The sequence below is a fragment of the Chrysemys picta genome, chromosome 2 (assembly GCF_011386835.1).
Source record: "Chrysemys picta bellii isolate R12L10 chromosome 2, ASM1138683v2, whole genome shotgun sequence".
Classification (NCBI taxonomy): Eukaryota; Metazoa; Chordata; order Testudines; family Emydidae; genus Chrysemys; species Chrysemys picta.
Window position 1 is genome coordinate 42,045,585 of NC_088792.1, and position 72,089 is coordinate 42,117,673.

General features: G+C 43.9%; 1 protein-coding gene across 1 annotated transcript; it reads left to right on the top strand.

Annotated features, from left to right (window-relative positions):
- The first annotated feature begins 8,280 nt into the window (after positions 1-8,280).
- On the top strand, positions 8,281-59,200 carry ST8SIA6 (ST8 alpha-N-acetyl-neuraminide alpha-2,8-sialyltransferase 6). Its single transcript, XM_065583010.1, has 9 exons — positions 8,281-8,599; positions 9,002-9,109; positions 23,671-23,766; positions 31,258-31,344; positions 41,247-41,391; positions 46,780-46,892; positions 49,071-49,163; positions 51,809-52,281; positions 56,705-59,200. The coding sequence occupies exons 1-8, from the start codon at positions 8,505-8,507 to the stop codon at positions 52,275-52,277; spliced, it is 1,206 nt and encodes a 401-aa protein (XP_065439082.1). The 5' UTR covers positions 8,281-8,504; the 3' UTR covers positions 52,278-52,281; positions 56,705-59,200.
- Positions 59,201-72,089: the final 12,889 nt, after the last annotated feature.

Genomic DNA, 72,089 nt, shown 5'->3' on the forward strand with positions numbered 1-72,089 from the left:
AGTGCTTGTGTTGCCAGCAGCCAGCTGGAGAGGGTTTGCCCTAATGGACACAGTCAAAGCTCTCTCACGCTGTAAGCAGGTGCTAGTGATTCGCCCTGGACACCTCGAGTAAGCCTGAAAAGTGCCACACCTTCCTTTTAGCTGTATAGTATACGAAAGTGGATCTATTTCAAACTCCCAACAAAAATGTCTCAAAATTCCAGCTGTTCCACATTACTGTGACTATTTCATGCCCAGCTACTCTACTATATACCAGTATTTATCATGAAGTCATGGTAGTTTCTCCACAGTTACAGTTGAATTTAAGCCTGCTTTGGACCCTCTCTCTCAAATCTATAAAGAAGAAAAGTCATCCTCACAAGTGGCAGGAGAGGTCTGGGTCTGATGTGGACATTTTCTGGACATTTGAAATGATTTAGACGAGAGGTTCTTGGTTTGCAACTGCCTACAAATAAGAGTTCATCAGAGCTCCACAAGTCTAACACTTTATGCCATGTTGTAACAAAACACTTGAAGGCCAGAAAGAAAGAGAACTAAGTCCATTGGACTGTGCATGCTGAAACCTAGTGCCTGATGCCAACCAGGCACTGCAGAACCAGGTGAGATATCACGAGAAAACCCCCCTGCTTTCTATGTCCCACACCAATGCTCCTGGCTTCAAGGACATGGTTCTGCTCCTTGTGGTCTTGACAAATGTTCTGTGGTTCATCAGAGCAGGACTCTGTGCCAGGGAACTATAGGGGATTCACTGAATGGAGAAGCTGCCAGGAGCACAGCTGGTGTCACCACACCTGAGATATCTTTAGATACCAGTCTTCCCTCACCCTGCACCCTCTGTGCCCCTCCCATCATAACAAGGGGGCAGGGAGTGAGGGAGACATGTACCTAGAAATCTCTAAGGAGTAGTCTACCTCCAACCATAGCCCCTCTCTAATCCCAATTTCATCCTCTGAGCCCCCCACATGCGTCACTCTCCATCTTCCAAAACACTCCCAGCTCGCTGAAGGGAGGTGCAATTTGAAGAGTGGGGAAGTCATTCTGAGCAGGAATGGAGGAGTGATGGCTAAGGGGGGAGGGTGGAATTGGGGTCAGCAACTATGTGGGAGGGGAGCGTGTGAGGATGATCACAGATGTGGGGAAGAGCAAGGGAAGAGGGAGGATGAGGGACCATCTCTGCATCCCATCCCATAAGAAGATACCAGAAATGGAACTGGTGGTGTATCTGCCCCAGAGATATTTTCTTCAGCAACCTGCATGGAACTTGAAAGGAGGAGCACAGGTTGCAGAAGGGAAAAGTTTAGAGGAGCAACAAGAAGTCACTCTATTTGCACATGGCTTGAATGCCAGCTGCAGTTGCAGCACCTCTGTAAATAGTTCTCTTAATAGAGAGGCAATTTAGTATTACAAGCATGGAGTCTTCATGGTATTACCCAGTATGTGGTACACAGAACATTGTGGCAGTGGTCAGAGACCCACAGCAAGGTAGAGAGCATGATTAACAGGCAAACAAACAGCACCTGCAAGCAGAGCAAATAGGCAATAGGGAGGGACTCAGACCACCAGGAATCATATGCTAGATTGCCAGACAAAGAACCTTGCACAAGCACAGAAGTAAGAATTGAGTCTGTATACAGAGCTGAGTATAGGAGATAAAGATGAAAAAAGGAAGGTAAAGCTTTTTCACTATCTCATGAGGAAAAAGGACGAGAAGATAGTGAGACACTGTTGCCAGGAATAATTACCTGAAACACTGAACAGCTGATAAGTCTTTGAGTACTGTGCCAGGCATTAGAGGGACTTCAGGCATCAAGATTGTAGCTGTTGACAATTGTAGGAGGAGATTGTAGGCCGGGTGGCCTATTTCACTAGTCCTTACATAAGAAGGACTAAAACCACGCCAAAGTCTGTTCAGGCCCTTCCTTCGGGACACAGTTTATTCTTCAAACATAATAAAGTCATTCAGCATAAGCTTCACATATAAACCCAGTGTTTATGTGACCCCCCCAGGGTCTTCTGCAGGGTTCCCAAGGCCTTTTTTCCTCACATTATCCCCCAGCCTGCCACAGGAATGAACCTGCCTCCTGTAGCTTTCCTCCTAATTGAACTCTCTGACCCCTTCCCAGCTGGATCTGATAATCAAACAGGGCTGGATGGCCTCAGGGCTGCTGGCTTTTACGGGGAAGACCACCTTGTTACAATGATGGCAAAGAAGAGACCATCCAGGACCATGATATCAAGTTGTTATAACTGCTAACCAGGTGTTGGGAGCAGAATATTAGGCTGAATGCAGGCAAGTGGAAGCTGACGAGACCTAAGGTTCCATATGTTGAACATCTGTTGACTTTTGAGGGATTCTGGCAGAATCTTGATAAACCGAGAGATATTAAGGAAATGCCCAGACCAAAGAATGTGAAGGGAGTCCAGGGATGGGTAACTATCTTTCCAGATTCTGCACACCCCTATTAGCAGCCTGTGAACTTCTGAGACAGTTAACATCCCATGAAGCAGCAGAGACCTAAGAATAGGCATTTGAAAGTAGTAAAAAAAAAAAAAAAAAAAATCATAAGCAAGGCACCGGTCCTAAATACTACAACCCTATGGAGCAGCTAGAGCTACAGTGTGATGCTCAGAAGGAAGCTTAGGAGCAGCACTGATGTGTTGCCTGCAGCTCATAGCATTTGCCAGTAAAGCCTTGACAGGCACAGAAAGGGGAAACACTTAGCTAGAAAAGGAGCTACCGACTGTGCTCTTTGGAATGGAACGATGGGCACAGGTGGATGTGCAGTCTGATCACAAGCCATTAGAAAGCATCATGAACAAGCCACTGCTGTGTGCACCCAATACACTGTCACACGTGCTACTGAGACTGCAGCACTATGATGTGGGCATAAGATACTGCCCGGACAGTCTTTCTCTACTGGTGGCAGATACGCTGAGCAGGGCATACCTTCCCAAGTACAACACAGATGGGTTTGTGGAACAGGATAGAGTGTCTATCAACATGTGACAATGGCTTGGCATCTCTGATGGAGGTGCCACGCAATCCAACAAAGCACTGATCAAGACAGGACACAACAGGCAGTAAAACGATTCATACTCCAGAGTTGACCAGACTGCTAGGAGCAAGTGTCACAGGAAGATACCCCCTACCACCACATGAGGGATGAGCTCTGTGTGCAAGATGGGATTTTGTTTAAAGTGAACTGAGCAGTAATCCACCAGATTTAAGAGCTGACATCATGAGACAGATCTATGCTTCACACCTAGATATAGAGGCAATCCTGAGAGGAGCCAAGGAGTGTACCTACTGGCCAAGCAAGAATGCCCAACTGAGAGTATACATGAAAAAGTGTGAGGTATGCAGAGACTATAGTGATCAACAACAGAAGATTTAGGAGACTCTAGAGCCCCATGAAATCCCAGCCCAACCTTGGAAAAAGGTCAGAACAAACCTTTTCACTGTTCATGACAGGAATTACATAGGCTCAGTAGACTAAAGATCTAAAAAACATGACCTATGAGGGAAGATTGAAAAAATTGGGTTTGTTTAGTCTACTGAGGAGAAGACTGAGAGGACACATAACAGTTTTCAAGGACATAAAAGGTTGTTACGTGGAAAAGGGAGAAAAATTGTTCTTCTTACCCTCTGAGGATAGCACAAAAAGCAATGGGCTTAAATTGCAGCAAGGGAGGTTTAGGTTGGACATTAGGAAAAACTTCCTAACTGTCAGAGTGGTTAAGCACAGGAATAAATTGCCTAGGGAGGCTGTGGAATCTCCATCATTGGAGATTTTTAAGAGCAGGTTAGACAAACACCTGTAGGAATGGTCTAGATAATTAGTCCTGCCATGAGTGCAGGGGACTGGACTAGATGACGTCTCGAGGTTCCTTCCAGTCCTATGATTACTACTCCAATTTCTGGGAGGTGGACTATCTGGAAGACACTTAGGCAAGAACTGTGATGGGGAAACTGAAGGCTTCTTTTTGCAAGGTCTAGCATACCTGACAAACTATGCTCAGACAATGGTCCACAGTATACTGCAGCAAAATTCAAATGATCCAGCACCAGATGGGAAATAGAATACAAGACTTCTTCCCCTGGGTACCCCCAAAGTGATGGGAAGACAGAGACAGCAGTAAAGACAGATAAGAGACTGATGGCAAAGGAAAAACAGACAGGAAGAGGTCCCTACCAGCCTCTCAGAGACTAGGTAGTAGCCCAGCATAAGGACTGATGGGCTGGAGAACCCAATAGAGGAATGGTTGACGATACGCAGAAGCAGCTAAGAGAATGCGAAGCTAAGCAGGAAGCCCACTACAACAAAGGATCTGAGGCTACTATGCACAGGTGACCAGGTCTGGATCCAACCATCAAATAGCCACACAAGGCAATGGCAAAAGGCAACAATTCAAGCTGCTGTTGGACACAGATCGTAGGAGGTAGCTACAGACTCAGGACAGCAGTAGAGACAAAACCTAAGCCAACTACTGATTAGGGGCAGACAGATGGCACACCCAGGCAGACAGGGCCATGGCCAGGCCAGACAGCCACAGCCGTCAGCAGGCATGACACAGGAGAGTCAGAAGAAACAAGGTATATGAGCAACACAGGATGCCACCCAACACAGTGAATGCAGAACAGGGTTGTAGCCAATGATTTGAGTTTATTGATAATTTATTGTGTGATGTTATGATTAACTAACATGTTATGTCATATATAATCATATACCCATGGTGGTATAATACCACATTACAAAATTCCCTTTAAATAAAATAAAAGGCTACAGGGTGGAAGCAAATCCCCTACCAAGAGCAGTAACACAAACAAGAAATGGGAGACTGGTTGGGAGACCTGCACACTTGAAGAACTATGAGGCCTAATAGGCCACAATGGATTGGCAGTAAAGGACATGTCACTACGATGGGTAGGGTTGCCAACTTGGTAATATTTAAAAACCAGACACTCCAGCAGGTCTGTAGGACCCTCCCCTGCCCTGCCTCTTCCCCCCCACCCCTGGAGGCCCTACGCCCCCTCTTCCTCCCAAGGCTCCACCCCCATCTACTCCTCTTTCCCCCTCCCCCATCGCTCACTGCTTTGCCCGTCCTATCCTCCAGCCTGGGTCAGGAGGAACTTGCCTGTGAAGCTGGGGCTGGAAGCTGCAGCTGCCCGACACAGGTAGGAGGCTGCAGTGGGGGCTGGCATGGGTGATGACCTGGCACCCCCCTGCCTCCCCTACCCACAATAACTAGACTTTGAGTGTCTGATCTGTAGATCTGACCAGACACTGTCAGGTCCCCTTTTTGACCAGACTTTCCAGTCCAAAACTGCGCACCTGGCCACCCTAATGGTGGACTACATACTAGTAACTTCTGGACTCCACAAGTCAGCAAATGCCTGCACAAAGTACACAACAACAACAGTTAAAATGAAAAAGATAACAATTAGGGCTGTCAATTAATCACAGATAACTCACATGATTAACTCAAAAAATTAATCGCGATTAACAAAATTAATAGTGATTAATTGCACTTTTAATCGCACTGTTAAACAATAGAATACCAATTGAAATTCATTAAATATTTTCTGATGTTTTTCTACATTTTCAAATATATTGATTTCAATTACAACACAGAATACAAAGTGTACAGTGTTCACTTTATATTATTATTTTTATTACAAATATTTGCACTGTAAAAATGATAAAAGAAATAGTATTTTTCAATTCATTCATACAAGCATTGTTAGTGCAATCTCATTATCGTGAGAGTGCAACTTACAAACATAGAATTTTGGGGGGGTTACATAACTGCACTCAAAAAACCAAAAACAATGTAAAACTTTAGTGTCTACAAGTCCACTCAGTCCTACTTGTTCAGTCAATCACTAAGACAAACAAGTTTGTTTACATAATGCTGCCCGCTTCTTGTTTACAATGTCACCTGAAAGGCACTGTTGTACCTGGGGTAGCAAGGTATTTACGTGCCAGATATGCTAAACATTCATATGCCTCTTCCTGCTTTGGCCACCATTCCAGAGGACATGCTTCCATGCTGATGATGCTCATTAAAACAAAAAAAAATGCGTTAATTAAATTTGTGACTGACCTTTGGGGGAGAATAGTATGTCTCCTTCTCTGTTTTACTTGCATTCTGCCATACATTTCATGTTATAGCAATCTCAGATGATGACCCAGCACAAGTTGTTTGTTTTAAGAACATTTTCACTTCAGATTTGACAAAAGGCAAAGAAGGTACCAATGTGAGATTTTTAAAGATAGCTACAGCATTCGACCCAAGGTTTAAGAATCTGAAGTGCCTTCCAAAATCTGAAAGGGATGGGGTGTGGAGCATGCTTTCAGAAGTCTTAAAAGAGCAACACTCCAATGCAGAAACTACAGAACTGAACCACCAAAAAAGAAAATCAACCTTCTGCTGGTGGCATCTGACTCAGATGATGAAAATGAACATGTGTTGATCCGCACTGTTTTAGATCGTTATCAAGCAGAACCTGTCATCGGCATGGACATGTCCTTTGGAAGGGTGGTTGAAGCATGAAGGGGCATATGAATCTTTAGCTACAACAGTATGAACACCTGTTGCAAATGTAAACAAACTTGTTTGTCTGAGTGACTGGCTGAACATGAAGTACGACTGAGTGGACTTGTAGGCTCTAAAGTTTTACATTGTTTTGGTTTTTGAGTGCAGTTATTTTTTGTATATAATTCTACATTTGTAAATTCATTTTTCATGATAAAGAGATTGAAAATATTTGTAATAAAAATATAAGCGAGTGCCGTACACTTTGTACTCTGTGTGGTAACTGAAATCAATATATTTGAAAATGTAGAAAACATCCAAGAATATTTAAATAAATGGTAATCTATTATTCTTTAACAGTGCGATTAATCACACGATTAATCATGATTACTTTTTTTAATCACGTGATTCATCGCAATTAATTTTTTTAATCGCTTGACAGCCCTAATAACAATCTGCATGGAACTTGGGTAGAAGAACACAGGTTGCAGGAGGGTACCAGGAAATAAGTCTGCATGTCAATAGCTTAAGTGCTAGTAGTAGTTAAAGCACTTCTGTAAAGAGTTATTTTAATGAAGAACCACTTTAATTTTAGACACATGGAATCTGTAATTGAGTAGCTGGCCCAGTACATGAAATTGGGCTCAGTTCTCCTTTTCCACTCCAGGAGCGCCCTTGTTTGGTGCAATTAGGAGGGTGGGGCTGACTCTGGGGATTACAAATGAGAGTAAAGATAGCTGAGATGAAGAGCTACAGGGAAGGGATGCCCCTGAAGGAGGGAGGGGTGAGAATTCCCTGGTTGGGCAGTGGAGCCAGTTCAGACTGGTGAAAGTGGAAGGCAGTTGGGGGTCACCTACAACCTTTGGCAGGCCAGAGAGGGCTGAGATCAGTGGAGGAAGAAAAATGGAGGGGTGAGCTGGCTGTTGTCTTCAGGCAAGAGCTGGAATCCTACCCCAGAAGGAAGCAGGGCAGAGAAATACCCCAGCTAGGGGATCTAGGGAGAGGCGTGGTGAGAGATGCTAGCGTTGTGCTTGGTGTTGGACTGGTGGGATGAATATACCATTTGAAGTGTGCTGGGGGATTCTGGTCTATGGTAGTGAGCATTTTGGTAATAAATTAACCCTGCAGAAAGGGCTGTTTATATACTCTGAAGGTAGGGTGACCAAACAGCAAGTGTAAATAATCAAGACAGGGGGTGTGGGGGGGGGTAATAGAATCCCCCAAAATCGGGACTGTCCCTGTAAAATCGGGACATCTGGTCACCCTATCTGAAGGCAGCACTGAATTTGTTTAAAGAATGAAGAGAGAAACTGCGGGGAGGGGCCACTTGCAGAGGGGCACCTGCGAGGAGGCCAGGCATTTAGAGTCCTTTCATGTTGTTACCCAGCACCTGACATGAAACACCTTTAGGTGCAAGTTTCCGTTCTCCTTGCCCCCCTCGCAATGCTGGAAGAGGGCAGGGAGACATGCAAGCCCACACTCGGGTTGCCAGGGGCAGCTCTCCTACCCTGCCAATGCCCTGTGGGAAGGCGCCCTGACATCCCAGATGCCTGGCATTTTGCTGTGGCTATCTGGCACCCCCCGACCACAGCGCCCCATGCTGGCAGGTGCCTGGGAGATACAGCCCCTCCCGAGGGGGGCTGATGCTTGCCCAGGGGAGTTGAAGCAGAGCAGGGACAGGATGCAATCACTCGCTGTGACACCCAGCTCTTCTGCTGTGCAGCCCCTGGTGACTTCGGGAGAGAAAGGAGGATGCTTCAGGCTGGTGGGCTGATGTCAGTGGCTGGGGGAAGGTGGCAGCACTGGGCCCCACACGCCGGAACTGGGTGGGGCGGAGCAGAGAGACCCTGTGGTTGCTATCACCGCCTCCCTCTTCTGCCTCCCTTAAATACTATGGGGTCGGCTTAACTGCAGCGGGCGCTGCTCCCGCTCAGACTGGCCGTGCAGCTGCTCCGAGCAGTCACAAGATGCGGGCAGTCATTGCCTTAATCGCTATGCTCAGCAGCCTGCTTCTCTTCGTGTGCCTCCTTTGGCTCACAGCAGACGGGTCCCTCAGCACCAGGTAGAGAGACTTGCAGCGGGGTGAATCCAAAAGAATCCGGGCGTTCAAAGCCAGCTCCGAAGTGTAGGTGGGGCAGAGTTTTGGTTTGGCTGGAAGCAGGCAGCAGCTTGGCTGATATTGATACCTGGCTGGAAGGTGGGCTCCATGCCTGGAGGAGGTGGGATTCCAGAGATCAGATACTCTAGCCTCTGAAATGCAGCTGGAAAATAAGGAGTGTGACTTTATAATCCCCTTTATGCACTAGACACAACAACAGCAGAACAGCGTTCGCTCGGCTTTTCCTGATCTATTTTGGCTCTCAGGCTTTGCAGTGTATTAATGATTCATGGAGAGGGAACGGTTCACGCATGGTAACGTTTCATTACAGTGTTTGACAACTTTATTTTCCTTCTTGCTTACTAGGAGCTGGGAGAAGGGGACCAAATCAGCTACTGATGTCACACCTAAAGGGCTGAGAAAACTCAGGTCCCCTTTAACATCTGTCCAGCTTGCTACTCAAACCGAGAACAGGTACAGGCTATTTATTTCTTATTTAGTATTCATATTATTTATGATTGTGGTATTAATGCTCTATACAGCAAGAATTCACTATAGTTACCATTTGCTTTTATAAAGCCTTGATCAAAAGAGATGTTTAAAGCAGATTAGAACAAGAAAATTGGCTTGCAGTGTAATAAAAGGACTACTCCATACTGGGTATCATCAAATGTCAATCTGTGGCTGGTTTTGTGTAGCAAAGCAAAGAGTGCTTTATAATTTGCTCTGAGCATTTTTTTTCCTTTTCTTCAAAAATGTGGGTGTGTCTGTCATTTAATTTTTTTTTAAATTCATCTTCACACACTTTGTTCATAATGTGGATTTCTCCTTTAAAATACATGAGCTTAGAGCCAGATTCTGAAATCCCTTACTCACACTGAGTAGCATCTTCTTCCATCCGTAGTCTCATGGTTTAGTCCCAAGTGCCATGCTCTTTCTGAATCATTTTCTGGATCCTTGTTATCATGCCCATTAATTTATATCACAATGTTTAATAAGGGTATAGTCAATAAAATAAGCTGTGGGGAAAAAAGTCTTTTTATAAGTGCAGGGCTTGAATGTTTATAACCAAGAACCATATTTTGCCACTCGATGTTATTCCAGATTGCTCACAGCATAAGGTACTACTCACCATGGGTAAGAGTAGAAGACTTGATATATTATTAGTCCTTCAAAAGCTGCTGCTATCTGGAATTTTTTCCCCACTATTTATTTTACTTAAGTTAGCCATATTAACATTACAGCTGTTCTAATTAGCATATATATATATCAACAGGTACAGTGACCAAAGAGCCACACAATGATTTAGAGAGAGTTTAGCAATTGGTTTTTAAGCTTGAAGTGTGAAATTTTGGCCCCATTCAAGTTAGTGGCAAAATTCCCATTGACTTCAGTAGGGCCAGGATTTCACCCAAAGAGTCTAACTGAAATTTTTGGTTCAAACTACAAATGCTTTCCCTCCAGTCAATACAAATGGAGATAGTCCTACTATTCATTCTGTGTAAATGTGGACAATTCAATATTTCTTACTGTTACGCTCTGTACCTCAGGGGAACACCCTACACCCCCATGTTCATCTTTATAAAATAATTGTGAGGTATCCAATGCAAAGTTTGTCATGTTGGGTGTCTTTGGAAGGCTCATAATGCACTGAGCATGGTTGTTATAGTGATGTTATAGTAATTGTTACAGCAATGTTATAGGTTATAATTTCATGTATATAGTTATGAGGCTGAAAATGTGTCTTCATGGCTTAAAGCAAGCCCATGCAAAAACTCTCCAAGAACAGAGAGGCAGTTCACACTTCATCAGGGCATGGATGGGACAAACCCAGCCCAGCCTCACAGGAACAATGGACACTGGCTTAGGCAGCAACAAAAGAATCCCTTAGACCCTTGAGGGAGTCACCCCCTTCCTTTGGGCAGTTTGGGACTGCGATGAGGTATTACTCACCCTACTGTGAAGGGGAGAGGGGGCAAAGCCATGAGGGAAGAAAGGACATGATAAAAGGGAGAGACATTTTGCCATGCTCTCTCTCGCTTCCACCTACATCTACAGACACCACGACCACCAAGCAACTGAAACGCCATTCAAAAGGGAGAGCCCAGAGGTGAAAGTAAGCCGGTCCGGTACAGCGTACCGGCAAGAGCCGGTACACCGCGGCAGGGATGCGGCGCAGAGCCCAGAGCCCTTTAAATCCCACCCGCAGCTCTGGCGGCTGGGCTGGGGTCAGGATTTAAAGGGCTCGGGGCTCCCCGCAGTGGCGGGAGCTCCGGGCCCTTTAAATCCACACCCAAGCCCAGCTGCCGGGCTGGGGCCGGGATTTAAAGGGCCCGGAGCTCCCGCCGCTGTGGGGAGCCTCGAGCCCTTTAAATCCTCCCTGCAGCTCTGGCAGCTGGAGCTGTGGGGGGGATTTAAAGGGCCCAGAGCTCCGCGACGGCTGGAGCCCCGGGGGCTCTCAACCATCTCTGCAGCTGGGAGCCCCGGGTTGATTTAAAGGCCCTGGGGCTCCCAGCCACAGCTGGTGCCCCAGGGCCTCTAAATCTTGAGAGGCCCTGCCTCTTCCGGTTGAGGCCATGCCTCTTCCAGATGAGGCCACGCCCGCTCAGGACTCCGGCAGTACCGGTAAGTCCTGTAAGTTACTTTCACCCCTGGGAGAGCCTGACTGAAAAGCCAGCCTGTAGTGAGAAGCATCTAAGTTTTAAGGACATTGCAAGTGTTAAGATCAGCTTAGAATGCATTTTGCTTTTATTTCATTTGACCAAACCTGATTTGTTATGCTTTGACTTATAATCACTTAAATCTACCTTTATAGTTAATAAATCTGTTTGTTTACTCTACCTGAAGCAGTGTGTTTGGTTTGTATTGAGAGAACAAGCCTGGTACATATACATTTCTTTGTTAAATTGACTAACTTTTATATAAGCTTGCAGTGTACAGCGGGCATACTGGACACTGCAAGACCGAGGTTCCCAGGGTTGTGTCTGGGACCGGAGATATTGGCTAGTGTCATTAGCTTGCAAGTAGCTGGGAGCAGCTAACATACCAGAGGCTGTGGGAGTTCTCACAGCAGAGCAGAGTAAGGCTGGCTCCCAGAGTCAAGGATTGGAGAGGCCTAGATAACACGAGAGGGGAACGTCACAGTGGTGCAGCGATCTTTTGTTGCTGTACGGCTTGTTACTACAAGTGAAGATCACACTTTAAGCACTGATATTTGTGATTTTAAGCAAGTCAGAAGTGCAGTGGCTAAGAACAGTCAGGAGGAGGTCATAGTTTTGTTATTTCCTGTTTGCTTATTTCGGGAAAGGGAAGTAAAAACAGGAAAGCAGGAAAATGAGTGAAAGCAGTGAAGCAATTGCAAAGTTGGAGCTTTTTAGGTTTCAGTCTGCAGAAAAGGCGAGGGAGCACCAGAGATTACTACAACTGAAAGAACTGGAGATAAAAGAAAAAGAGGCAGCCAGGGAGAAAGGAATGGGGGTGTAATGCCTGCCAAGGAGAGAATTGTCTAGGTTGTTAGCTGCCAACAGGTCGCAGCTGAACGAGAAGGAAAACAGGCTCTAGCGAGCATAGAGCAATGTGTCCCAGAGGAGAGCCAAGAGAAGGGGCAGGGGATCTCAGAAACCACTGAGGTGGATGAGGTTTCCTATGACACTGTAACACAGGGAAGCAGTGTGCTTCCAAGTATGGGAGGGGCTGAGACTAGCTCCTTCCCAGCAGAAGGCAACATGCGCTCAGGCGCAGGGACAGGAGAGGTGTTGTCTGAAATTAAGGAAACTGTCCCAGTTGTTAGCTGGCAGAGTTTTGCAGCTGAACAAAAGACAGAACCCTTCCTAGAGAACACAGAGAAATGTGTCTTGGGGGGGGGGTGGAGGAGGAAACTGGGGAAGGAATAGTGGGGGTACAGGAATGTCTCCTCACTAGTCACTTAGGGCAGGATGCCCAGGACACTAGGAGGATGGCTGGATCAGCATCTGTGCACCCTGGCACTCTGCCTCTGACCCAGGTTTTGAGAAGGAACTGTGTAACTGAGCTCCCAGAGGGGAGCAGTCACACAGCTGACTTCTTGGGGACAGAGAAAGGGGTGATGGAGGGTACTCCAATCCAGGTCCCAATTTTTCAGGCTGCTATTCCTGATAAGTTTTTGGAAAGTAACAGTGTCTCTTTACATCAATATGCAGCTCCAGCGCCTTTAACAGCAGAGGAGTTGAGATCAGGAAATTGCCAGGCAGTAGTCTGCCAGAATACAGACGACCCAACTCATGGGGGGCGGGGGGAGGTGTGCTTTCCCCCAGGCTGGTGAGATACAGAGAGCAGTTATGGGAAAGCTGCTGGGAAAGGGTGAATCTGATCAAAGGGTAAACACACCCAGCCCAGAGAGCACAGATCACCACCCTCTAGAGGGCAGTGAAAGGGGAACACACAGGGTAACCCCAAAAGGGAAGCTGGATTTTCTACATACGTACAGTTCTGGGGTTGGGAGACCGTTCCCCAAAGGGCCAGCCAGTGTGCAGGATCCCCCTGAACACCTATCTTGCCAGACCCTGAGGCACCAAAATTCCAGAAACATGATTAAATTAAGAGCCCACACAGAGGCAACACTGGAGGGAAAGAAAAGCCAGTGACTGATTACATGGGAGAGAGAGAGTCAAAGGACACCATGGGTAATGAACAAACTAATCTCAAACTACACTATCTGAACAGAGGGTGTGGTCAGGGCCGGTGCAACCACTAGGTGAACTAGGCGGCCACCTAGGGCGCCTGAAAGCCCGCTCAGGCGAGGAGGTGGAGTGGAGGTGAGCTGGGGTGGGGGGGCGCTGGGAGGGCCGCCCGCAGTAACGGGGGTGGGGGGCGCACAGGGGAACCGCTCCCCACCCCAGATCACCTCCACTCTGCCTCCTCCACTGAGCATGCAGCCCCTGCTCTAATTCTCCTCCAATCTGCGCCGCAAGCCTGGGAGGGAAGGAGAATTAGAGCGGCACCAGCATGCTCAGCGGAGGAGGCGGAGCGAAGGTGAGCTGGGGCGGGCTCCCTGGGCGGGGTTAGCTTCTGTGGGGGGGGGCTCCCTGGGTGGGAGGGGTGGCAGGCGGGGTTAGCTGCTCTGGAGGGGGGCTCCCCGGGCAGGGTTAGCTGTGGGGGGGTACTCCCCAGGCGGAGAGGGTGGGGGGCGGGGTTATCTGCTGTGGGGGGGCTCCTCTGGTGGGGGGGTGGGCGTGGTTAGCTGCCACGGGGGGGTAGGGGGCGGGGTTAGCTGGGTGGGGGGGTGGCACACCAGCCCTGGGTGTGGTATCCTAAAGATACTTGTAAACGCACATCTATGATAAAAATTTTGGTACTAATATTAAGTTTTGGGGATAAGAATTTTGACATGGATGTTAAACCTTATGATAATGCTATTTTTCAATTAAATACCTGTAAATAGGTTTAAAGCTTATCACAGCAGAGAAACCATAAAAAAAACAAAACCTGCTTTGCTGTGTGTGAATGAGGAAACTGAGGCACGCTGCCTCATGACCTTAATGGCTGGATGCCAAGAGAACTATAACAACAAATGACACGCTCCCTCCCCTCCCGCCCCCCGAATTTAGGTGTTCCAAATGTCTTAGGTTTTTTAAAGTTTAGAAGCAACAAAACATGTAACGTTAACATGTGGAGCATTTGGTCAGTCTGTGTGAACTCCTTTTGTGTTCTTGTTATCTGTTTCCATTTTCTGTGTTCTTTCCCTCTCTGTCTGCTTTCTCATTCCTTCCTGCTCTCAATTACTAGTAAGTGGTTTCTCAGCATGTACTCTGTTCTGTTGAGGTTTATGTATTTGTTGCTTCTATCTCTTCTCCACTTTATGTGTTTTGTTTTTTCTTTTTCTTTTCTCCCCCCCCTTAACTCCTTATGTTGCTTTCTTCCTCCTTCCCACTAGTTTCTGTGTTGTGCTTTCCTGCCACTCAGCTCTGTGTGCTAAACAATGGAGTCACATTGAATTGGAAGTGCTGGCAGACTCAGAGTGCTTCAGCGAATGGGAGTCTAGTCAATTTTAACCTGCTATTAGCACAGTCACAACCAGAGCAAAGAAATAGAGGGGACAGGAGGCATGTGGGAAGACCAGTGACAGGCTTTTAATCTCAGTTGTAAGGCAAGTGTTGATGGGGTGTTGCTGGCTATCCTAAAGGGCCATGATGATGGAGTTCTTCTAAAAACAAATATTATGGCCTCTACCCCAAGTGGCATGTGTCTCTTTCCTAGGCATACCTCTGGAGAACTCCTCCCCAGAAGTCTGTCAGCAAGGTCCAAAAGGCAACCAAAGTAAAGTATTCAATCAAACCCCAAAAACAGAACATGACCTCTCCCTGAGGTTTGTTCCTTGCCCATATTCCTGCTGGGAATCCAGACTCTTCGCAGAAATGCAGCAGGCACAGCCCAAAGCAGCCATGTGGATTCTCACTGTCTCGGGGGAAATTCACAACAACCCTCTTTGCAGTACAGTCCCTGGAGACTCCCCTTCCACCCAGGGCCGGCTCTAGGATTTTTGCCGCCCAAAGCAAAAACAATTTTGACCGCCCCCCCCCCCCCCCGTTTAAGCCTGGGACGGAGGGGGAGCAGCGGCGCACGAAATGGCCGCTCAGGATCTCCCCCTCCCTCCCAGGTTTGAGAGCCTGGGAGGGAGGGGGAGACTCCGAGTGGCTGCGGCGCGGGGCGCCGCTTCTCCCCCTCCCTCCCAGGCTCTCAAGTCTGGGAGGGACGGGGAGCAGCGGCACGCGAAACGGCCGCTCGGGATCTCCCCCCCCCCCCCCTCCCAGGTTTGAGAGCCTGGGAGGGAGGGGGAGACCCCGAGCTGCCGCGGCGCGTGAAACAGCTGATTCGCGTGCCGCTGCTCCCCCTCCCTCCCAGGTTTGAGAGCCTGGGAGGGAGGGCGAGTAGCGGCGCGCGAATCAGCTGTTTTGCGCGCCGTGGCAGCAGAGGAGGTGAGCTAGGGCGGCCAGGGCACATTTTTAGGGGCAGCATTCTGGCGCCGGCCATGCCGCCCCTAAAAATGTGCCGCCCCAAGCACCAGCTTGTTTTGCTGGTGCCTAGAGCCGGCCCTGCCTCCACCCCACCCCACCCCCGTTCTCCACCTACCGGGGGAGTGGGGGACCTCGTGCAGCAGGGTGGTGGGGTAGGGGCTTCTGTCCAGCAGGGATGGGGGGTCTCAGGGCTTCTGCCCATTGGGGCCCACCTGCTGGGGCTTCAGCAGGAGCAGGGCTGAAGCCCTGAGTCCTGGCAGGTACCTCCCACGGGGCTGAAGCTCCAATCCCCAGCCGGCACGCCCCGGCTCTCAAACATCTGAAGATTGTCATATGCGGCTCAGAGGGTCAGTAAGTTTTGGCCACCCCTGGTATAGAAGGTAGATATGGAAAAGACCTATTAGATCACTTAGTCAATTTCCCTAAAAAATGCAGAATTATTCCCTACAGGACATTTTCTAGTGCTTTGCCTGGTCTAGTTTTTCCAGTCTCAAGCAATGGGGATTCTGCCACTTCTCTTGAGAGATTATTTCAGAGCCTAATACATCTCACTGTTAGCAGAACATCCGGGAAAGCTTCCCTACGATTCTCCATTATTAAAGTCATCATTCCATTGCTATTAGTCAGACATCTCTTTCCCATGCCCACTGACTCACACCAAACTCTTTTTCCTTCTTGATAGCAGGAACCTTGCTTTAAAGACCAACTAGAATAAGAAGCAGATAAATAAGATCAGCCCATGCCGGTGGAGGGGAAGACAGCTTTCTCAAAACTCAACTAATGCAGAGATTTAGGTTAATAGAAATGATGACGGGGCAGCAAAGAGCTGGCCAGCCACCACTCGCTACGTGGCACCAATTTTAAAGCACCTCTTAATATTTTCTTTGTCTTGAGCATCATTATCTTTTCAACAGAAAAGTCTATTTTGTAACAAACATGACCTGCGTTGTTGGGTTGGTCGGATAATTGGCGAAGGTGTTAGAAGAGCTGTGAGTAAGCAGGGAGAAAGGAGATGTTTGCAGCGAGGATAAGTTAGAATTAATTAAATTGTATCACAGCCTTTTTTCCTCCATTTTTTTTCTTCTACAATAGCAGATCGTTTTGCAGGGCTAGGGAATAAATAACTATATCGTGATAATAATGAACTATGCTATAGAGTCCAATACATTCTTTCTTCTGTTAAAATATTGTATCAGTGGGGTGGAGGGTGAGAGAGGCTGATTACCAAGGTTATGAATCGTAACCTAGTAATACAAATAATAAACTGCAGTTTAGATTAGCAGAGCTGCCACCTTTGCTGACTAATTTTGCTGCTGTCTTAATGTTTTGTAACTTCCCTCCTCAATGATATGTGCAGACACACTTGAGAAGTGTATTTCCAGGACATACCTAGTGTATCTGCTATGTCTAAACGAATAGAAGTTCTATTGTAAGCTACTGTCAGGACACATTTATGTTCTGACACCAACAAGGGGTTTCTCAGCCTCTTCCAGTCCACTTAGCCAAAGTGAAATTGTTGTTGTCTGTCATTCTGTCGAGTGTGTATTGTTCTAATACCATTTCAGTATTATCACCTTATTATATTCTCTTCACTAGTCTAGTAGACTGTGAATATTGTTTGCCATGTTCTCTGACTAGTTTATGGATTTTATAAAGAAAAAATATTGATACTAAATATGACACTGGTTCAATGCAACAGAAGGACTACCAAATAATTTCAAAGTGCCAGTGAGTTAAAGGATATTTAGGACCTGCTGTAACATTACTTATTCAAGCTAAACTTTCTTGGGAATTTTGCCTGAGTAAGGAGTGAAAGATCAGCCTTTTACACAGTTACCATTATTAATATTACAAGGCAAATGGTTGCTCCTGTGGTTTGATAAAGTAGTTTTTACAGTCCATTTCACAAAGCATTTAGATTGTGTATTGCCTTATTAATCAAAGTGTCATGAACCTTAAAAACATCAATGTATTCTCATTATCTAATTCACTTAAATTGGTGGCAGAGTTAACAATTTAATAACACCCTTACTATGGAAGAGTGGATTATTGGTTTCTAATAACCCAACTAACACACCGTGAAAGATTCAAAATTAAATGTGTCTACTAGGGAGAAGATAAGACACAAGAATATTCACAAACAGGCTGCCAGTTTTCAGTAGCCAAATCTGGTAGAAAGAGGTTACATATACAATAGTATGAAGACAAAGGCACCTGAGAGACTAAGGGAGTTAGTCAGCTGGTGAGTATCTCAGGGGTACTTCTGTCTTATTGCTATTGATTTAATTTAGGGGAATAAATAACTATATAGTTAATAATTGTCTATGCTATACAGACCTGGGCAGGGGAGAGACTGGGAACATGCCATTGAGTTTGGTAGGACACTGGGCTGGTTTTCTGTGTTTGGTGTATGTGAAATCTAGGCTTGGTTGCTGGCTGACTGACTGAGCTAGGTTGCCCTGCAGTTAGGTGGGTGAGCATCTGATTTCAAGTAGGACTGTTTGAAGTGAGAGTAGTGGAGTTTTTTCGATAGGCCACTGATCAGCCTTGGCTGAGTGAGAAGGGGTGAGTGACCCATTCCAGCTGTGTGTAGGGCCCAGGCCTTAAAAAGCACAGATGTTGCCAGTCACTGATAAGATGAAGGCAGATGGGAGACTAAAGGAGTTAGCCAGCTGAGCTCACCAGCAGATGGAGAGAGTGTGGGTAGGTGGGTTTGTTTTCTCCCCCTTAACTTGCTGGTACTCTACAAGGGAGAACCCACAATGGGAGAAAATTGCACATTGCTAATGCCACTGCTAGCTAGCTATTCCTCTGCCTGCACCTGTGGGGGATCTGGTCAGATAGGTGTTATGACTCTGGTAACTTGCTGGGAATGTGGCCTGTATGTACCTGTCAAAGAAAGTCAGACAGGAGGAACCAGGTGGTGTGAGTGGTGTCTGTTTATTCCCCATACTCCTTGCATTTTGGGGAAGAAATGTGAAGGAGTGGAAGTATTAGTACATAAGATACATTATGACTTAAATGGCATCACAGAGACTTGGTGGGAGAAATCTCATGACTGGAATATTGGTATGGAGGAGTACAGCTTGTTCAAGGAGGACAGAAAGGGGAAAAAGGGAGGAGATATTGTGTGTGCATCAAGCATATATATGCTCATTCTAAGGTTCAGAAGGAGGTAAGAGGCAGGCCAGTGGAAAGTCTCTGAGTGAAGAAAAAAGTGGAGGAAAAACAAAGGTCTACTACAGACCACCAAACCAAGAGGAAGAGGTGGATGAAGCATTTCTAGATAACAGAAATCCAAAACTCATGACCTGTAGTAATGAGGGACTTTAACTACCCAGATATCTGTTGGCAAAGTAATATGGCAAAACACAAAATGTCCAGTAAGTTCTTGGAATGCACTGGGGACAACTTCTTGTTTCAGAAGGTAGAGGAAGTAACCAGGAAGGCAGCCATTTTAGGCTTGGTTTTTGTCCAACAGGGAGGAATAGTTTGTGAATCTGAAGGTGGAAGGCAACTTGCTTGAAACTGATCATGCTTAAGTGGGACCAAATAGGGCCAAGGCCCTCGTGCTGGCTCTCTGTATAGAGCTGAAGTTCACTCCTTGAAAGAACACCAGTTCTTGCATAGTGATGTGTTAATGTTATGATGGGATGTGCCTCAGATGGTCAGTCTACCTGAAATAATGCCATGTCCGATCAGCTTTCTGACTGGCTCTTCCTGGCAGGGGGTGACTTCTTCTGGCCAGGAAACCTAGTGCCAGCTTTCAGAACTTGTTTGAACAGGCTTCAAACAAGCATTTGAGTACTAGCTACAAGCCAATGGCAGTGTATCAACTTTGACTTTGAACCAGCCTTACTTTATGTGGAAACCAACTAATGCAAAGTATGACCAATTATTACCACTGGCTTTTGTGTATCTCTGAAAAACCACTGTCGGCAGGTAACGAGGAGGGTCTCATGTATAAGATCAGCAGTAAAAAGGAACAGATGCTGTTGGATCCTCTGTGGCTGTGTGTATTTTTCTGTATTTGGAGATCACTTTTGTCTTGTTTTGAACTCCGAGGCTGCTGTGGATAACGCTTTGTGTGCCGGTGGATACAAACAGTCGGTGTATATAATGGAAAAGGTTCTGATTTACACCAGCTTAACTGAAATGACAAGTGGCACTTACGTCTTCAGTTCTCCTTGGCTGACCTGTGAGGATGTCTGACTAAAAAGTGCTCCCTTACAGAGGTAGAGTAACCACTCAGGGCAAGTCTACGCTGCAGCCAGGAGTATAATTTCCAGCTCAGGTAGATATGCCTGCACTAGCTTTGATCAAGCTAGTGTGCTAAAAAGAGCAGTGTGGCCATGGCTACATAGGTGGTGGCATTAGCTAGCCTGCCTGAGTACAACCCTGCCTGACCCCCTAGCTACCTACGTGAGTAGCTAGCCCAAGCTGCCGCCTGTGCTGACATAGCCACACTGCTAATTTTAGTGCACTAGCTTGTGCAGAGCTAGCTCATGTATGTCTACTCAAGCTGGGGACTACATTTCAACTGGGAGATGATGTTCCCTTTCATTCTTTCTGGAGAAGCAGCTTTTTCCTCCTCGTATGCTGTACGTGTCCTAACACGTGTGACTGTGTTCTTTCATGTTGATAGCATCCACACAAGTAGCTGAATCACAAGGTTTTATTGAATATTCCAAGATCTGTCCTTAGCACAGTTCCTTTTCACTCTTTCATCCAGTCCCATATCTCTGGTTATAAGCAATGACAGTTTGCACCAGTAGCATGCATTTGGCTGATAATATTTCTCTTTTTAAGATGGTTTTTATATAATTAATCGTAGACTGTGTTCCCATTTGTATTTTGAACTGCTGCAGTATAATAATAATTTTTAGCAACCACCGCAGTAACAGGAACAACAGAAACAAAAGAGAGGAAGAGTGCATCAGTATATTTCACTTATTTTTTCCGCGGTGTCATTCCTGTTGTGTTTTGAAAGAAATATCTACATCTATAAATCTGGGCTAACTAAAAGCTGCTTAAGCACATGTGTGCAGAGCTCTTATGAGAGCCAGGACAAAGGGACCTCGTTTAGTAAACCTCGTAAACGTGTGTGTGAACTGTATTGACAGAACGTTTATTATCAATTATATACATGCTGTACTGAGTTTGGTGCCCTGAAAAGCTGCTGCCCTTATATTTGTATGCCACTCTTCCAAAAGAAGTATTAACATAAGAAACCATATCCAAAATCAGCCACTGAGATGATAACAAGTAATACCGGCTGTTATTGTCTGTCTCTTGGATGTCCTGTATAGCTGAAAAAACAAAGAGCTAGATTGTGGCATTTTGCCACAATAATGTGTGTGCAGAGCTGCAGCTCCCTAAGGAGAACCCTAGATGCACTCCTGGGGGAACCCCCTCTCAGGGCCAGTGCTACCATTAAGGCGAACTAGGCGGTTGCCTAGGGTGCCAAGATTTGGGATCGCCAAAAAGCGGTGCCCCCAATTATTTATTTATTTATTTATTTATTTATTTAGCAGCGTTCCTCCCCGAGCGCACAGTTGCCGCTCCACTTCTCCCGCCTCCCAGGCTTGCAGCGCCAATCAGCTGTTTGGCGCCGCAAGCCTGGGAGGAGAATTAAGAGCGGGGGCGGCGTGCTCGGTGAGGAGGCGGAGCAGAGGTGAGCTGGGGTGGGGAGGTGCTGCACAGCTCCCCGGGGGGGGGAGCTGCCGCAGGGGGGGGTGCCTCAGGGTGGAGTGGGGGTGGGGAGGTGCCGCAGGGCTTGGCGGGGTGGGGCGCAAGGTGGAAGTTTTGCCTAGGGTGCGAAACTTCCCTGCACCGGCCCTGCCCCCCTCTGTCCAGGGGGAAGTGCAGTCTGTGACTTCCCTCTTAGGGATGCAGTATGTTCCTTCTCCCCATCACAGCCAGCCAACTCTTGGTGAGTTGTTCCTGTGGTCTCCAGGCAAATGGTTGCAATTCTGCCCAGCCCTTTTGTGCCCTGTCCTGGGGGAGGAAAGGCTCCTTACTCCCTCTCTGTCCTACTGCCTGGCCATGTAAGTGCTTGTCATAGCCTAGTACCAAAATGTTGTTACCGCTAACTTTAGTCTGTTTATTCCTGCTTAGTCAAGCAAGGGCTGGTCTGCGATTCTTACCTGAGTAAGACTTCCACTGACTCTTAAGGGAGTTCTGCCCGAATAAGAACTGCACGATCGGCCTCCGCTTCAGTATTTGTGCGCACAGAGTGGGCCAAATTCTACTTTGACATGTGGTGCAGGCTTCTCAGGGACTTCATTGTGAGCCTGGTGTGCACCCAAGGACAGGATTGGGCCCTGCACATCCCAGTGATGGTGACACAGGTGCAGGAACAACATCAGCACTCCTGGCTCATCAGCCTTGAGGCAGAAATGTACAAAGCCCTTGGCATCCTAATCGCTAGAATATGAGTATGTATGCACTGCAGTGTTCATATAATTAATTCATACTATATCAATAAGAACAGAGGATACTTTCTCCGTCCAGTTGCCTATTGAGACAGGGTCTTGGCCTTTCCTGTGACAGAAGGGAACTCTTTAAGAAGTTATTGTTTAGGCTGGTTTTCTATGTTGGAATAGGAATATCTTCACCTAGGTCTAGCAAACATGTTTAGGATCATTAAAGGGGATAATTTAGGGTCCAGCATGCCAGAAGGTGAATTTAGAGAGTCAGATGGTTTTGAAGTGTTTGGATAAAAAAGCCTGTTAACTTAATGTTGGTCAGTTGAGTGTATGAAGATGTTGGTGGGCTCCTACTGAATCAGTGAAGTGGAAGAGTGGGTGCAGAGAATGAGAAATTATGGTCAGTGAAGCAAAAAACCTCATGTCAGAGGGAAGAAAACTGTTGCAAGAGATGATAAAAAGAGGATATTGTCTGATATAAAACATGGATACCAGAGAGAATTTAAGAGAGAGATAGAAGATATTGTTCTCAATCTAAGAGTATGTCTATACTGCGTTTGAAAACCCATGACAGTGAGTCTCAGAGCCCGGGTCTACAGCTATGGTATTAAAAACAGCTTGTGTAGACATTTGGGAATGGGCCGGAACTTGGGCTCTGAAGTCAGGGGTGATTTTTAGTCTGTGCAGCTGTTTTTAGTGCCATAGTGTGAGTCCGAGTCTTAAGGCCCAGGCTCTGAGATCATAAGTGCTGGAACAATTTTTATAGTGGGGGTGCTGAAAGTCATTGAATAAAACTGTAAACCATGTATATGATGGAAACCACTTCAAGCCAGGGATGGGGTGCTGGGGATTCAGCACCTAGTTCCAGCATCTATGTCTGAGACTCACTTCATGGGTGTTAAAACGCAGTGTAGCCGTACCCAAAGAGGTTTAGTAACCAAAAGGTCTGTCTTCTATCAGGAACATGGGAGCAAGAGGCTTACTTAGAAGTTCGGGGCGGGGGGAGAGGAGATAAGTTATTTAAGGTGACTAAAAGTTGTTCATGTGACTACATTTTCTTTATGCATCATCTTATCCTATAAAACAAAGAGGAAAACAAGGGGCAAATACTAATCTTGGGTCACTAGATTAAAAACTAGTGACCTACAGGTGAAAGTTTCTACATCCAGTTACGTTCTACATCCAGCCTTCCCAAGTTACCCAGTTTTCTTTGAATTGTAGGCTGTTCCTGAATATTGCATTTTAGCAACAGCTTTGGAAAACCACCCTCTGTTAAATATTTATTGTAAAAATATTTTAATCTTCAAAATGTAATGTTCAAGCTGCTTCTGAGTCCCATTTATTTTTTTAATTACATTTCTGATTTACATTGGAATTGGCACAAGTTAATTGATGGTATGAACTGAGATTATGTTAAAGCAAATTTGTTGCTGGTGAGAACAACAACCTCCCCTTCTGCAGAGAAACCTCACAATAGAAGTGATTCAGACTTCATGGGTAATATTTTTCCAGAATCTGTGGCAGTTATTAATCTCATTGTCACATCAAATTAACTGTGGGGATGCTAAGAGTGGTTTCTATCTTTTGAAGCTTTTCACTTTAATTTTTTTAACAGAACAATTCTCAAAAATGCAATTTACCAACTTCAACAGGCTTCAAAATGTAAGGAGATGCAGGACAACATTTGGTCTTCATCTATCAAGAAGAAAAGGTAGGTGTTTGGTTTGCTTTCTGCTATGTTTGGTTTAAAAAGAAGTCTAAGTGTCTGCTTGTCTTTTGCACATAATTCTCATTGACATTAATGCAAAACCATAAAACAGCAAACTGAAAATGTGCAACTAGTGTTTGGCTGATTTTTTTTTTTTCTTTAGCATCCACTGGATTTATTTTTGGTCTAAATTAAAGAAAACAAAAATTAGTATGTCAAGAAGATTTCTCATTCACAGTTACAAATGAGAGGGAGACTTCTATTTCTTCTTCAATCTAGGGTCTTTAAAAAAAACAAAAAAACCCACCACCCTGACAGAATTTGAGAAGCACATTTTTCCTTTAGGGTTTCCTTTCCTGATTAGTTCACATTCTTACAAACCAATACACAATCACAATAAGTGGATTCTCTTCAGAAAAGGCCTGTAAATGAGCTAGTATAAAAACTGAATTACCTATAGTGACAGTAATATTGCCCCCAGGAGATTAGTTGTTCCATTGTATAGACAGACACCAGCATCTCCTCTACTTTACAGTTTTCATCATTGACTACCACTGGTGAAACTGCACCAGTGCAGAAAAAAAATTATATATATTTTCCTAGTGTAGACACTATGACATCAACCTGGCTCAGGTTCCTGGCCCCTCTGCCCCTCTCTGTGCAGGAAATAGAGAAGTTGCCCATTTATTTTGCCCTCTCTCCATCCCTCTCCCACTCCCCATGCTATTACATACTATGAAAGCATATGCTTAAATATGTGCAAGATCATGGCTGTGGCCTTTTATTTGTACGCAGAGGACAAGTGACATGTAAATGAGACAAAATAATAATAAATTATCAAACTTTGCCCAGTCAAAGCCCAGGAAATGTTTAAACTTTGCTTCACTGGAAACCACCATTATATCCGTTTTTAAAACTTTTTTTTTTTTTTTTTTTTTGCCCCTACTCCATACATTTGTTGTCCAAATTTTGATGCTGCTTTTTCCTGTTTTTATCAGTCTCCATGTTTTCCCTCAGTCAAATTTTAATTCTCTTTAAAATGGTTTGATCTAGGTTTTTTTTAATTCTACCTCTCCCACTAGTCAAGGCCTTTTCCCTTCTTCTGATTGAACCTCTTTTCCCATATCTATCTTAAACGTCAGGGTTTTCTGACTTTTCAGTCTTTCCTCTACCACTTTTTTGGTCACTCTACTCCCCTGCACTTGGTCATCTCTTCCCTCCATTTCACCCGTTCCTATTGCTGCACTGGCTCTTTCTTCTCTTTAGTCACCATAGAATCATAGAACTGGAAGGGACCTGAACTCATCTAGTCCAGTCCCCTGCACTCGTGGCAGGACTAATTACCTAGACCATTCCTGACAGGTGTTTGTCTAACCTGCTCTTAAAAATCTCCAATGATGGAGATTCCAACACCTCCCTAAGCAATTTATTCTAGTGCTTAACCACCCTGACAGTTAGGAAGTTTTTCCTAATGTCCAACCTAAACTTCCCTTGCTGCAATTTAAGCCCATTGCTTCTTGTCCGATCCTCAGAGGATAAGAAGAACAATTTTTCTTCCTCCTCCTTGTATCAACCTTTTACATACTTGAAAACTGCTATCCTGTCCCCTCTGTCTTGTTTTTTCCAGACTAAACAAACCCAATTTTTTTTTTCCAATCTTCCCTCATAGGTCATGTTTTCTAGACTTTTAATCATTTTTGTCACTCTTCTCTGGACTCTCTCCAATTTGTCTACATCCTTCCTGAAATGTGGCACCCAGAACTGGACACAATACTCCAGTTGAGGCCTAATTAGAGCAGAAGAATTACTTCTCGTGTGTTGCTTACAACACTCCTGCTAATACATCCCAGAATCGTGTTTCCTTTTTTTGCAACAGTGTTACACTGACTCATATTTAGCTTGTGGTCCACTATGATTCCCAGATTCCCTTCTGCAGTACTCCTTCCTAGGAGATTTGTATGTGTGCAACTGACTGTTCTTTCCTAAATGGAGTACTTTTGCATTTGTCCTTATTTAATTCCATCCTATTTACTTCAGACCATTTCTCCAGTTTGTCCAGATCATTTTGAATTTTAATCCTATCCTCCAAATCACTTGCAACCCATCCCAGCTTGGTATCGTCCACAAACTTTAGAAGTGTACTCTGTATGCCATTATCTAAATCATTGATGAAGATATTGAACAGAATTGGACTCAGAACTGATCCCTGTCGGACCCCACTCGTTATGCCCTTCCAGCATGACTGTGAGCCACTCTCTCAGATAACTACTCTCTGGGAATGGGTTTCCAACCAGTTTTGCAGCCACCTTATAGTAATGCCACCTAGGTTGCATTTCCCTAATTTATTTATGAGAAGGTCATGCAGGACAGTATCAAAAGCTTTATTAAAATCAAGATATACCACATCTACCACTTTCCCCCTATACACAAGGCTTGTTGCACTGTCAAAGAAAGCTATTAGGTTGGGTTGGCACGATTTTGTTTTTGACAAATCCATGGGACTGTTACTTATCACCTTCTTATCTTCTAGATGTTTGCAAATTATTTGCTCCATTATCTTTCCGGGTACAGAAGTTAAGCTGACTGGTCTGTAATTCCCTGGGTTGTCCTTATTTATCTTTTTATAGATGGGCACCATATATTTGCCCTTTTCCAGTCTTCTGGAATCTCTTCTGTCTTCCATGCCTTCTCAAAGATAATCGCTAATGGCTCGGATATCTCCTCAGTCAGCTCCTTGAGTATTCTAGGATGTATTTCATCCGGCCCTGGTGACTTGAAGACATCTAATTTGTCCAAGTAATTTTTAACTTGTTCTTTCCCTATTTTAGCCTCTTCTGATCCTACCTCATTTTCACCGGTCTTCACTACGTTAGACATCCAATCACAACCAACCTTCTTGGTTAAAAACTGGAACAAAGAAGTCATTAAGCATCTCTGCCATTTCCACATTCTGTTATTATTTCCCCACTCATGGTCCTACCCTGTCCTTAATCTTCCTTTTGCTTCTAATGTATTTGCAGAATGTTTTCTTGTTACCCTTTATGTCTCTAGCTAGTTTGATCTTGTTTTGTGCCTTGGCCTTTCTAATTTTGCCCCTACATACTTGTGTTATTTGTTTATATTCATCCTTTGTTATTTGACCTTGTTTTCACTTTTTGTTGGACTTTTTTTTTTTTTTTTTTTTTTTTAAGATCATTGAAGACCTCCTGGTTGAGGCAGAGTGGTCTCTTGCCGTACTTCCAATCTTTCCTATGCAGTGGGATAGTTTGCTCTTGTGCCCTTAATAATGTCTCTTTGAAAAACTGCCAACTGTCTTCTATTGTTTTTCCCCTTAGACTTGCTTCCCATGGGATCTTACCTACCAACTCCCTGAGTTTGCTAAAGTCTGCCTTATTCAAATCCATTGTCTTTATTTTGTTCTCCCTCCTACCATTCCTTAGAATCATTAACTCTATCATTCTATGATCACCTACCCTATTTGTTGTTGTCCTCATCTCAAAACTGCACTCCTCTTTGTTTCCTCCCACTGATGCTCCTTCCCACCAGCTGAGTATTCCCAGGCCTGTTCATCCCCTGGTGGATGGGGAAGCACTAAAGTGTTGGTACTGCCTCCCCTTCCAGCTGGTGGTAATCAGAAGGGAGAGTAGCCAAGCCACAGTTGACTAGATGCAGCTGGCTCAGCAAGTAGTAGTTCTTTCTGGAGATTTTTTTTCTGCCTGTCTGTGCTTCAGTATCTGCTTTTATTTATAAAGAGTCTGGTCACCAGCCTTAATGATTGCATAGGTATTCTTCAGAATGTGAGCTGGATATAAACCAATACAGTGACCATCGGGCTGTGTCTGCAGTCAGCCTAAACTGATAGCACCAAGTGAGGTGTAAACTGTCCTTATTAGTCACCTCACATGTGTTCACTCTGAAACTTAGTGACAACAATATAACTGTCAACATTGTTACCCCTTACACTTGCTGATCAAAGCACTCAGAAAGAAGAGGGATCATCAGATGATGAATATTTGGACAACCTACTTAGAGTAGTGACTTGTTTCAGCATTTCAAGTGTTTGGGGCTTGGTTTATAGACAAAGCTTGGGAGAGTGCTCATGCCTCCCACTCTGATTCTACCATTGTGGTTGAGGAAAGAGGAGCTGTGCAGATTGCAGAAGGCAGATAATGAATTGGGAAGGCTGGAAGAGGAGCTGGGTTTGTGGAACAGGGCATTGCATTGCTCCATGAGTGCTGCAACTCCATTTCCATAGCTAGCTGCCCTTTGAATCTACCTTTGGCAAGGAGTATGTGTAAGCAGTGATTTGTACTGCCATTCCAGAGTGCCTTCAGTAATAATCTGGACACTTCAGCCTCCTGAGCTGATGATTTATCCTGGTATGTTTAATATTTGTCCAATGACTTGAAAATTAAAAAATGCTAGTAAGTACTAAGTATTATTATACCAAGCATGCCTTGGTGGTGATGGATGGCCTGAGGGGCTGGGTTTCCTGGAAGATTTCCATCTTTATTCTAGGGCAAGCCCTGAGGGCACTTCCTAAAGTTTACAAAAAAAATGGTTCTTTTGGCAGCTTTGTAATGTCAAAAGGCACGAGGCAGCCTTCCCTTGACTTGCATTTCCCTCTGCTTCTGTTTGTTGTATTTCTGTCCCACAAGATTACTGTCGGGTTAGAAGAGCCTCCTCTTTCACAGCCCTTAGCATTCTTGCCAAATGAACTGGCCTTTCTGAAGGCAGATGCTTAGCTTCAGCATGTCATAGGTGGGGTTTACTTCTGTCTTCCTTCTCTAACTTCTCCCTGACTCTCCTTGTGGGCTCTCATCACCCACTCCTGGCTGTGGCCCTTCTGCTAGCCTACCAAAGCTTGTAGGCTGCAGTGCAGGAGACTTAGTCTGCCAACATCCCCACCATGTGTACTAATAGACATTGCATCCTGGCCATTTCCCCAGTAGCTGAAGCCCTCTAGCACCCTGTGTACATGAGTGAGAGGCACTGCGGGGGGGAGGGGAAATCACTTGACTAGCTGGGAGGGATCAGTTAACACAAGTGAGTTTCCTAGGGTGGCATGTCATTGCCAGGGCCGGCTCCAGGCACCAGCCCACCAAGCTTGTGCTTGGGGCAGCACCTGGAGGGGGGCGGCGCGGTGCTCCGGCTCCGGCCGCCGGGGAGAGCGGAGCCCTCGCCGGGCTCCCGCCGCCCTCCCCTGCTGCACTTGGGGGGGGGGGGGGGGCGGGGCGGCCGGAGGCTTTTTTTGCTTGGGGCGGCAAAAAAGCCAGAGCTGGCCCTGGTCATTGCAGTGGTTGGGATGTCCGTGATAGACCCTCCAAAGCAGAAGGGGGAAGGTTTCATTAACACAGGTCTTCATTTAACTTGTATTCTTCTCTGTAAATCAGCCAGGAGAGAGTGAGATTGTAAGTATTGGAGCAGGGCTGATCCCATCCAGCAGAAGGCAGTAGTAACACAGCAAGACTGCACATTGTGAGGTGTGTGTTTCTAGACAGAGGCACTTAACTCATAAATATATAATTAAGAAGCCTCTCCCATTTTATAAGGACCGCTAATGCACATAGTGGGGGCAATAAACCTTAACTGGTTTTAAGATGGAGCTTGATACGCATGGGTTTATATGACTGGGTTGTCTGGACTCTGACCCAGGAGTTCCCTTCCAGTCCCATGTTAAGTCCTTCATGAGGCCTTAGAACTGGCATTGTGGTGATTGTTTTGTTTTTTCCTCAGAATAACTAATGGCTCTCTGAAGCACTCTAATAGTGTCAATCCATGGCATTTCTTCCCAAGCTGACAGCACTCCTTTTCACTGAAGACTGATCTTCATCTAGTTGATGTCCTTAGGCAAGAAATTGCTTTTAGATTCTCATAGGTTTTCCCCTACACGATAATGTTGTTCCAAGTAATTTTTTTTTCTATCGTATTTGTAGTCTTTCCCTTAATTTATACAATTTCTCCTTGGGTCCCAGTCTCCTAAATAAAGTTATTTATTGATTTCAGCACTAAAAAACAAAACAAAGCTAGCATACAGCATTTCCACACAGAAACATCTACCTTTGCTTCCCTTTTAAGCAGCATAATGTAATATTAGATATGATTACTGTACTTAAGACCATTTTATACAACTGATACTTTCCTAAAATCAGCTAAGTAAAAATGATTGGCTTCCTTAGACATTTGTTAATAAGCTGGGGCTCTGGTAAACATGGAATGTTTTCATTGCACTTAAATGTTTATTTCAAGACCATGTGAGCTACACTGCGTATGTTTAAAGACCTGATCCAAAGCCTAATGAACTCAAACCTCAGTGGGTCTTTGGATTGGGCCCTAAATGATTGCAAATAGGTAGTAATTAGAAGTCTGGCAAACCTGACCAGAAAGTTAACATTACACAGTAGGCAACTTTTGTTTGCTTGACAAAGAAACAGAAGGAAAGATGCAATTTTCAGAAACATTTGCATATAAAAACTGTGGCACTCTAATTGCCCTCTGGTTCCAAAAATAATCCTTTTCACTAAAAACACTGGGTACAGGTTTTCTGGAGCAACAAGTCCTGTAAAATTAGTAGTCACATTACAAACAAAAAACCCCAAACCATAAATCAGATTTGTTTCTAGGGAATAAATACACACAACTCCATTAGGTTTCAAGTACATAAAAAAGCACAAATGGAATCTGTACTAGCAGAGATCCATAACAGAAGAAAATTTCTCCTTAGTTTTGATAAAATGTTGTGCAGTATTTCATCTGTGCACTAACTTAAATCTCTTTAAAAGGTTCTTTACAGTATGAAAAAACCTCTTGTTTCATATGCCCTGGTAGTGGTGTTGAGTATGTGGTGTATACAATACAGATTTGATATTTTTACTTAAGAGATGTTTTACAAACAAACTTTCATGTTTAAATATTGATAGTCTTGGATAATAAAATTGATCTCGTAAGAATCTATGAAGTAAATAAATGAATAAGAGGAGAATTGCAAGGCTACCTCTTGGTTTGCAACAGCTATGTCTCAAACCATCATTAAAGTTTAAAGCATACAAGGAAAAAGCGGTTTTCTGGCATAACACAGACAGATTTATATATTTATTTGGACTGCTGTGTTGAGATCATTTTGATCCAATGAATCTAAAATATGCAAGTTCTGAATCTGTAGGTGTATTGAAAAACTCTGAAAATAGAAGTTCAATAATATATCAAAGAGGTAAAAGAAGATGGTTTAATAAGTCACATTAATTAAATGAGGATAGTAGTATTCCAATACATAGAGGTAAAATGGGTCATGGAAATTCACAAAGGGATTTGTTTGTTTTGTATGAACCATAAACCGTATTTAAATAAATAAATAAATAAATAAAAATTTGAATGTTTGAGAAATTTTGTATTTATAGCTGGAACTAAATAGATATTACACATATTCTAGCCTCTGGTCCTCTTCTTTCTCTTCCCCCCCCCCCCTTTTTTTTTTTTTTTTTTTTTTTTTTTTAGGTACTCTGAAGATTATTACCTTCAGATAGTGACAAAAATACAGAACTGCACATGGAAAAGAAGACCAGAAGAATATACAAAATTTAGGTAATTTAATTTTATTTATTTTAAAAAGCAATCTGTCAAGGGTTTGCTTTATAAATGTATGGTGCAGATCTTCCCCAGGAAATTGATACCGAATAAACCAGTGCCTCCTGTATGTAGTATATGGTTGTAAGATTCTGTTATCTCTCTGGAGCTTGGACTATCTTTATTTCTGTGAAATGTATAGCAATGAGCACATTCTAAGAGCTAAACAAATCTAGTTTCCCCAATTTTGGGGAGTGAACAGCTGGATAATTTACTAGAATTAGCCAAATAAAGAATTCCCAGCTCCAGAAAGAAAATTGACAATTTTAAATGATAAATGAAAAGTGATAATATAGTTGTATCTATTTAGACATCTCTAATGTGCCTGGTATCTGAGAGGCTTTGTAAATGTGCAATACATTTCTTAATTCAAGGTTCTAGACTATTATTTATGGTTTCTATTGTAGAAATGCTTGGAGGGCCCCCATCAAGACTGGTGCTAGATTAGGGTTCCCATTGTAGCCAGAGTCCAGGTAAACCCATGCCTAAATCCATCCCTGTTCAAGACTGCATGTAAGTAAGCACGTGCTCAAGTGTTATCCTGAATCAGGGCCAGTGAGTGACAATCCCTGCCCCAAAGAACTTAGTTAGAAATGCACAACTTCAGGTTTAGGGAAGCACAACTTTATTCTGCTAATACTGATTTTTCAAGAAGGAAAAATACTCTCTTGAATTACATTATTCTACAGAACAGAGGGTTAGAGATTCTGGGAAGATGATTAATAATTTGACCTACCCTACAGCTGTTTAGAATTAGATAGCTCTGAGATTTTAATATCCAGTTTGACTGGACGGGGTAGAGGGTGGAAACGTCCTTTTGTAGAGAATTTGAAATGTTATGCTCCCATCGCTGGTCGTGAAGCATTGGTTAACTAACCAACACTGTTCCCTGAAGCTGAGCCAATATAATGTATGGTGCTAAGGCCCTGACCAAAGACCACTGAAGTCAATGAGAGTCTTTGTATTGATTCTAGTTGGCTTTGAATCAGGCCTCTCAGGCACAAAGGTTTTAGAGCATAAGGAGCTATGTATGGTCATGTCTGAAATGAGCATGGCTGATTTTGCCTATAGACCCTTTCAACCATAACTCAGGGTGGGCAGGAATAATATGCCTGCAGAACAAGCTGGAAGTGAGGCTGTGGTTATCGGCTGTTTCCCCAGTCACAGCCAGGGCTGCTGTGCTCCGATGCTTTTCTCTTACAGCCTACTACCTACAGAGCTGCTTCAGAGGGGCCTACCCACCACTTGCCACTCGCCAAGCTATTTCTGCCCTGCCAGTGAGGCAGATGTATCCCCAGAGCAACCTCTCCCTGTTCCAGGCTGACTTGTTCCTCGCTTGTCTCTGCCAGAGCTCCCACCGCCCATTCCACACCTGTTCTAGCTCTTAAATAAAATAGATTCCATGAGAATCTAGCATGGTACCTTCTATCCAGTCCTCTTGTTACAGCATAGGAGGAGTCTGAGCATCCTCACTGTTGCTCTAGCAGTCTTTTTTTTTTTTTTTTTTTTTCTCCTGACCAGAAGTATCTAAAATGAGCAGCAAAGTCTCCCAAGTTTTGTCATGCTTGCAAAGATCAGGGCAGAAGTATTCAGATGTGCAAACTGTTAGATACAGTAGCCTTCTAGGAAACTTAAGGTAATTATATGGCCTTCCACCCTAGTGATAGGTTAAGATAGGCTTATTGAAATTTGGGCCCATTGACTTTTACTGTAACAATTGTACTAATTCCTAAACTTTTAGGAAATAAAATAAGTTCTCTTCCCCCTATCTATAAAAAGTCTAATTTTATATATAATATACAGACACAACTTTTAGGTCAGTGATCACATTTTATTTTAACTTGTTTTTGGTGGCTGGATGATTATCATTTGTGGGATGTATGTATTCAAGTAACTCTTTTTATCTCAATCTCTTCTCCTTTCTGTTCTTTTCAAGAAACCGGATATTAAAATTTTATAGATATCCTGCTCTTCCAGCACTTCAGAATCTTGCAAAAGTTCTGATCTCTTAGCACATCAGAGGAAATATGCTTTCCTTTAAGATTCAGTACACTGCTTCCTAACTAAATCTGTGCTCCTTAGAAACCCGCCACACACTTTGGTATCAAGTATCAGAGGGGTAGCCGTGTTAGTCTGAATCTCTGTAAAAAGCAACAGAGGGTCCTGTGGCACCTTTAAGACTAACAGAAGTATTGGGAGCATAAGCTTTCGTGGGTAAGAACTTCACTTCTTCAGATGCAAGTAATAGAAATCTCCAGAGGCAGGTATAAATCAGTGTGGAGATAATGAGGTTAGTTCAATCAGGGAGGGTGAGGTGCTCTGCTAGCAGTTGAGGTGTGAACACCAAGGGAGGAGAAACTGCTTCTGTAGTTGGATAGCCATTCACAGTCTTTGTTTAATCCTGATCTGATGGTGTCAAATTTGCAAATGAGCTGGAGCTCAGCAGTTTCTCTTTGGAGTCTGGTCCTGAAGTTTTTTGCTGTAAGGTGGCTACCTTTACATCTGCTATTGTGTGTATCATTTGCAAATTTGACACCATCAGATCAGGATTAAACAAAGACTGTGAATGGCTTTCCAACTACAGAAGCAGTTTCTCCTCCCTTGGTGTTCACACCTCAACTGCTAGCAGAGCACCTCACCCTCCCTGATTGAACTAACCTCATTATCTCCATACTGATTTATACCTTCCTCTGGAGATTTCCATTACTTGCATCTGAAGAAGTGAGGTTCTTACCCACGAAAGCTTATGCTCCCAATACTTCTGTTAGTCTTAAAGGTGCCACAGGACCCTCTTTTGCTTTTTACACTTTGGTATGTTTATCAATCGTTTAGCAAGAGACCCTGGAGCTAAAATAGCAGCTTATAAATGATAATGTACTGGCAGAGTTGTGTGGGGAACAGAGCTGGAAGAAATTGGTGAAATCTTTTGAGTGGGGAGGAATAGCACCACATTGTGTAATGTTGGACAGGAAGGGAGTTGCACTTTGGTGTTTAGACTTTTCACAGAATTTTGGGACAGTGGCAATTTTTCACACTGAAGCATATGAAAAGTCAAAGTGCTGCTTTTGCTTATAAATTTCACATTTGTCTATTTCTACCTCTAAATTAATATTTCTGTTTGTCCGTGTGTTCCTGCTTTATCGGGTACTAGCCCAATGCATTGAGCACAGGACTGGGAGCAAGGAACTACTGAGTTCTGCATCTACAGGATAGTACATTACACTTATGGAGTACGTTACAAATATTACTCCGTTCTGCCTCCCTATGAGCTAGGTAAATACAGTCACACCCATTTCACAGATGATGAAACTTCGCTTAGAGAGGTTATGTGACATGAATCAGGTCATGTAGCTACTTACTGTCAGAAGGAGGATTAAAATTGACATTCACATGTCTAATCCACTGGAGTCCTTTAATGGCTAGACAACGGTATCCGCGGGTGAACTACTTAACTTTTCTCTGTCTGTGTTTGCCCATCTGTAAAATGGAAATAGCACTTACCAACCTCACAGGCATGTTTAGTATTGTTGTACAGGATCACCATGTTCCTCCCTGCAGCTATGAAGAATAGAATAGATAGGATAAAATACATTTTTATAAGAGATGTAAAGCCTTGTGCTTCCAGGCATAAACTAATCTTGAGTTAATGAGGTTTGAAAAAAGCTTCCCCCATGCGTGGGTTATTCCATAACTGAGATTTGTTGCACCTTCCTCTGAAGCATCTAGTACTGGCAGCTACCAGAGACTGGTACTAGAGTAGATAAATCACTGCTCGGTTCCAGTATGGCAATTCCTATGTTACTAGAAACCAGTCCCACCTAATGTTGAGCAAACATCTCTCTTAGTATCATAGCTCTGCTGCCTTCTGCAGATGACTCCAGCCTAGCAGACCCAAAGACAAACAAGGGGGTGAGGGAGTGAATTAGTACAAGGAACAGGTATGGATCTAAGGGAGAAACCTTTTGGACAAACACTTAAGTAAATATAACAGCTGGCAATTCTATGCTGCACAAACCCCAGTGGCCCCGCTGCAGGCACAGGGTATAAGATGGCTATCCACTACCTGCCTCAGCTTGTGCAAAACTGACCGGCACAATGAGTCTTCTTGCTACTACCCTTGTCTTTCCAGAAAGCCTTTGACAAGGTCCCTCTTCAAAGGCTCATATGTAAATTAAATTGTCATGGGATAAAAGGGAAGGTCCTTTCATGCATTGAAAACTGGTTAAAAGACAGGTAACAAAGGGTAGGAATTAATGGTAAATTCTCAGAATGGAGAGGGGTAACTAGTGGTTAACCAGTTCCCCAAGGGTCTGTCCTAGGACCAATCCTATTCAACTTATTCATAAATGATCTGGAGAAAGGGGTAAAAAGTGAGGTGGCAAAGTTTGCAGACAATACTAAACTGCTCAAGATAGTTAAGACCAAAGCAGACTATGGAGAACTTCAAAAATATCTCACAAAACTAAGTGATTGGGCAACAAAATGGCAAATGAAATGTCATGTGGATAAATGTAAAGTAATGCACATTTGGAAAAAATAACCCCAACTATACACACAATATGATGGTGGTGGCTAATTTAGCTACAACGAATCAGGAAAAAGATCTTGGAGTCATCGTGGATAGTGTGCAGAGGCGGTCAAAAAAGCAAACAGGATGTTAGGAATCATTAAAAAGGGGATAGAGAATAAGAAGGAGAATATATTATTGCCCTTATCTAAATCGATGCTACGCCCACATCTTAAATACTGCATACAGATGTGGTCTCATCTCAAAAAAGATATACTGGCACTAGAAAAGGTTCAGAAAAGGGCAACTAAAATGATTAGGGGTTTGGAACGGGTCCCATATGAGGAGAGATTGAAGAGGCTAGGACTTTTCAGCTCGGAAAAGAGGAGACTAAGAGGGGAATATGATAGAGGTATATAAAATCATGAGTGATGTGGAGAAAGTGGATAAGGAAAAGTTATTTACTTATTCCCATAATACAAGAACTAGGGGTCACCAAATGAAATTAATAGGCAGCAGGTTTAGAACAAATAAAAGGAAGTTCTTCTTCACACAGCACACAGTCAACTTGTGGAACTCCTTACCTGAGGAGGTTGTGAAGGCTAGGACTATAACAGCATTTAAAAGAGAACTGGATAAATTCATGGAGGTTAAGTCCATTAATGGCTATTAGCCAGGACGGGTAAGGAATGGTGTCCCTAGCCTCTGTTTGTCAGAGGGTGGAGATGGATGGCAGGAGAGAGATCACTTGATCATTACCTGTTAGGTTCACTCCCTCTGGGGCACCTGGCATTGGCCACTGTCGGTAGACAGGATACTGGGCTAGATGGACCTTTGGTCTGACCCAGTACGGCTGTTATGTCTCTTTTCCCCCCCCCCCCCACCCCCGGTCCAAATATTCTTCTCCAGCACTGTCCCACGGAGTGCTCATACTTTACAGAGCTCAGTGGTGGCTTTTACCTACAGCTTTGTGTGGGACTGTTCTCGTTCTCAACCAGTGGTCCGTGTTCTGATAGCTGTGTGGTGAATTTTGTTTCCCTCCTACCTCTCAAAGTCAATGAATGCCACTAAACAAATCCAAACCTCTCCAACACACACACACACCACAGTCACCTTTGTATGATGAATTTTTGCCCAGGCCTCATAGGTAGATAAGGGTTTCATGTTCTTTCTCTCCATTTCAGGGTGTCTGTCTACCCTGTGCTAACAACACTTCCACCAACTTTAGACTGTCCACTGGGGTGCATGGCCCGCCTGGCACTTGTCTTCTGGTTATTGCCTTTGTGCCTCCAATGAGGGACATACTGTGTCACATGCTTGGGTATATCATCCATCCCCACTGCTGTTCCTACTTCTTCATCCGTCCTCCAGCTCACTATGGCAGAGCGATACCAGCAGCTGTAGTATCTTGCGATACAGTTTTACCACAACTGAATGGAGTGCAGATGACAAGTGACTGATGCAATAAGGAAAAGTGTGTCTGAACATCTACTATTTCCAATACTTAGTACTACATATGAATCTTGGTCAGAAATTTTTTCCCAGGAGCCCATTTGTCTCAAAATTCAGCCTTATTCTTGTTCTTTATCACCAATCAAAACACAAGCATGGCAACTCCACTAGCCTATCTCTTAACCTCTCTGCTTTAAAGCCCACCTGAATTCTTCCTCCTTTTACAGATTTACATCAATCTACACTTGTTCTAACCAAACCAAGACCTCACTCTTCTTGGATATTACAGTGAATCCGAGAACATTAAAAAGATGGGCGAAAGAGCCTTGCTTTTTCTCCAGAAGGCTCATTCCTAAAGCTTTGGAAACTACTGTGGGGTGGATTGCTTCTGCCCCACAGGCTTCTCTGTCTAGAGTTTTTAGTCTCAGGTTCCCTAGGTAACCTGAATATTAATTACTACATTAACATTTGATTTTTCATGTAAGAGATATATCGTTAGTACAACAAACTACAGAACCCAGCTGGGTACCTCCACAGCTATAATTGTTTTTAATACCTACACATTTCTTTTGAGCAAGATGCAGCTTCACAATTTCTTTGCTTTAGTGATTTTAGGCTTTATTCATTTGTGCCAACGGAATTCAAGCTGTAGCCCTTTATCCTTCATCAGCAATCAGGCCTTAGCACTCCAGATGCAGCCTATAGGTTAAATGAGCTAATTTATCCCTCTGGCCCTGTGGGGATGGACACCCAGTCACACACCCTCCTCTTAAAGACTACATCCCTCAGAGGTATGGATGCCTTCTCCCCTGGAGTTGCTGGAGCTGGCTCCACAGGTCATCCTGCTCCTGGTCACCTACCATGAGAAATCGTTTACCCCTCTCTTCCACGTTATTTCTGAGTTTCTCCTTCTGAAACTGCATGTCCTCTATGGCTACTTGTAATGCTTGCTCTGTTGCTAACAACTTTTCATGTAGCTTTTGCCCTTGCAGACTCTCCCAATATCCTTTTTCTCCAGAGTCTGAGTTCCAGCTGCGCACTGGTTAGTCTCCATATTGGTCCCTGTATCCTTTAGCTTTGCCTCTGAGAGTCTCTTCCTTCCCTGGAGTTCTCATCTGTCTTCTCCCTCACAGCCACCTCGGCCTTCTCCACCATCTTTGTGCATCCATTCTGGCCCTCCCTTCCATATCTTTCCCTGAGTGATGCCCTTTTCTTGGCAACTTTCATTCTTCTTGTTCCTCATCAGGACCCTGTCCTTCCCTGGGCTGCAATTCTGTTTGTGAGGGCACTGTCTCCTCAAACGTCCTGGTTTTCCCCCACCCACTTCCTGCTTTCTCCACAGGAATATCATCTGCCTCCAGGTAGGTTGTAGACAACTGCAACCATCATTTTATTGGGGGCAGCAGCTAGCAACAATTCACAGATAACAGAAGAAAAATCAGCCTTTTAACAGTAAATATAGCAGCTGATCTTTCAAGTTAAAAATACAAAATATATATATTTTTTTAAAATGCAGCAAAATATTTAATTGTGCTCATAATTTCTCTTCGAGAATACAGTTAATTATATTGATCCAACAGTCCAACTTTAGATAAGTGTTTCAAATTTCCTATTATAAACTGTTTTCAAAAAAACAAATGTATAACTTAGTTACAAAAATACCAAGTCCTACAAAATTTTGGTACAGAAGCAGTCACTTTTTGCACTGGCTATTTAACTGAATCCAATGTTTGTAAAGTTCTGTAAAGAAAAGGTTTTATTTTTTTCTTTGATTTTTGCTAAATACCTTTTGTCAGTATATGAAAATATTTTGGGTGAAAATCACCCTGCTCAGATGGGCCAACAAAGCCCCTTTCACTGCTTAAACCATGAATGTAGGGGCTAAGTGAGGCTTAAGCAGTGCACAAGGTCTTGTGAGAGTCTCTACCTTAGGATTAATAACTCTTTTTAGACAATATCATACTGTTTTGTAACCACACTATCCCCTCTGAGTAAGGGTAGTGGTGCTCTAAGAGCACACCAGAGAACTGTTCACCTAATTCTTCTTTGAGTGATGGTCCCTATAGTATTCCATTGAAGGTTTATGCATGTGCGCCATGCGTCAGGAGCTGGAGAACTTGAAAGTAGTGTCCGTTGATTCATGAATGTGCCCTTGCCTTGCCTCATGGTTTTGTCTGAAGCGATAAAGGGTGGGGCAGAGTAAGCATGTCTCCAGTTCCTTTTCACTCCCACCCAATCCAGGTCAGAACTATTAGTATCCTCTTGCACCTTTAAAAAGAGTGTAGTTGTATATAGTGGTGTGTGTGGTGTTTTTTTGTTTTGTTTTTTTTTTTATAGTATTTTTTTTTTTTACTCACTTTAGTCATTATTTAGAGTTGTTTTGGGACTTTTTGGGGAATCTGTTTACTTATAAATGCTGCCCCCTCCCCCCCCCCCCCCCCCCCCCCGTACCCATACTGGACTGTGCTGAAGACCCCAGGCTTTAAAATCTGTGCTTCCTGCCCAAGTTCCTTCTCAGTCAGCAACAAGCATCAATGCTGCTTCTACTGCTTGGTAGAAGCCTACGTTGCATCCAGGGGCAGCATCTGCCAGTCCTTCAGTCTGACATTCCAAGGGTATCACTGCTGACCACAGGCTGATAATCTGGAAGTGTGAGGTAAAAGTGTTTAGAGATAAAGGCCCAGACCCTCAGTGGGAGGTTCAGTGGGAATTAGGCCCCTAAATATCTTTTGAAGTTCTGGGCCAAAATGTGGGGGAGGTCCAGGTTGGATATCAGGAAAAACTATTTCACTAGGAGGGTGGTGAAACACTGGAATGCGTTACCTAGGGAGGTGGTGGAGTCTCCTTCCTTGGAGGTTTTTAAGGCCCGGCTTGACAAAGCCCTGGCTGGGATGATTTAGTTGGGAATTGGTCCTGCTTTGAGCAGGGGGTTGGACTAGATGACCTCTTGAGGTCCCTTCCAACTCTGATATTCTATGATTCCCTAGTATCCTGGACATGGTGCATTGTGGCAGGTATCAGATCCCAGAATAAGACAAAGGGCAGCAGGAACAATGGCAGATTTCAGAGTCCTGATAGTACTGTTCACAGCTTTTCAAAATAATACTGCTTAGCATTTACACATACCCCTGGAGGAAATAAACTGAGTTATGGGTTGGACAATCAAGAGACCATCCTTCTAGAAGGCATTTAAATGGAGGCTGCCCTATTGATTAGATGTTTTTTGTGGATTGTGTTGGCTTATCTTACTATTTTTCTCACACACACGCACACCCCCACCCACCAAGATCTCTATCTTATTTATTTGTATCTTTTAATTTATTTAACATCTGCCAAATCTTGCACAGCAGAACTGTGCTGAGTGGTTGAAGACATTAATCGTTAATTAACTCAAAACCATCTAGCTGTTCTCAAAGCTGAGCTATGTAACCAGGTATTTCCTTTCACTGTTCCTGCATCCTCTCTCCCCCATTCCTTCTGATTGTTACACCCACCTCTTACATTTTTGCTGCAGTCTGATTGTTAACTCTTCAGGGCAGGGACTGACTCTTATTATATGTTTTGTACAGCACCTTGCCCATGGGGGCCCTGGTCTCCGATGGGGCCGCAGTGCTTCCGTAATACTAATTTATAACAATAATAAGGGTGATTGTGGCCTATTTTCCTGGAAAGGGGGATGGAAAAACAAGGAAAGAGAAGGGGTTCCTGGGTTTGCCACAAATCATACAATCTTTCTTGACAAAGCTGAGCTGTTTGGGCTGGTTACAAAGCAAGTCAGGGGAAAAGTCATTCTGAAAGGTTCACACCGCTTTATTGGTAACTAAATTAATTAAAAACAGACTTTATTTTCTAGTTCTCTGCCACCTCCTTAACATTCATTAGCTACACTGGTCTTTTGCAGGTTAGAACTAGCTTCCTGCTGTGATGCTGTTCACAACTTTATTGCTTCTCAAAACAATACCCTGCTGGGAAGTAACATGAGTTATGAGGTGGACAATAAAAAGACTATCCTCATCACAGAGGACATTTTTAGGATGCTGCCTGAGGTAAGAACAGTTTTTTCTTTCTTTTTGAACTAGAGTTGTTTTATTTGGCTCTTCAGAGGACGGTCCCACCACACTCTCTCTCTCTCTTATTTCTTGGTAACTTTCTTGTGCAAAGGAGAGAGGCTGGCTGGGACTCCCATTAGGATATGTGTACACTGAACCTGGAAGTAAGCCTCACAGCCCAGGTCCACAGGTTTGTACTAGCGGGGCTTGCACCAGAGCACTAAAAATAGCTGTGTAGAGGTTGCAGCTTGGGCTGGAGCTTGGGCTTTCAAGCCCACTCAGCCCCCCGGACTTCAGAACCCGAGCTACAGTGTCTATGCAGCTATTTTTAGCATGCTTGCACAAGCCCTGCTAGTGGACCTGGCCTGGGAGGCTCGCTCCCAGATGCAGTGTAGACGTACCTTTAGTATCTATGAACTCTGCTGGTAGCTCAGCCGTAGAGGTTCCTGCAGAATGCTGCAAATTGTAACCTCTCTCAGCAGCCAGATGTGCCTCTGTAGTACTTCCAGTCCAGGGGCAAGAGATCAGGTCTATGGACTAAAGGCCATTGTGCAAATTAACATTGCTCTTCTCACACCTAGTTTCAGGTGATCATGAAAAGTTTCAGTCTTCAATAGATGGTTTGTATTCTTTTATTCCATGCCAATCCCAATTACTGTGTGATTGGATATCAGGAACTGAACCAGACATCTCTAGAACTGAAAACATGACTGTTACAGGTTGAGCTAAAGAGACTGTTAAAGACTCTCATCCTCTGTGGATGGAGCACAGAAAGGAACATTGACCATTGGATCACATGTGCATCTCTCTTCCTGAGTGTATCTGACACACAGTTCCTCTTGACACCTCTTCAGCTTCTTCTTGTGTATGCTCAAGTACAATGGAACTGATCCTCCTCTCCCAATGATGTAAATCAGGAGTAATTCCATTAAAGTAGATAAAGTTACAGTGGTGTAAAACTAGGGTAAGTGAGTGGAGAATCAGGCCTCTGGTATCTGCTGATATGTACATGCCCTTGCTATCCCAGCAAGACTAGTTTAGCCTTGGGTCTGTCCCCCCAAATATGATGTTTTTTGTCACTAGGTTTCACTGCAGAAAGACAAATTCTTTCTCCAACATAAGAGATACCTTGGTTCTCCAAACAAAGCCTTTTATTGTGTTGTCTTGAGATAAACTTCTATAGGGACTGGCATTTATCAGCTTTCACGCACTTCCTTGCTTTCCTCTATGGCACCCTCTACTGTTTCTCTCCTTCTCCCTCTCAGCACACATGGCCTGCCTGAGAGAAGGGGAAGGATAACATTAGGCACCTGCGTTTTCCCCCTGGCAGTAGCAGTTCCTGGAGGTCTCCCTAGATGCATGGTCCCACTAAGGGTATGTCTGCACTGCAATTTCATGCTTAGGCTCAGGCTTAAGTGTAACACCCTCCCCCGCATCTACACTGCAATTGCACAGACCCAGGGTCCCAGGAACCTCAGGGCTGCAGGGTCTGAGCACAGGTCAAGCCAGGACCCCAGGCTCAAGCCCTATTGCCTTGCAATGTAGATGCAGCCTTGCTTTACTCTTGTCCTGGGAGTCTGCCAGAAGTGTCCCACAATTCTATGGGCGAACCTCCTTAGTCCTCGCTATCCCAAAAATCTCCAGTCAACTGTATTGACAATGAGTCACCCCCATTGGCATACGGCAGCAGCTCAGGTCAGCGTTAACTCCTTCTCTTCTGAACACCACGCTCCCAGCACACTATCAGCCCTCCTGGGTTTGCAATGGAGACTGAGCAGGGCAAGACTTTTGTAAATCGTGCTGCTTCCTGGTCACAGGAGCACAGACCAATTTTGGTGAATCTCTGGTGCAAGGCCAGTAAAGCTGAACTTCAGCAAAAGTACCAGGAATGACCATGCATACCAGCAGATAGCTAAAAAAGCTGTCAGCTTTGGATGGGTGATCAGTGCAAGGAGCATAGTAAGAGGCTGAAGAACAAGTATTGGAAGCCCAGAGACAAGAACGACAGCTCGGGCAACTTGCCAACATCATGGCTATTTTATGAGGCGTTTGACCAGGTGCTGGGCACTGCACCCAACATGAAGCCAACATGCATGATGACAACCTGGTGAGCTGGGATGGTGCCCTGCTGGCCCCTGAATCCAGCATGGGGACGGATGAGAGCCAGCCGCAGGCTCCGAGAGAGGTGCATGAAGTGACTGTTTGTTTGTTTATTAAACCAATCCCAGAGGAGGCTGTGGATCAGGATCAACAGTAAATTCAAGGTCCCTACTCAGAAGAGCTGTTTGATTTCTCCCCCTCTGAGAACAGCCCACTACTGAGTCTACAGCAAACCTGGGGGAGACAGAAGCCGCCCTGGAGCCTGGTAAGCTTATGACTCTGATTTACAGTTTATTATTACAATATTGGGAGGGATTTCTGCTTTAGAAGCAATGCACAAGTTATGATCAGCTCCGGCTACCAGTGTGTGTCCGGTAATGGTGGATTGTATCAGAGCACCTTGGTGTCCCCTCTCCCCTCCCGTCCCCAACTATGTGGAGTTCAAAATGGCGACTGGGAATTTCAGACAGTCATAAACAGCTGTAAAGGTATCTTCACTGTAAAGTCACAGATGTTTGCCAGGGTCATACATGTTTTCCTTTCAGTAGTAAGGGCTTGAAATTTGCCTCTCTGTAATCATTCCTCCTTGCTCTATGGAACCACCTGGAAACAGTGAAGTGTGTGTGTGTGTGTGTGTGTGTGTGTGTGTGTGTGAGAGAGAGAGAGGGGGGGGGGGGGGCGGAAACTGTTTTCTATTTCCAAATCTAGTCCATGCAGTCTGTGGGTCACCAAATTATTTCTCCCAAGTACAAATGGGGTGTCAGTTTTTGTCCAGAACTGTGTTGGGTGCAGAAGGCTGTGGAGTTCTTCATGCTTGTGCGCAGCAATAACAGGGTAAAGCAATGTGTGAGCTAACACAGCATCCTGTTAATTCCCTCATGGATTTGGACCCAATCCTGGTTAGTGATAGCTGCAAACTTTTCCTGAAGCAGGAACTCCAGATATGCAGTTACACTGTGGGGAAGGGTGTATTTTTTCCAGGGCCACCTCAGTAGCGGACTAGCCCACTCCACTCACAGATGTGCTGTTCAGTCACTATAGATTTGACTACTTCTGCTGCATACGCTGCAGGTTTCCCACTAGCAGCTTGGAACAGCGTGTCCCTTTGGCAGTAGGGCACCACAAGTACCGTTACTTCCTCCGAAGTGTGAAAGGTCTGAAATGACGGGAAAAGCCTTTTGCAGCAAGGGACTATCCTCCCCCACATACATGCTCCCTATACCACCTAATTATAAAATGTTTATAAAACAGAAAACAGGTTGTTATTTTAACCATGCTACTGTTTCTGCCCTTCTGTAACTGCAAATAACCAGGCTGTGGCCATAGAGAATGTGGACTGAAGCATCTCTTTCACAATACGTGTCCAGGGCTGGCTCCAAGCACCAGCCTACCAAGCATGTGCTTGGGGCGGCACCTGGAGGGGGGCGGCGCCCACCCGGGGAGAGCAGAGCCGCAGCGGGCTCGCCGCCCTCCCCTGGCGCTCCGGCCGGCCGGGAGAGCGGGGCTGCCCTCCTCCTGGCGCTCCAGAGAGAGCGGGGCCCCGGCTGGGCTCGCCACCCTCCCTGCGGCACTCCCCGCCGGGGGGCAGAGGGAGGCTTTTTTGCCTGGGGCGGCAAAAAAGCCAGAGCTGGCCCTGTACGTGTCGGTTCAGTTTCAAAATGTATCATTTTATGTCCTTGAGATTCCACAAGAATTAATTCTGTGCTTCTCCACTGAGCTACTTTAGACAGTAACCCTCTGTTTCTTGTCCTCTTTCAGACCTCTCAACCTCTACTGCCTGCTGTTCATCAGGAATTGATCCATGGCCCAAGATACCCTCACGGGCCATTCCAAAAGGAAGCATTTCCATGATAAGTTATGATCAATGTTCTTGACACAGCAGACCAGCAGGTCCAGTACCAGAAGAAGAGGGATGAAAGCCTGCAGCAACGGCATGCTGAGAAGCAGGAGGAGTTGCTGAAACAATTGTCTGAGCTCTGTCCTCCTCCCTTAGCTGCCTCTCCTGTTCCAGGAACTGCTTTGCAAGTGCCTGCTCCCTCGCTGAAACCCTCTCCTCCACCTGGGCAAAGAGCCACATACCTGATTGCCTCAGATATCTCTGCCACCACTTTACCCACAGTCAACTTTCCAACCCCAAACTGGTTGGCAACGGACCTGTAGCAGTCCAGAATAGCCAGCTTCCAGACAGTTATAGAAAGCTGCTTCTGGACCAGTATGGATGACCTCAGTTGTGTCTCTTTACACTGGAGGGTTGGGGGTAAGCTGCTCACAAAGCTCCAGAAATGTAGCTGCTTCATGCAAAGGTTCTGGACCCACTGTTGGTCATCCCAGGTCTTCATGACAATGTGCTTGTGGCCTTGTGCCAGAAGCGCTGGTCTACATATGGGGCATCAGTGGCTATGCCAGTTGTACCAAGCAGCATCAGCCAGTGTGAGTCTGTGATGCCAGGGTGGTACTCCTCCTGCTACTCCATCAGGAAATCCGTCCGGTACCTTTTGGTGGGACAGAAAATGCTGCTGAAATGTCCACCAGTGCCTCCTGGATGCTTTGCCAGTTTCCTGACGCAGAAGTGAAAGCACAAGCAAGAGAAGTTCTTCAGAAGGCACCTCCTCCATGTCGCTGGCTCCAGTAATTGGGAATGCACAAACCAAAATGACTGCTCGGCAGGCTCAGGTTGTTCATGCTTCCTGTAATAGGCAGGGTGGGCAGTAAAGTTTTCCCACAGTACATCACGGTCAGAGGGCTAGAGCAGCACTTGCGACTCTGGGATATGGTTGGTTTGGCTCAGGTCTGTGCACAGCTGTGTGGTTGAAGCATGGGTTAGAACAGTCTTAACATAGTGTTAAAAACAGTGTTCCTTAACATGGGACTCGAGTCCGTTGACCCACTAACCCTGGCTTACATTGCAGTGTAGACATACCCTGTGTCCTTCAGGAGACACTGTCCATAACAGGAGTATTGTATGGTAAACCTATATCAAATGTGTTCTGAGGAAAGAAACAAAGCAGGATATTTATCTTTTTGTTCAATTTTAACAATGCAAAAAGACTTCCCCCAAACTGTTGAAAGCAAAGATAGCAGCTCAGAGTCCATTCTTGCTCTTTCCACCTCTGTTACTTCTGACTGTTTTGTGGCAGACACGTGCTGCATTTTCTGTGTGCATTCTCTGCAATTTACTGGAGTTAGCCTGCAAGTAGTTACAGTTCTGATTCCATATCATGAGAAATGCGCAAAAAAAAACCAAACCACCCCAAACTCTGTTCATCCTCTTTTTGTTCTTTTCAGTCCCCACCCTTTTTGGGCTATCCTTTTAAGCACTGTGCAGTGGTTGGAAATGGGGGCGTTCTGAAAAATTCCAGCTGTGGAGCTGAAATCGATAACTCTGACTTTGTATTTAGGTAAGAGCTGCTAAACACTAATGGGATTATAGTGCTAAAGCTCTTGAAGGGACTCTGTCAAGCTTGGTAGGCCAAAAAGTAAACCAAATGGCTGTGCTATGGTTAATGGGTGTGCACATGCGCCGCATCCCTGTTTTCCCCATCCTCTCAGCCTGTCTGCCCCATTCTTCAACACAATAGCCAAGCACCGTGTTCTGCTCTGTAAATGTCACTACTCTGGGTGCGTATAAGAAGAGGGCAGAAGCAGAAAAAAGCGCACGTGTATTCACACACCTGCGATTTCAGGGAATGCCAGCAATTCTTTTCCAAGTGTCTGACTAATGGGTCCTGCCCACATGCTCAGGTCTAACTGATTACCATATTTGGGGTCAGGAAGGAATTTTCCCCCGGATCAGATTGGCAGAGACCCTGGGGTTTTTCACCTTCCTCTGCAGCATGGAGCATAGGTCATGTAAATGGTGGATTCTCTGTAACTTGAAGTCTTTAAATCATGATTTGAGGTCTTCACTGAATCAGCCTGAGGTTACGGGTCTATTGCAGGAGTGGGTGAATGAGGTTCTGTGGCCTGCAATGTGCAGGTCAGACTAGATGATCATGGTGGTCCCTTCTGGCCTTAGTCTATGAACCTGGATGTGTTCTAGTTTGGGAGTGGAGCCTCTGAGAAGCTCAGTTTTTGTTTGACTCTCATTTAGGGTTGGGGGGTGTTTTTTCTTTGGATCAGGAGAAGAGTTTTTAAAAAAGACGGATATAAGCTAGCATTAAATATGTTACATGCTTGCCCTTGCCTTATAGTCTTCATGCCAGGCAACTTAACTTTCTTGAGCACTTTTGAAAATCCCCTCGGCCCCTGCTGGTATTTTCAGATACCATTTGAAAACTGGTTTTAGGAGCCTAAGTCACTTTGGGCATTTTAAAAAAATGTTACCAATTGACATTCATGGGACAACTCATAGGTATAAAGTCAAGCATATGGTTACATGTTTTGCTGGATTGGGGCCTCGGGTCTAGGTTTTTAGGCCTTGCAATGCTGAGTGGAGCAAGGCCTAGGGGCCAGGTTTTTAAAGCTATTTAGGTGCCTAAAGATACAGATAGGCACCTAAATAACTTCTCAAACTCCAAGTGGGACTTGGGCACCTCGGCATTTTTGAAAATCCCTATAGGCACCTAACTGCCTCTTGAGGTGCCTAAGGGTATGTCTATCCTGCAGCTGAGAGCAAGCCTCCCAGCCCAGCTAGACAGACCTGCACTAGAGGGGCTCGAGCTAGCACACAAAAAATAGCAGTGTGGACGCTCTCGAGCCCACCTGAAACCTTGAGTCTGAGCTTGGGTGGCAGAGATTCCTTTTGAGTCTCACTCCAGGTTGTGGAAGTAAAATTCCCACTTTGTTCTCCACCAGAAACTTTCCAACATGTGAATGAACGACAGCCTTGCAGGCAGACCTCTGAGCCCACACCCATTTCTACTGGATTTTGTCACCTTTCTTATTTCTGACTTGCATCTGGTGCTTTTAAATAAGACAAAAGAGAAGCCTTCCCATGTCTAATTTAGATGATTGGCCTGAATAGAACTGATGAACCTACAAGATGAGATGCTGAACCTAAATGTAGCAGGTTTTTAAAGAACATAAGTGTTGATAAACATAATTCAGACTAAAACTTTTTCTTCATCTTTAATAGAAATTGACTAATTACTACTGAATCAGTAGTTGGAATGCATTAGTAGTTGGACATTTTCCCATTTTCATCTTTGATACAGGCAATATCATCACTATGCCAATTGCATCTTATTATTAATCACACTGTTTTTAGGCAGAAAATTACAGAAAACCTTTAGAGGAGCTGCATTACTTTATCTTGGAAGGAAATAGTGGCAGGATATAGTCTAGTGGTTAGAGCAGGGGAACTGGGAGATGGGACTTCCTGGGTTATTAGTAGCTTGGCTACTGACTCATGTGATATGGAGAAAATGTGACTCTCTGTACCTCAGTGTACTCATCTGTTAAACCGGTTAAAAACTTATTTTTCAAGCATGTTGTAAGGGTTCGTTAATATTTATTTATTTATCGGGTGCTTAGAGGGAGGTGACATAAATATTATGGTGCAGTCGAGGAATTTGCATAGAATAACAGCAAGGCATTTGTGGTGGGGTTCTAGTTAAATAACTGTTTCTAAACCTCAGGTGTAACCTTCCCCCAACCACAGGAAGTGTTAGCAAAGATGTTGGCAATAAAACAAGTCTCGTGACTGTTAATCCAAGTATCATAGCACAGAAGTAAGTATCACCACAATTTTTTTTTCCTGTGTAATGTTGTTTAATTGTTTGACATGCTTTAGATTTTGTTATTAAACCCTTTGGGATACCATCACAGTGGGCAATGCATTCTGATTACTTAATTAGTGATTCTTAATTCCCAGGTAAAAGGTATACTAGTGAATGGAAACCCATTAAACAAGTCCTTTTGAACAGAAATGAGTCAACAATACAGAGATTAGCAGTGCCTCTTTTTGCACCCATCCACATGTTCCTAACCAGGGGAAATAGCAGCATTTCTCATCTCAAGTCCATTTTCTAAAGCTGGCATTATAGCCATGATTTAGGAAAGCCCTTAAGCATGTGTTTGAGTCCATCACTGGGACTTATAGTTAAGCATGTGCTCAAGTGCTTTCCTGAATTGGGACCTACATTTCTATAATTGTCTGAACACTAAAGAATCCAACCCAAAGTAGATCTCCCTTCTTTAAAATTAAATAAATTAATTAATGGAGATATCCCATCTCCTAGAACTGGAAGGGACCTTGAAAGGTCATTGAGTCCAGCCCCCTGCCTTCACTAGCAGGACCAAGTACTGATTTTTGCCCCAGATCCCTAAGTGGCCCCCTCAAGGATTGAACTCACAACCCTGGGTTTAGCAGGCCAATGCTCAAACCACCAAGCTATCCCTCCCCCATATATCTCTGAAGTATTTTTCTTTCTTGCCCTTCTTGGGAAGAAAACAACAAAAGTCTGATTAGAACTTGCTAATTATTCTATAACTTTCAGGTCTAGCTAGTGCTTACCTGCCAAATGAACCAGGGTGGTATGTTGATATTTACTACTTAATAATCTTACAGCCTCTTACGGTCTGTCTTCTCTGTATTCCTCAAACAGACACAACCAGACAAAACTGACTCTAGTTTAAAAGTAAGAAGAAAACAATCGAATAAACAGAAAACTGAAGTTTTGTTGTAGCCATGTCAGTCCCAGGATATTAGAGCGAGAGAAGATGGGTGAGGTAATATCTTTTATTAGACGAACTTCTGTCTCTCTCTCTTTCTCTCGCCATCAGAAGTTGGTCCAGTAAAAGCGATTACCTCCCCATCTTGTCTCTCTAAAAGAAGTTTGTCATTAGTCAAGGAGATATCTGGAGTCTTTGGAATAAATTCTGCTTTGATGCTCTTGCAATTCTTATTGATGGAGATGGAGATGTATTAGTAGCTTACACCAGCAGTGAATTTGGCCCATTGACTTCAGTGGGGTTGCAAGTAAAAGCAAAATTTGGTCCAGAGGTTTAGCATAAGAAGACAGTTTCATTGGTGGCTATTGAAGCTATTTATTGCTCTTGGGCTTAATCATGATGTTCCACTAAGTTTTTACTCTGGTTTTTATTCAGGCAAACCTCCATTGAAGTTAACAGCGTTCACCTTAATAAGGTCTCAATAAAAATGAGTCAGGACTTTGGGATTTGGCCATTTCAATGATTTTATTATTCAGAGAAAGCTGTAAGTGTCTTAGACGGAGGAGAGGGAAAGGGTTGTCTAGAGAACTGTGCTAATTTTAATCACTTTTAATTAGCAAGCTAAGTGTGGGGTTCTTCTCACAACACTATAGTTGAAGTTTATATCAGCCATTCTGTTATGGACTGTGCAGGGCCAGCTCCAGCTTTTTTGCCGCCCCAAGCGGCGAAGCAAAAAAACAAATAAGAAAAGGTAAAGCTGCAATCGGTGGCAGCTCTACCACGCTGCTTCATTCTTCAGCAGCAGGTCCTTTCCTCCGAGAGGGAGTGAGGGACTTGCTGCCGAAGACCCGGACATGCCGCCCCTTTCCATTAGCCGCCCCAAGCACCCGCTTCCTTTGCTGGTGCCTGGAGCCGGCCCTGGGACTGTGGTTTTCAAGGCATTTACAGTACAGATGTAAAAACTATTGCAGGGTTGAAACAAAGTCCCAAAGCAAAATCACTTTGACCATTTTTTTCTTTTATTGCAGAATTTTGGAGGGCTCAACAGTTTATGACATGGGATCTGGCAATTCATTAGAAGTATGGTCTAATCTTCAGAAGTGCTGAGTCAGTAGGAGCTGTGGGTGTCATCAGCTTGGACAATCAGTCCAGCAGTATTTAAAAAGCAGCTAAGGTTCTGATTCTGCAAAGACTTAAGCATGTGCTTACCTTTAACTCCATGAGGACTATTCACATACTAGGCACATGCACAAGTCTTTGCACGGTTGCAGCCTACATTTGTAAAGCAGCTACCCACATGTAGTAACTACTTTGCATAAAGATTTTTATGGGATACGCTAATGTGCCCATTTTTAAATGTGTGGGGCTTCTCGCACCTTCCTTTGAAGACACAATCCTGGATTGGTGGAACACAGGTCTGATTTGATATGGCAATTCCTGTAAAATTAAGTAAATTGTATAGTGAATTTGTAATTATTAAATAATTTGTATAAGGCCAGATTTTCATAATAGCACACGTAAAACTGTGCTCATATCCTATACATTTACTACATGTACAGATTAAATGGCAGTAATAGTGCTCACAGATTACTTGCTCAAGCAGTTGTGAAACTCTGGCCCACAATAATAAATAGTTGAATATTGAATTCAAGCATTTTTTCCCTCTAAAACTGATAAGTTCACTAGGCCTTTTATTTGACAGATACAACAAGCTGAATGAAAAGAAGGTGACGTTTCTGGAGAACATTGCAAGTTATGGAAATGCTTTCCTTTTATTGCCAGCATTTTCCTTCAAAAGCAACACAGCTGCTTCTTTCAAAGTATACCACACTCTACAAGAGTTCAGAGCAAAACAGAGGGCGATATTTTTTCATCCCAGATACCTGAAAAATCTAGCCCAGTTCTGGAGAACTAAGGGCGTGAAAGCATATCGATTGTCTTCTGGTTTTATGATTGCTAGTGCTGCTATTGAACTGTGTGAGAATGTGAAGTTGTATGGCTTCTGGCCTTTCTCTAAAACCACAGAGGAGATGCCAATCAGTCACCATTATTATGACAACCAACTGCCCAAGCCGGGTTTCCATGCAATGCCCAAAGAATATAACCAGATTCTCCAACTTCATGGGAAGGGCATTCTGAAGCTGCAGTTTGGTAAATGTGACTCGGACTAAAAAGGTAAGTCAGATTCCTCAAAGACTTAAACGGAAGTGTTTTATATCAGGGCAAAACTGCCTTTTCTGCAACCAGGTGGTGTTCCCCAGATATGCACACTATTCCCAAAGAGTCAATGAGAGTTATGTATATGAATTAGAGGGAGGCTTGACTGCTCTACCTATATGTAAAGTACCATGGAGATGAAAGGTTAGGGTCAACTCCGACGTTTTCCTCCACACTGCCAATCCTTCTGCATACATGAAGGATTGGCAGCACCATCCGTGATTGCCACAACTCAGTCTATCAATAGTGTTCCATCGCCCCAAATGTGTGACCGCCAGTCTCTTGTGTGTCCTGTTTTTTGACTAAAAGTTTTGTTTAAGGCGGACACATTCTACCACCTGAAAGAGAGAAGAGGCGAGATTCTGGTGCTGCCTAAACCTTTCTACACTGATGCAACAGTGTACGGGACCATAAAAAGGGCCAAGCAGTCCATGGACAAATTCACCCAGAGAAGAGGCAGCATATGGCAGGTGTATGCAACCTTGTGCCCCCCACTTACATGTCCCTGCAGAGTGGCTATGCCAGGTTGGCACAAGGGGAGGAAGCAACCACATTACTCTGTGTTGCTGCAGTTCTGGTCTGCAGAGCAGCCGGTCAACAAAAGTGTAGAAGCTGCCATAGGTTACAGCAGCTCTTGAGGCTGCTGTAACTTACTTTGGGGATTGCACTGGCCCACAGAACATCCCAGAATCATAGAGGCATGAAGCACTGCACCCTGTTTGCCTGGGCTGCATCTTCTTTGTTCTGCATCTTAAGCGATGCAGCACAGAACCTAGCCCCAGATCTTGAGCCAATTTACTGAATGCAAATTACAGCTGACTGTGGAAAGATTCGGTTGTGAGATTCTTCTGACCTGTTGACAAAACACAACCTGCCAACGTGGCTCTTTGTACATCCTTCAGCTACATCAAAATTTCCAGCTCAACATCTAGTACTGTTGTTGACTGAGTCAGTCACTAGGACTTTGACTCTCCAAAAGATGGGAGTCCAAACATCAATAAATAGGTTACAATGAGACCTGAATATAGTATTTTAATTGGGTTGATATAATCTTTCTCCAGTATTTTTCAAGATTATATAAAAGAAAACTACCCAGCCAAGCAATCTGAAAGTTCAAAAGCTAAGAAATACTTTTCTCTGCTTAGACTGTGAAATGTATTTCAAAATGGTTTTCAGTGCTATTTAGAAAATGTGCTTTCAAATATATATTTCACAGTTGATTCATAACGATAAGAGATTGCTGGGCCAAGCCAAATAAGCACAATTTTCTTCCAACGGTTTCAGAGCTTCCCATGTTCAAAAGAATAAAACGGAATGAGGATTGCTTATACATAACATTACAATACCGAATAGAATGGGGGATGGGGAGATACATGCTTGCGCGCACGCACATTACTAGGTTATCCTTTTTAGCTGTAAAAAGGAATGGCATATAGGGAATGTTGAGAAATACATAATGTATTTTGTAATCACACATGCAGTTGCTATGCTTTTTACATCCCGCTGTTTGCACTTCATATAATATTAATCATGATAACTATGCCATATAACTTTAATTATAGTAACTATGCCAGCTAGGAAAATGAATAGGAAGCCATTTATGAATTTTTCATCAGAATGGAGCACATAGGAGTCACAAAAAAGCTTAAGCATATGTATGGGTGAATTAAACATTGTCAATGCTTGACAGATTGAGGATCTGAAAACCATGTCTGTGGCCAGATTTGCACGGGAAGCTGCAAAAAAACAATCTGAGGAGTAAATTGCACTGCCCAAAAACTTAAACGTTTTTACTTAATGGCTTGTATTTCCAAAAGGAAAGAATTTAGTCCTTTTAACAACAAAGTGAAAGATTTTATTAAGATCTACTGTAGAGATGGTTAAAATTTTTAATGAAGTTTTTCATTAAAAAATAGTCTTTTAAAAATCAGACATTTTCATAATTTAAAAAAATATATTCCACTCTCTGGTGAGCACAAGGATTAGGTCTGGGTCTGTCCTCTGCAGGTGTATGCAACTGGGGCAGGTTCTTTAGACTCTTCTTCCTTGGGGCACCCATAGAGGTTTCAGCCATAATCTTGCGCACAGTGTTCACTCTTTGCGGATGGTACCGTTTCATTGACTTCAATGTTCTCATATACTCATGTAGCAAAGTGGCAGGATTCTCCTGTGGACCCACCCTTTTAGCAGGTGTAGAACCCTGCAGGGAGATGGTAACTGATTCCTGATAAATCCTTGTAGCAGGTGTGGCTTGTTAACTCCACCCTGGCGCTAAGGGGTGTCTCTTTTTGGAGAGAGGAAATTATGGTTTGGGCTACTGGTGTGTAGTCAAGGAAACCCTAGGAGTAGTCAGGAAGAAAGCTTAGCCTGAGGCTTACATTTCCATTGCAGCTTGAGTCACCCATAAAGCCAAACCACAGGAAGAGGGGAAGATTGCACTTCTTACAGTGGGCCAAATCTTCCAGCAGTTTAATTTGGCATAGATTCTTTGACATCAATGAAGCGGCACCATTTCCCATCAACCGATGGCCAGTATGTGTAGAATCAGTTCAGAGCAGTATGGGAGCTCCATCTACTTAAATGCACACTCATGCACGCACGTCCTTATGCACACACAGCCCCACACATATTTGCTCTAGAATATATGCGTACTTTCTCACTGAGTGAGAGAGAATGAGATCTCCAGCAGAATCCTGGAATTACACTAAAAGAATGATCTAGAAGTGTTTCTCAATGACCGGTCCGTGAACGGGCACCAGTCCCTGACATCTCCCTGATACAGTTGAGGAAGGCAGTGAGCCAGTCCCTGCTATCAAAAAGGTTGAGAATCACTGATCTAGATTATTTTGTATTAAATAACTAAATCATTTTTGCTATGGCTCTGTGGTTGAACAGAGTCTTGTTTGCTCATTGGTTTAACCAGATAAGCCTGGAGGATTCAAATAAACATAGGCCCCAGAGGAGTAAAATAGGCCCTTTTCATTAATTAGTCTGGCAAAAATCATCCTATTGTTCAGAAGGCTTGTTCAAGTGGAAATGCTATCTGGACAAGCAAATGGGCTAGGCATTCTGCCTGCCAGAAAGAGCCAAGGAGACTGGCTCCAGACTGAGGGGGTATCTGACATAAGCATTAAGCTGCTGCTCACAGGGGTGGGTGGCTGGCCAGAGAGCAGGAGTGAAGCAGGGAGGACTGAGCCACCTCAGAGGTAGGAGGGGGAGGTGTGGCTAAGCAGGTTAATATTGCTGGGCTGCCCATCAGAGGGGAGGGGCAAAAGGAGGAGGGGCTGAGCAGAGTGGTGGAGTTGAGCTGCTCCTTGGAGAGGAAGGGGATGGGTATCATTGATGCTAGTAAAGCCTCGTAGGTAGAGCCAGACAGAAAGGTATGGCTGAACATGCCTTCATCTGAGCCTCAGTTTGAATATATGAGGTCAGTGATGATTGTGGAGCCTAAGAATTGGGGTTGGGTTTTTCAGCTGTAGTAAGATGGTCCAAAGGCAGCTAGTTTTGATACAAAGGCGAGCAATAATGCGACTTTCCAGCCAAGCCAGAGAAGGCTACGTAGCAACTTCTGGAGCCAGGCAACCTTAGCAGCAGCTGCCATTGCTATAGTACTGCATATAAGTCCTGATCCACCATAGCACTTCAGCATGTGCTAACTTTTAGCTCATGAGTCGACTCTATGAACTCAGTGGGACTACTCACACACTTAAAGTTAAGCATGTGCTGAAGTGCTATGCTGGATCTGGGCCACAATGGGCATGATAACGCTGGTGAAGATAAATTGTTCTTGTCTAATTAGCAAGCCTCAGAATAGATATAATGGATCTGAAATTGTAAATGGAAACAATTTTATTTACAATTAATTTATGCTAATTGTAATCAGGAAGGGGAGGAGAAGAAATGCAAGAATCTGAAACACTAAAAGTTACCTCTACAGCATCTTATATTTATATCTGAATTTTCTATGTCTATCTCCCATGTACATATTGACCAGGCCTGACCCTGCTTAGCTGATAAAAGCTGCTGATAAGGCGATGAGGTGATAAAGAGGCATACCATGCCATGGCCTAACTGTAGGCACTGCTGAATAACAACTACTGGAGATGTTCTAGTGAGCTTAGAGCCCTCCTCTAAAGAGAACAGATGTTTGAACTAGATAGCTCACTATCAGTCCTTTCCACACCCTCAGGAGTCTGAGCCTATGATGTTGTATAACAAATGTCTGAGACAGACTCTATTCTAACATAAGGCTGAATACAGATGTGTGAGGCAAAACAGGTTTAAGTGATAAGAATTGTAAAAATTGGCTTATTTTTAATCTAATATAGAGTTTACTTATGCACAAAAAACAGTAACACATGTTGTTTTGTTTTAATTCCAGGGTGGTGATTCCAAAGGAGAAAATTTGTGTATATCTCAGAAGTTTGGTATTGGATTTGATATGATGTTGTTTTGTGAGCATTAAACTGCACTATTATAATTTGGAAATATTTTACACTTAAGGAGAAAAGTGAATGATTTTTGACATAGTGATTGCTACATTTTTGAATTTCTCGTAATCAAAATTGTTTATGCAAACAAAATTTATCTGGAAAATCTTTGGAACTCCTGACTATTCGTTAAATTTAAAGCACAATCTCAAGATGGTGCCACTGTGACACTTGTAATGTTTTGCTTGTTAAATTATTATAATTTTAAAATGTTTTGACATTTTTGTTGTTTTCATACAAGGTGGACAAAAGTGTGTATTTATTAGCTCCATGGTATGATGTGTTAGATTTGGCAATGAACTTTTTCTACTGAAGGCCTTGATCCTGCAAATTCCTCCACTAAGTGGAGAAATTATTGCAGAAAAAAATCATTTTGATTGTGGAATAGAGTGCCCACTGGGGTTCTGGCTGCCGGACCCTTGCCAGCCAGGATCCCGGCCGCAGGCCCGCTCAGCTCGCTGCCGGCCTAGGTGAACAGAATCCCAGACTGGCAGCAGGTCGGCAGCGTAAGATCAACATTTTAATTTAATTTTAAATGAAGCTTCTTAAACATTTTGAAAAACGTGTTTATATATTATATAAGTAAACTAGTGTTGTATTGTAAAACAGACTTATAGAGAGAGACCTTCTAAAAACATTAAAATGTATTACCGGCACGCAAAACCTTAAAGTGAATAAATGAAGATTCAGCACACCGCTTCTGAAAGGTTGCCTACCCCTGTGTTATAGAAATATTCCTACACTCCTGTGAAATTGAAGTATATTTAATATATTTGTAATTTACACATGTTTTATGTGCATTTTCATAACTGCTTCATATTTGGCCCTTATGTTTATATTCTTGATGTTAATTACATCAAAATACCTAATAAAATTATTATTCATTAAATTCTATTAGAATGATACAGAAGTTACAAAATATTTCCAAAAATAGGGGGGAAGGGGAGTGATGCATCCCAATGGCAGAATTTTGAGACTATCACATTGAATTCTCCATTAACAAGTAACTCTTCACCTATCATTTTGAACAATTGCTTCCTGGATTTACTTCCTCTAGAAAAGTCAGACCAAGTAAAGACCCATTTTACACCAAGAGACTTCATTATCCTGGTGGTTTCAGAAGTGAGAGAATCTCTCTTCCATTTGCCTTTTTATTTATAAGAGTTATTCCATTGGAAAAAAAAAAAAACTTTGGGTTTTCCCCCCCAACATTTGCCTTTCTTGTGACTCCCCCAGTTCACTACAGACATACTAAGGGACAGATTTTAAAACCTACCCTCCCATTGTGCACGGACAGCTTGTGGGTTCAAATAATGTCACCTAACATCCTGATCTGCAACTGGATCACCGGAATGCACCCCTGCAGACCCTCTCCTGAATTCACAGTGTGGAATCCAAGATGATCGACACAGGTGCAGGGGTGTGTATGGGTAGATCCAGTTCCAGAATCTAACGCTTTGAAATCCAGCTACCTAATTGTACATATCGGTTAAATATCTTGGTGAGATTAATTGTGCCTGTAGACAATTGCAAAACTGACAGGTGCAAAATCATGGCTGCAAATTGAGATACTGGTTTGAAGCAGATATAGGAGTTAAGCTTCTTTACAAACCATCTCTACTTTTGTTTTAGTCCATGTGATGCATAGACTCAAATTAAAGGAGAGTGGTAAATGGGGAGATTCTAAACTACATGACAGTTTATAAGGTTATAAGTAAACATACATTTTCATTTTCAAGATAACTCCATGCATCATAACACATAACTGTGGTCTCAGGTTTAAAACTTGTATCCCTTGCCTGAGGTTTCAATGTCTCCAAAATGTGCATTGTTTGGGTTCACTTTTATTTTGTTTCTTTTAGATGTGAATATCACAGTAGTTATGATACATCCTTTGTGCTGTTACGACTGCATTTCGCCAGGAAAAAAAGACGCTGATAGTGTAGGCTCTGCTAATGTTGTTGTTTTCAAAAGGTCTCTTAAAGATTTATCACTGCACATTTTTATGCTTTAAGATATAAACTTGCTGTTGTCTGTTCTCACACATTAGGGTGTTACAGTATAATGTATAAATGTCTCTGCAGGATTTAGGAGGAGGCATGCATTGCCCCTCTACTGTACGTGTGCATCACCACTTGCTTTTATAACAGGAAATTGAGGTGAAGTTGTATTGTTGAGACATCAGTCAGTTCATTTTAATTTATACTTTGTTTTATGTTTTTAAGTGCCTAATGATTTTATGTGGGGGGGGGGAAAAAACAAAAACAAAAAAACCCACCATTGATTTCACTGTTATGATGCATTCTTAACACACTGCACCGATTCCATATTGTTCTGTAATGGAATAATTTTGCAATTTCTGTTTGTAAATAAAGACTTACTAGACATATCCGTGTGCTTTTTTTTTTTTTATCCTTAAGACGTACTATTAAAAATACACCTTCCAACAAGAAGTTAAATGGTGCAGTATATTTTCTCTGTATATTTACAGAGGTTCTCAAATAGAGATATAGATTTGGGGGGGGGGAATTGGACTGTACTTCAAGTCAATAAATATAAATATAAATATATATATTCTGTTCCATAAATACCAGCAATTGCAGACCACAAGCAAATGTTTTCCATTCCTTTGTGGGGATACCTTTTGTTTCTTCGCTTCATTGTTTTGAATGACTTGGAAATGCCTTTTTTTATTTTTAGTGGTTGGTTAAAAGAAAACAAAGTTTTAAAAAAATATATCATTGCTGCTTTTCTCTTTTCAAAAAATGAAAAGTTAAACACATTTGCAAAACAGCAATTAAATGAAAATGTGACATAAACATCTGGTTTGAAGGTATTAAGTACCGTAGACAATAGTATGGATTCTTTATTAAAGTCATTTTTGATCATATAGAAATCTAGGGCACAATAGTTCTAAGTTGACACATTCAAGAAAAAACCCTCAAGTGGATGAATTTCAGAGGGAAAGTTTAGCCTGAGAAAGCTTATGCTCAAATAAATTTGTTAATCTCTAAGGTGCCACAAGTACTCCTGTTCTTTTTGTGGATACAGACTAACATGGCTACTACTCTGAAACTCCTTGATGCATTTGCCTTTCAGTCGAAGAGAACAGCAGGTGATTTAGCTTCTATGCTACATATTTGCGAGATTCTCCAAGTAGTATCTGACTGTTTTATCAAGTCAAATATGTACATGTAGTGGGTGTGGCTTTGTGATATGAATTTTTCTCCTCTAGAGCAGAGGTTCTCAAACTGTGGTCCGTGGACAGAGCTCCATTCACGTGGTCCGCAGATAGTTCCTGCTAAGGTGTGTGCCTGGGTGGCCACACACAAGACAATGAAGGGCCACCCAGCTAATTAGTGAAACCGCACAGGCATGGCTCCACTAATTAGGGGCCTAGACCCTGGAGAAGACGCACATGTAAGGTGAGGTGTGGGTGGAATAAGAAGTAGGTGGGAGGGGGCAGTGGGGTGAGAAGAGGGGGTGGGGGGAATTTGGGACATGCAGGGCTGCAGCGGCCAGAGAAAGAGGCTACTTTCTCCAGCTCCAGGGCTGTGGCTGCTGGGAAAAGACAGCCCTCCTTCCCAGCACCAACAATGTGGCTGCTGTGGTGGGAGAGATACCCGTCTCTGCCGCAGCTCAGGGGCTGCCACATCAGGGGAGAGAGGAAGAGACTCCCCTCCTTCCCAGCCCCAGCTTGGGAGCTGCCGTGGCGGGGGGAAAGAGGGCACATCCATCACATTAGAAAGGTAAGACTACTGATATTAAAATACGAGTTGTGTGCTTTTATTTGTAGAACAAAAAATGTTGTGGGGGTTTTTTTTTATATATATAGTGCTTTAATCCAAAGCACTTTACAATAGTTAGCTAATGGTACAAACAACATTTGGAAAGATCATTAAGTGGTCCCCTGAGACCTTCAGCAATTTTCAAGTGGTCCATGGGGGAAAAAAAATTTAATAACCACTGCTCTAGAGCCTGTTAGGGACTGAATTGCAATTGCCAAAACTTATTTGAATCAAACCAGAGAATTAGGAATGAAAGGATACATTTTTGTCAGTTTCTGACAATGTTTAAAAACAACCCATTTCTTTTCTTTGTTATGCAAACAACTGAAGATGCATACATGAGAAATAAAGAGACTAATAGGTCCCAATTGCATGTGGCATTGCTAATCAGATGCATTTCTGCATCAAAAAGAAAATGCTTTAGAGTGCTTTAGAGCACTTAAGCTAGCTGAAGTGTTTATCTGATGAGATGCCATTTGACTTGAGATATCATACACTAATTTTGAAATATAAGAGCACCATGGGGTATGCTATTTGCTATGCTAAAGTCAGATCATTGCCAAATATTCAGATATGCAAATGCTAGTTTCTCAGCTGCTGTGACCTTATGGCATATTTTCACATATAATCCTGCTTGCTAACTAAAACCTGTCTTTGAAAACACTCCCTTATTGGTAATGAAACCTGATGGATAGTTAATCTAGGAGCTAAGGGCAGTAGATCTCTGTGGTCTCCTCAGAGAGAAGTAAGGGTAGATATGTCAACAAGTTTCCCACAAAGTTTGTGATTCCCTCAGAACCTAACCTCCTGTTTAAAAAAGAAGAAAAGTTGGCATCCCTTCTTCAGGGCCGGCTCCAGGCACCAGCTTCTCAAGCAGGTGCTTGGGGCAGCTGCTCCGGAGAGGGGCGGCAGGTCCAGGTATTCGGCGGCAATTCGGCGGACGGTCCCTCACTCCGCTTGTGAGTGAAGGACCTCCCGCCGAATTGTCGCCGCAGATCGTGATCGCGGCTTTTTGTTTTTGTTTTTGTTTTGGCTGCTTGGGGCGGCCAAAACCCTGGAGCCGGCCCTGCCCTTCTTTGTGTGAAATTAGTGTGCTGGTTTCTATAGTTAAGGCTGTTTTGTTTAGTCTGTGACTGGAAAGAATGAAGAAAAAGAATATGAACATTAAGGTCTCGCATTATCTCAGATACTAGGGCGATGAGCATGCTCTAAGAACCTGTATGGAATGGAGTAGCACACAAAGCACTAGACTGAGCCACCTGGATACTGGATGGTAGAATTTTGCCAAAATTAAAATGCTGTTCAGGCTGGAGCCTGTAAATGGGACTGAAATTGTTTAACCGTGTGACAGAAACGTGATACCGCCCAGAAAGTTCTACGGATTTACAGGTCAAATTTCACTTGGGGCAGATGCTTGTAATTCCCATTACGCTCACAGCAACTCAGGACTAAATGTGCACCACTGTCCTATCAGGGACACTAAACTGCTTCATATTGTCACTTATCTAGCGTAAGAGGAAATACTGGGTATTAGGTGCATACGAGATAAGGGATTAAAATGGAATAACTTAATTATTATATTTTCCTCTTTCTTTTCCAGGTATTTTAATACATCTTTATGCAACAAACAAGCAAAAACAGTGTCATTTGTCTGACTCCAGCATACAGAAATTCTAGGGTATTAGTTTTGTTTAGATGCTAATCTCCTTTCCAAGACAAGAAAAGCCACCCATGTGCTTCGATATGTGGGGGAATTTGATGGTTCCAGGAGTGAAAGTGGGGAGTCCCAGCAGCAAGGGAGGCAGATGCTCATTGAGGGACACTAGGTAACTCCTCCCCATCTTGGGTCTCTCTGGTACCCATTAGCCAGCTGGGAGATAGGGATGTTGACTGGCCAGCATTTCCCAGCTCCCAGGGTTTAATCTGAAACATGGGCCATGTGGGGCATCTTTTGGCTCTGTTCCAGCAGCCCCACCCTAGCCACCCTGAATTAGGAATGGGAACCCAGCCTGACAGATGCTGTGCATGATAGGATTGCTTATCTACCCTACATTTGCACTGATTGCGAGAACTGATGAAGTATCCAGTGTAAGGGGAAGGAAGTCAGTGTTTAATTTGTAATGAAAGAGGTGCTGGGGCTCAAGCAACTTTTTTTTACATTCATACCTGATTCAGCAAGTCCAGAGGTGTCGGGACTATAAACTGTCAAGCCCAGAGGTCAACCCTGGCAAAAATTAAGCACTTAAGGAACTAGATGAATTGGACTGTGGCTGCAACAGGCAACAAGTTAGTTCCCCACCTCTTCCTTTCCAGCCCCAACACCCTGGGTAGTAAAATCCTTGTAACATTTTATTTTTAAGACAACCCCTCCAAAACAGATTCACTTATGTTGAGGCCCAGGAGGAGGGGTGTGTCATAACTATAAAGGGAAGGGTAATAGCTGTCCTGTGTACAGTACTATAAAAATCCCTCCTGGCCAGAGACTCCAAAATCCTTTTCCCTGTAAAGGGTTAAGAAGCTCAGGTAACCTGGCTGGCATCTGACCTAAAGGACCAATAAGGGGACAAGATACTTTCAAATCTTGGAGGGGGGGGAAGGCTGTTGTTTGTGTTCTTTGTTTGGGAGTGTGTTCGTTCTCGGGACTGAGAGGGACCAGACATCAATCCAGGTTCTCCACATCTTTCTAAACAAGTCTCTCCTATTTCAAACTTGTAAGTAAATAGCCAGGCAAGGCGTGTTAGTTTTCCTTTGTTTTCTCAACTTGTAAATGTACCTTTTACTAGAGTGTTTATCTTTGTTTGCTGTACTTTGAACCTAAGACTAGAGGGGAGTCCTCTGAGCTCTTTAAGTTTGATTACCCTGTAAGGTTAATTTCCATACTGATTTTACAGAGATGATTTTTACCTTTTTCTTTAATTAAAAACCTTCTTTTTAAGAACCTGATTGATTTTTCCTTGTTTTAAGATCCAAGGGGTTTGGATCTTGATTCACCAGGAGTTGGTGGGAGGAAGGAGGGGGGATGGTTAATTTCTCCCTGTTGTAGATCCCAGGGGGGTTGGAACTGATTCACCAGGAGTTGGTGGGAGGAAGGAGGGGAATGGTTAATTTCCCCTTGTTTTAAGATCCAAGGGGTTTGGATCTGTTTTCACCAGGGATTTGGTGAAGGTTTTTCAAGGTTTCCCAGGAATGGAATCCATTGAAATGGTGGCAGCAGAACCAGAGCTAAGCTGGTAGTTAAGCTTAGAAGTTTTCATGCAGGCCCCTACATTTGTACCCTAAAGTTCAAAGTGGGGATCCAGCCTTGACATGGTGGATAGCGGTGGGATCATTTTAAACCCAAAAGCCAGTGAGATTTTTTTTTCCTTCTAGCTGCTTGGAAAGCCAGGAGCTGGAGGTAGATAGATGCACATCTTATCTCTCCTTGCCTGAAGGCAGAGGTGTTAAGTTTTTTTAACAGGTCCTTTGTTAAGAGAAGGGTTCAATTAGCAAACTTGACTGGTAAAAGGACTTTACAAGCTGAATTGTTTTTTTTTCTTTTTACATCCTCGGGAGTAGCTAGTTAGAAAGTCTCTGTTAACTCAGCAGCAGCCAGAGCTGAGAGCTTCCCAGTTTCAGTCAACTGCAGAGGGGGTGACCCAGCACAAGAAAACAGGAAAATGACTACAAAAGAAGAAAAAGCCAAAGAGGAGGCCCACAAGAGAGAGATGGAGCTAAGAGAAAGAGAAGAAAAGGCCAAAAAGGAGGCCCATGAAAGAAAGATGGAGATGGAAAAAGCCAAAGAGGAGGCTCACAAGAGAGAGATGGAGCTAAGAGAAAGAGAAGAAAAGGCCAAAAAGGAGGCCCATGAAAGAAAGATGGAGCTGGAAAAAGCCAAAGAGGGGGCTCACAAGAGAACTATGGAGCTGAAAGAAAAAGAGATGGAGGAGAGAGAAAAAGAAAGGAAACATGAACTGGAACTAGCAAAGGCTAAGCAAGCTTTCACCCCCATCCCTGTTCCTAAGCCGTCCACCAGGGCACCGTCTGTGTTACCAGAGACCCAGACAAAGGTGGTGGAACAGGATCCCCTGCCAATGACTGCAACAACCGTAGTGGATCCAATCCCAGAGACCCAGCCAAAGCTAGTCCCAGAACCGGAACTGGCAACGCAACCAGCACCAGAACCATTGCGAGCCCTGAGTCCAGCGCTTGCAAACCCGTCTACAACTCCAATGCCAGAGGGCACCAGCGAGCCTGACCTGGCGGAAGCAGCAGATAACCCTACCCAAGAGGCTCAGCCAGAGCCTGAGATACCACATAGTGCACCAGTGGACAGTGGATCACAGTCAATGGAAACAGCCCCAGCACCTGCATCGCTTCCAGAGGGACCAAGCCCCAGTCCACAGTCCAAGGAGGAACTGATGTCTCCAGCATCAAGGGAACAGTTCCAGGCCAAGCAGGAAGCAGATGACAGCCTTCAGAAAGCTTGGGCGGCGGCGCGGAGCACCCCACCGCCTCTCAGCTCTTCGAACCGATCCCGGTTTGTTGTAGAACAAGGACTTTTATACAAGGAGACTCTTTCTGGTGGGCACCAGGAAGACTGGCATCCTCAGAGACAGTTGGTAGTTCCCACTAAGTATCAGGTAAAGCTCTTGAGCTTAGCCCATGATCATCCCAGTGGCCATTCTGGGGTGAACAGAACCAAGGACCGGTTGGGGAAGTCCTTCCACTGGGAGGGAATGGGCAAGGACGTTGCTAAATATGTCCGGTCTTGTGAGGTGTGCCAACGAGTGGGAAAGCCCCAAGACCAGGTTAAAGCCCCTCTCCAGCCACTACCCATAATTGAGGTCCCATTTCAGCGCGTAGCTGTGGATATTCTGGGTCCTTTCCCAAAGAAGACACCCAGAGGAAAGCAGTACGTACTGACTTTCATGGATTTTGCTACCCGATGGCCGGAAGCAGTACCCTTAAGCAACACCAGGGCTAAAAGTGTGTGCCAGGCATTAACAGACATTTTTGCCAGGGTAGGTTGGCCCTCCGACATCCTTACAGATTCGGGAACTAACTTCCTGGCAGGGACCATGGAAAACCTGTGGGAAGCTCATGGGGTGAATCACTTGGTTGCCACCCCTTACCACCATGAAACCAATGGCCTGGTGGAGAGGTTTAATGGAACTTTGGGGGCCATGATACGTAAATTTGTAAATGAACACTCCAATGATTGGGAACTAGTGTTGCAGCAGTTGCTTTTTGCCTACAGGGCTGTACCACATCCCAGTTTAGGGTTTTCACCATTTGAACTTGTGTATGGCCGCGAGGTTAAGGGGCCATTACAGTTGGTGAAACAGCAATGGGAGGGGTTTACGCCTTCTCCAGGAACTAACATTCTAGACTTTGTAAGCAACCTACAAAGCACCCTCCGACACTCTTTAGCCCTTGCTAAAGAAAACCTAAAGAATGCTCAGGAAGAGCAAAAGGCCTGGTATGATAAACATTCCAGAGAACGATCCTTCAAAGTAGGAGACCAAGTCATGGTCTTAAAGGCGCTCCAGGCCCATAAAATGGAAGCATCGTGGGAAGGACCATTCACGGTCCAGGAGCGCCTAGGAGCTGTTAACTATCTCATAGCCTCCCCCACCTCCAACATAAAGCCTAAGGTATACCATGTTAATTCCCTTAAGCCCTTTTATTCTAGAGAATTAAATGTTTGCCAGTTTACAGCCCAGAAAACAGATGACGCGGAGTGGCCTGAAGGTGTCTACTACGAAGGAAAAAAGGATGGTGGCGTGGAAGAGGTGAACCTCTCTACGACCCTTGGACGTCTGCAGCGACAGCAGATCAAGGAGCTGTGCACAAGCTTTGCACCAATTTTCTCAGCCACTCCAGGATGGACCGAACGGGCATACCACTCCATTGACACAGGTAATGCTCACCCTATTAGAACCCCACCCTACCGGGAGTCACCTCATGCCAAACTTGCTATACAAAGGGAGATCCAGGACATGCTACAGATGGGTATAATCCGCCCCTCTAAGAGTGCATGGGCATCTCCAGTGGTTCTAGTTCCCAAACCAGATGGGGAAATACGCTTTTGCGTGGACTACCGTAAGCTAAATGCTGTAACTTGTCCTGACAACTATCCAATGCCACGCACAGATGAGCTATTGGAGAAATTGGGACATGCCCAATTCATCTCTACTTTAGACTTAACCAAGGGGTACTGCCAAGTACCACTAGATGAACCCGCTAAGGAAAGGTTAGCCTTCGTCACCCAGGCAGGGGTGTACGAAAGGGAGTACATTGAATTCAGGTTGCAAAATGCACCCGCCACCTTCCAAAGACTTGTAGATGGTCTCCTAGCGGGATTGGGAGAATCTGCAGTTGCCTACCTCGATGATGTGGCCATTTTTTCTGATTCATGGGCAGAGCACATGGAGCACCTGGAAAAAGTTTTCGAGCGCATCCAGCAGGCAGGACTAACTGTTAAGGCTAAAAAGTGTCAAATAGGCCAAAACAGAGTGACTTACCTGGGGCACCAGGTGGGTCACGGAACTATAAATCCCCTACAGGCCAAAGTGGATGCTATCCAAAAGTGGCCGGTTCCAAAGTCTAAGAAACAGGTCCAATCCTTCTTAGGCTTGGCTGGATATTATAGGCGATTTGTACCCCACTACAGCCAAATCACCGCCCCGCTGACAGACCTAACCAGAAAGAAACAGCCAAATGCAGTTCAGTGGACTGATGAGTGTCAAAAGGCCTTTAACCAGCTTAAGGCAACACTCATGTCTGACCCTGTGCTAAGGGCCCCAGACTTTGACAAACCGTTCCAAGTAACCACAGATGCGTCCGAGCGAGGCATGGGAGCAGTTTTAATGCAGGAAGGACCGGATCAAGAATTCCATCCTGTCGTGTTTCTCGGTAAGAAACTGTCTGAGAGGGAAAGCCATTGGTCAATCAGCGAAAAGGAATGCTATGCCATTGTGTACGCGCTGGAAAAGCTACGCCCATATGTTTGGGGACAGCGTTTCCAACTACAAACAGACCATGCTGCGCTACAGTGGCTTCATACCGCCAAGGGAAATAACAAAAAACTTCTTCGGTGGAGATTAGCTCTCCAAGATTTTGATTTTGAAATACAACACATTTCGGGAGCTTCTAACAAAGTGGCTGATGCACTCTCCCGGGAAAGTTTCCCAGAGTTAACTGATTAACAATTGTTCGTGGAATGAAGCATATTGTTAGTTTTTATATAATCAGTAGTATGTCTAAAGGTACATGTGTCTTATTAACTCTGTTTTCTCCTAGAACTCCAGGAAGAAATCACAGCCAGTGTGGAACCGAACATCCAACACTATCTGTGATTTGGGGGGCGTGTCATAACTATAAAGGGAAGGGTAATAGCTGTCCTGTGTACAGTACTATAAAAATCCCTCCTGGCCAGAGACTCCAAAATCCTTTTCCCTGTAAAGGGTTAAGAAGCTCAGGTAACCTGGCTGGCATCTGACCTAAAGGACCAATAAGGGGACAAGATACTTTCAAATCTTGGGGGGGGGAAGGCTGTTGTTTGTGTTCTTTGTTTGGGAGTGTGTTCGTTCTCGGGACTGAGAGGGACCAGACATCAATCCAGGTTCTCCACATCTTTCTAAACAAGTCTCTCCTATTTCAAACTTGTAAGTAAATAGCCAGGCAAGGCGTGTTAGTTTTCCTTTGTTTTCTCAACTTGTAAATGTACCTTTTACTAGAGTGTTTATCTTTGTTTGTTGTACTTTGAACCTAAGACTAGAGGGGAGTCCTCTTTTAAGAACCTGATTGATTTTTCCTTGTTTTAAGATCCAAGGGGTTTGGATCTTGATTCACCAGGAGTTGGTGGGAGGAAGGAGAGGGGATGGTTAATTTCTCCCTGTTGTAGATCCCAGGGGGGTTGGAACTGATTCACCAGGAGTTGGTGGGAGGAAGGAGGGGAATGGTTAATTTCCCCTTGTTTTAAGATCCAAGGGGTTTGGATCTGTTTTCACCAGGGATTTGGTGAAGGTTTTTCAAGGTTTCCCAGGAATGGAATCCATTGAAATGGTGGCAGCAGAACCAGAGCTAAGCTGGTAGTTAAGCTTAGAAGTTTTCATGCAGGCCCCTACATTTGTACCCTAAAGTTCAAAGTGGGGATCCAGCCTTGACAGGGTGTGTTTGTTAACCTCCTGAAGACTCAAGAAGCGTTCATCGTTTCATGTAACAGTGGAAATGGGCTGATTCTGTAAAAAACAAAAATCAAAACAAAATCTACCTTGAATCCAGAAGTGAAGGGGGCAGATAATGTTCCCTATTTCAGCCACTTTGCACTGTGCTGGGTATTTCCTCAGGGGAGTGGTGGCACAGGGTTAGCATAAGCAGCCCTATGCATGGTCCTTGCAGCAGTGACAGAAACATCAGGCCAGATGCTTTGCCCTTTTTTAACTGCTTAATTGCTTTCTCTAGTTCTGCTTCTGAAATTTCTAACAGTGAAACATTTAATTTTTCACCTTCTTTGCATCCATCAAATGGAATTGCTGCCTTTAGTTGGCTGAGTATGTCATTCAAATGTTCTCATCAGCATTCCTTTTGTTCCGCTTCTGTTGTTAACAATCTTCCTCCTTCGTTTTTATGATACCACTGTAACGGCAATTGCTTACACACCTGAAACAATTTCTTACAGCCACCTCTCACAGATGTTGCTTCAGCTTCTCTCACCTTTTGATCAAGCCATTCTCTCTTATCTTCCCGACATGACTTCTTTACTTCTTTGTCTTTCTCTACAGACTCCCATTGCAGCATGCCCTGATAATTACATGGGATGTAAGCTCTTCAGCTAGTCCAGCTTCTGCTTTCACCCAAGCAGTTCTACAAAAGTACATAATGAATGAGATGAGATTGAAAAAAATAGATAGTGACCTGCCTCCTTAGTGCTGTGATAGTGAAGCTGATGCATACAGTGGATGACACTGAATTTCAGGCAGTTAGGCTCTGCTGTGCAATGGTGCAAAAATAAGCTACGGACATTTTATAGCATGGACCCCCATGACCATCTGTTAAAATGATGTGAACCCCTCCCCTCCTATTCACAAAACACCCCTGTGGCAATGACATAAGTTGTTTAGCTGGAGATGTTATGGCAGGAAAATACTGATATATTTCTAACTGTCTTTAATGTAGTTTAGCCTCCAGAAACAAGGAGAAGGAATAGCACAATGTGACCACAAGCACATTACTTGATTACCTCCTCCACCATGGGAAAGCCATATAAGGAAACAAATATAGAGAGCACTGTGCCCCGAAGGGTGTGTGTACACTCTGAACTGGAGGTGTAATAACTCATCGAACTAGAGCGCTAAGAATAGAAATGGTGGAGGAAAGAGGAATCCCTAGTATAAGCCTGTCTGGGCTAGTAGGTAGGTAGTTGGGGATGGCTAGCCCCTCTCGCTGCAGTGGCTCCAGTGTGCTAGCTAGATCAGAGCTAGTGCAGGTAAGTCTACCTGAACTGAAAATCACACCTCCAGTTCAAAGTGTAGACGTACCCGAAGTGCTACTAGTCTTACAGTGAGGGCTATCTGGAAGCCTGCTCAGAAATTATTTTTGTGTTCCCTCACCATGTCAAAGCCACATAGCACTTACCTTCCCAGTGTCTTTACTGGTGGTATCCAGAGGTACGTATTTATATTCTGTTACTGGTTTAGGATGGGAAATGGTTTGCATTTCATTTTTGATAACACAAAGTCTTTGAAGTAGGATGGCTCCTCTGAATTCCACATTCTGGACCTATAGAAGAAGCACCCTTTACAATTGAGCTTCCTATGGGATATAACTTCAATGCTTCTGAAGTTGCCCACTTCATCGTTCATAAGTTCAACCCCTGTGCAGTACAGAGGAATATGTCTTCTCAGTGTTTTCAGCCCAGTTTGTTCCTTCCACTATTTGTATAGCTGCAGCGCACACATTGCAGAAAAACCCTATTCCAGATGCCAATAATTATTCTCTTGCACTCAGCACAGCAATCATTGTGCGGCACCCAGTCAATAAGTACATTACCAAGGCAAACAACGATAATGTCTTATAGCCTGGGCTCTGGGACACAGATTTCCAAAGGAAGACCCTCAATAACTACCATCTCCATCTCTTTCAGGAATGAGAAGCCATTTTTTAAAAATTCAACATCCTGGCTTAATAAATTGTAGAGGGATAGTACAAGAAGGATTGTAGAAGGATTAGCTGTGGAACTATCAACAACCTGAAATGGAGGGGATGGGTTGTAGTGGTCCCAGATTGAGTTATTGTAAAAAGTAAACTGTTCTTCATCAAATGTACAGTAATTACCATTGAACAATAAAGGAGTCTTTAAAGGAAGCCCAAGTGGTCTTGGGAACAAGTCATTGGACAGGGAGTCAGAAGAGCTGGGTCTAGTTCTATCACTGACCCACTCTGTGACCCTGGGCAAGTCACTTCCTCTCTTTTCCCTCATACCCTTTGTCTGTCTCATCTCTTACTATGTCTTTTAATGGGACCCATTGTATGAGGCAACCTGTCTTTGTTAGGGCCCATAGGTTTTACTGTAATACAGATAATTTCCAAAGTGGAGAATCACTTTTGCTGAGACATTTAACAGTGAGTCTCAAGTAGAAACTCTGCAAACATTAACTTACAGCTGTTTCTAAATTCATCTAAACTGTGGTCCATTAAAGCAAAGTGATTCTCGGGTGTGAACTGAGGTGTGACTCAAGGTAATTATGGTACTTGTGGCACCTTAGAGACTAACAAATTTATTAGAGCATAAGCTTTCGTGGACTACAGCCCACTTCTTCGGATGCATATGCATATATGGGCTGTAGTCCACGAAAGCTTATGCTCTAATAAATTTGTTAGTCTCTAAGGTGCCACAAGTACTCCTGTTCTTCTTTTTGCGGATACAGACTAACACGGCTGCTACTCTGAAAGGTAATTATGCTGATTGTGCTGAATGTGCTTTGGGGGAGCTGGGTGATTTGCTGAGGCTATTGCATACAAAGCCAGAGGACAAGCGATCAGCTGAGAGAGAGCTAGCAGGGGGTGACCCCAGACAAAGAGAGAGTTGGTTCTGAGTGGGTATTAATTGTTGCGTAATCTATCAGTGAACTGCAGTCTGGGTGTTTCATGGACTAGTAAAGCGCATGGTATTAAATGCCCAACTATACGAGAGAGACCCTGCTGTAAGTAATAACTGCTATGAAGAATGGATATTGAACTTTCCAAGGCAGTTCAGTATGAAATAATCATGTAAAAGTATTCCTATCTATGCATGGAGATCATGAGGGCTAGACGTCTATGCTGTGTAAGCTAGTTTCTATTCAGGAGAGAAACCAGTGATAAAACCAAACCAGAGAGGAATCATCAAGGGAGACATGACAGCATGGGAGTCCATATGAAATAGTGGTCGGGAATGAAGATGGAGGGATGTGTTATCAGTGAAGAAAAAATGCTGTAGGAAGAGTGGAATGGAAATATTTATAGA

Excerpts from the sequence above, each read along its gene's own strand:
- ST8SIA6 (XM_065583010.1), top strand. The coding sequence starts at position 8,505 with ATGCGGGCAGTCATTGCCTTAATCGCTATGCTCAGCAGCCTGCTTCTC. Across the intron at positions 9,110-23,670 it reads GCTACTCAAACCGAGAACAG|AACAATTCTCAAAAATGCAA; the intron begins GTACAGGCTATT and ends TTTTTTTAACAG. Across the intron at positions 41,392-46,779 it reads TTTTTAGGATGCTGCCTGAG|TCCCCACCCTTTTTGGGCTA; the intron begins GTAAGAACAGTT and ends TGTTCTTTTCAG.